General features: G+C 43.7%; 1 protein-coding gene across 3 annotated transcripts; it reads right to left on the bottom strand.

Moving 5' to 3' along the window:
• Nucleotides 1–12,241: 12,241 nt before the first annotated feature.
• MINPP1 (multiple inositol-polyphosphate phosphatase 1) lies at nucleotides 12,242–63,052 on the bottom strand. 3 transcript variants are annotated; one of them, XR_016443419.1, is made up of 6 exons: nucleotides 61,756–63,052; nucleotides 59,918–60,115; nucleotides 58,145–58,242; nucleotides 51,040–51,122; nucleotides 50,127–50,260; nucleotides 18,377–18,514 (listed from the first exon to the last, which is right to left on the bottom strand). XR_016443419.1 is itself a non-coding variant. In XM_090056530.1 (5 exons), exons 1-5 carry the CDS (start codon nucleotides 62,300–62,302, stop codon nucleotides 18,115–18,117), a joined length of 1,377 nt encoding a protein of 458 aa, XP_089912656.1. In that variant the 5' UTR covers nucleotides 62,303–62,755; the 3' UTR covers nucleotides 12,242–18,114. The 3 variants fall into 3 exon arrangements, 2 of the variants coding, with proteins under 2 accessions (XP_089912656.1, XP_089912657.1); XM_090056530.1 differs by lacking the exon at nucleotides 51,040–51,122 and having other exon boundaries at nucleotides 12,242–18,514; nucleotides 61,756–62,755; XM_090056531.1 differs by lacking the exons at nucleotides 51,040–51,122; nucleotides 59,918–60,115 and having other exon boundaries at nucleotides 12,242–18,514; nucleotides 61,756–62,760.
• Between the last annotated feature and the right edge of the window lie 1,809 nt (nucleotides 63,053–64,861).

Raw genomic sequence — 64,861 nt, 5'->3', positions numbered from 1 at the left:
TCAGTACCTCTGCCCCAAGCAGTGACAGAGGCAGGACATGGAGCTATGTAATGCTTGGTAGCTGTGGAAGGCTGGTGGCTGTTCTTACTGAAGGCAGAGAGTCCACGTGAAAGAGGTAGCTGGCTAGGGAAAGGCAGGTAGTAGTAGGGAAGTTGTTTGTGCAGGTAGCTAGGTGCCTGGGTGGAAGATAGGTCTGGAATGAATGTGGATAGTTAAAGGAAACTAGATTTCTGTGCCTATAGCTTGTAAATACAGCAGCAGCCTTAATACTCTTTTTAGTAATGTATAAATCACTATGGCATCCTGCATAGTTATATGATAAACAAGGCCTGCCGGGTGTCATATGTCATGGCTCAGCACATACACCCATACCCCATATAGAATGCCATGCTAATTTAAGGGCTGTCCAGATGTCAGGGAGGTAGGGTTGTAGAAACCAGGCGTTCCTAAGGATGTGCATAGAGGGAGACTAGGGTGTACTAGAGTTTCTACTAGGAATGGCAAGATGTCTGGGGCCAGTAGTTGTCCTACACCTCATGCTTCTGTTCCATGTCCTTGCCTCTTCCAGCTGCTTTTCCTACTCAGATCTGGACAGGGAGAGCAGTGAGAAATAGTTTGCTTTACTATTAATTCAGCATCAGCCCTAGTGGCCCTAGATAATATACCACTCCCAGTCAAATGTACGACGCTATAAGCATGTTGACTCAGCTGTCGCATAACGCGACACCTGGCAAGCTTTGTTTTACTATGTAATCATGTAAAACCATGGGTACAGTGACTTGAACATCCATGCTGCTGTGATTTGGACATTACTAACCATAGTATTAAGCCATTGTTTGATTAAGCTATAGACCAGGGGTGGGCAAAATACGGCCCACGGGCTGGATCTGGCCCACCAGGCCTTTCTATCCAGCCTGTGGGGCCCCTAAGAAATTTAGAAAATATTTATTTGCTCCTGGCTACCCATCAAAGATGACAGGAGCTGGAAGCAGTAAGATGCAGGGGAAGATGTCAGCAGGATGCAGCAGCCCAGCCCCACCCCACCCCCAGCCATTTCCCTGCCTTCCTTCCCCTGCACTGCTCCAGCACCGTGTGGCTCCCGGGTGCATCGCCAGACCATGGAAGCACAGACTCATGCTGGTACCGTGTGTGTGTGTGTGTGTGTGTGTGTGTGTGTGTGTGTGTGTGTGTGTGTGTGTGTGTGTGTGTGTGTGTGTGTGTGTGTGTGTGTGTGTGTATAGAGGGACTCTGTGTGTGTTTGTGTTCATAGGGTGAGTACCACATGCACACCCCACCATACACCTACATCTACCTCCCCCTCACATTGTCATACATACAGACCCCCAAACCCATGCCCTTCACACCCCCAGCCATCTTCCCCCCCAAAGCCCCCCATGAACCCCATACCCACCCACATATCCACACACACCCACACCTATCCACCCCCCCACACACTCCCACACCCTACCCACAATATACAAGAGTAAGACTTCTTTTTAAGCATTATATATAATTACCTATATGTACACTACACAAACACATGTACACCAGGATGAAAATATTTTTGGAAATCAAATTAATTTATGTTGTAGATGTTCACTTTTTAGAACATAATTTGGTATTTTTCTGGTTCCGAGATGGCAAAACCTTGCTGAAACAAGTACTTCCAGGGGCAAGGGGAGGGACTTCTGGTGGCAAAGGTCAGGGATTAGGGGAGCAGGACTTCCAGTCACAAGATGGTGACCAGGGGGTCAAGGGGTGGAGCTACCAATGCGGCCCTTGACAGCTTGCCAAAACTCGGTAGACAGCCCTCTGCCTGAAATAATTGCCTGCCCCTGCAATAGTTCCAATCCAGTAATCATGGGACTTCCTCTGATGCCTATGAATGCTCCACTTAAAAGATTGGGTGGTGTAAAAACTGGTGCTTATTGTATGATTTTCCATTGGTTCACATTTATATAACGTTACATTTAAACCACTAGCACAGTAACAGAGAAAAAATGGATACTATTCAACACATTTTCTATTGTTCTTTCCTCAGTTATCTGACTAAGCACATCTTTTTCAAAAAGTGTTAAGTTATCTGTTTCTCACTATATATTTTTACTCTACAGTCCATTCTTGTCTATCCCTCCTCCTGCCCCCCAACCCAAAAGCTAGAAAGAGGATTTCCTGTGAAGTCAACATTATTTGCATTCGGTGTATCACTACGCTTCTTGCTTCACCTGGGACAATTTTTCTGTAAATTATTCTTCCAATGATTTTAGGGAAGGATTTAGACTAACTACTATAGTTTGCCTAAGGGTTTGTTTTAGGACATATTATTTCACTTAAGTTAATTAAAATATCTTATTTCTTCTGTTTCCCTAAACAGTACACAAAAAATGGTGTTAAACCTATTAATAACAATTAATGAGATCTTTATTAGCATCACTATGCTATATTATTCAAATTAACACCAAATTTGATTTTACAACAAAACAAGTGCAGGCAAACATATGTATAGCTATTGCATTAAGCTTTAAATATTGATCAATTATTAACTGAATACAGTAAGAGCTGTGTTAACAGGCATTGTACTATCAGAATACTCTATTAACCAGAATTTCTGACCGGCTGGCTGGATGCAAGGTGGGAGAGGAGAAGCTCGCACACTGCCACTTCCCATCCACCCTTCTCTGATGCTGCTGCTCCACGTGTGACTGCCACCTCCCCATCACCCTCCTGCTCTCCAGGGGTTTTCAAAAAATGTTGAAAAACTCCTGCCTCAGATAACCGGAATGTTTAGAAACCTGGCACTTCCCCTCATCCCACTCACTCCTGTTAACACACCTTTTACCATACATTGGTTTTATTGTACCAAAGACCCTTCCCCTCCTTCTCTTGTCCGGAAGCACCTTTTTAGGAAATCCCCACCTCTCTTGAGAACTCACCTCCAGCGCACCCCCTTTTTTTCTCTTTTCTTTCTTCCTTCCTCCTTCCCCCCATCTCAGCTCTGTTTACCATTAAGCAAAGCAATCAAATTGTCTTTTAATAAATGTTATAAAATATGTCTTTTATATTACTATAATAGGTCTTTGGTAAGTATTTTATAAAGATAGTATTATTCCCTTTTAGATTATATTTTAAATTATATTCATATGTTGTGTTCATTTTTGTAGTCTATTTTATTATGCATTTCTGTATTTTATTGTTCATGTATTCCCTCTACACTTTTGCCACGGCATCCTGTTTCACATTTTATTTATGCTTTATATTATATTTTATACTCTCTTTAAGTTAGCTACGCCTTGTAATATTGAAGTTGTAGCTGTAAAAATTCATTGAATTGTATCACTGTTACAATGTACCAGATGGTCCCCTGAGTGAATGTGAGTATGTATGAGTCAGTAGGTAATTGAATGACAAGCAGGGGATTCAAAGCAAAAGTCTCTGGCTGTTAATTGTCAATAGTCTAGCCAGAGGAACTTATTATAAACTGCTACTCTACAAGCCATTTTAAGCTAATCAAGCTAAAGAATTGATTCCTAGAACCTGCAAGGACACAGCCATTGAGTCAATCAAGTCAAGGGTGGACTCCCGAAACTGCATCATCAGGCAGAACCCCAAGTGACTCTGACTGACAGCTGTCATGCACTACTCAAGACCCACGTGGGATAGCGAGCTTTGGACTGGGCAGCCAAGATGATGCTGGGGGATCACAGAAGTTTGCCAGAAAGGGATAAAAGGCAGTGAAGCATGACCCTCTGCAGTGCCCTCTTTCTTCAACCAGAACCTACCGACCAAAGAACAAGCCGGTGACTCCCTTGGAGAAGCTTTGACTGGTCATCGACAGCAAACCTGCAGTGCCTTGGATATACAGATATACTAACACCAGTGCTCTCACAATCACTACAGCAGCTACTATATAGGAGGGAGGGAGGGTGGGAGAGAGTGAGTAGAGGACCGATATCCCTTTTGGTTCCATGCATGGTATAATAGTTGCATACCCTCGTACAATAAACTTAACATTGGAGATCCCATGAGTTGGTCTTAAATCGCCAACATTATAAATGATGATTTAGAATAAACAATTTCTAAAAAAGAGAAAAAACTTGTTAGAAGCATTAGTAGAGACTATACTTAGCAACATTCATATATATGTATTGAAGTTTTCCTCACATAATATAACCAGGCTTGACACACTCCAAGCAGTGCAACAAGTGACAGAAGTGAGGCAATAGTGGTGCAGCATGCGTGAATCAAACATATTTACAAGGAATATTACATGAAGTAACGGAAAAAAGTTGTTTGCTGTATATGATGAGGTAATAAGCAAGGCTAACCTCACTGTTTCTTGCATCAGCAGGTGCATCACAAGCAGGTCTAGGGAAGCGATAATTTCTCTCTATGCAGCACTGGTGAGGCCACAGTTGGAGTACTGCATCTAGTTTTGGGCACTGCACTTCAAGAGGGATGTGGATAACCTTGAGAGAGTTCAGAGGAGGGTTACTTGTGTGGTTGAGGGCCTGCAGATAAGACCCTATGAAGACAGATTGAGGGATCTGAATCTCTTCAGCCTCCATAAGAGAAGGCTGAGGGGCAATCTTGTGGCTGCCTGCAAACTCATCGGCGGGGAGGAGGGAGGGTGTCAGCAGGGAATGAGAGACGCACTGTTTACCAGGACACCCTTCGGGGTTACCAGAAATAACGGCCACAAACTTAAGGGGAATAGATTTAGATTGGACATAAGGAAGAAATCCTTTATGGTAAAGGTTGCCAAAATATGGAATGGGCTTCCAAGGGAGGTGGTGCTTTCCCCTACCCTGGAGGTGTTCAAGAGGAGATCAGACAGGCATCTGTCTGGGGTTACTTAACCCCAGCACTCTTTCCTGCCTGGAGCAAGGGGTCAGACCTAGTGATCTACCAGGTCCCCTCTGACTCTACAAATCTATGAATCTATAATGCTACCATGAAGTATCTTTCATAACACCCTCATAATCCCTTTGCCCCTACCAGGAACTCTAAGGATCATCCCAGTATTTTGCTTTAACATCTGAATCTCAAAAGATCTCATTTTTCAGCTACAAATCTTCAGACAAAAAGATTTGTCTGAAAAGACAGTAAGAGACACTTGTGGTGGTAATGACACTGAGATCTTTGTTCACTGAAGTAGTCAACAGAGATCTTACAGGAGATGGATAGTATATAAAGGACAATCAGGAGGGAGCAAACTGCATGAAGCTGTTGTAAGCCATGTCATGCCAATAAGGATACAAACACTGACATAGAACTACCCCATCTTGCATTTCCTGCTTATCTACCTCACCTTTAACCAATTTTATTGTACAATGCACAGTACAAACCTGGTTGCCACAACACTATGACACTCCAATTGAAACATGAGATTTCTAGCAACACATTGTTGGTAATAATTTTAAAGTAAAATTTGTAAAGTTTGCAGAAACTTAGCTAAGGATTTGCATCTCTGGAGACTGCACGTCAAGCTTCAGACTTCAGCTTGTCTGACTTTAGTCTCTAGTATGAGAAGTATAATTACAGTTTAACGATAGCAAGCAATGTATTACTTTTCTCTCAGTAGCCCATCATTCAAAAATGCCAATATTTTCACACAAATTTAAAAAACAACCTCCCATCTGCCCCCACCACTCAAGTTATGAAGTAGAAACCAATCACAGTAACTTTAAAACCAAACTCTGAAACGTTAGTATCACATGAAAAATGTAGTAACTGAAATGATTTTGTAACTTCAGAAATATTAGTTGTTACTGACAGTTCTCATAAAAAATCCTTTAGATATTAAAATATGTTTTGCCAATATTCTACACTGGAGATTAATCAATGGACAGAGGCACAAAAATATTTAGCACTGATATAGTTTCCATCAACAGACACAGGAAACAGCAATACCAGTTCTAACGAACAGGCCAGAAAACAGGGGAGTTTGAATGGGAGTTAACCCAGTCACTTCTTTATCCTTCCTTCATTGTAAGCATGCTAAGTGGAAGCAGGAAACATAGAAAGAAAGGCTTTAGTAGGAGGTAACAGGAGAACAGGAAAAAACAGCTAGTAGAAGGGTCAACAGAATGTTCGTTCAACATCACAATGCCAAAGTCACTGCCATTTTCAGTTCTTCCTCTCCCTGTACCTGTATCTAACCTCCATGTTATGTATCCATCTTACAGTCCAGAGATGTTAACACTTGTAGAGCCATATGACCCTGCCTACCATGGGTTGCTGGACCATGCGCTGGCCCCATCCCTACACATTGCATGAGGTGCATGGGCTGGACCTACCACCATGCACACTGCATGCAGTAAGGTGCTGCATACAGCCCACGTCCCAGACCCTGCACCACATGCAGTGCCCATGCCACGGGCAGTGCATGCCTCTTGCCAGCCCTGCGTACCACATGCATAGCATAGCAAACCCCAAGGCAACAGTGTGCTGCACACAGGGCTGGACAGGCCATGCATACTGCAAACAGCACAGGGGGCTGGCACAAGGAATGTGCTGCCTGTGGCATGCAGGCTCCACCTAGTGATGGGGGTCAGTTCAGGATACTACATGCAGCCCATGTCAGACGCTCTTTGCTGCACACATTGGTTGGGTCCAGCCCCATGTACTGTGTGTACATGTACATGGCACCCCAGGCTGCCCACAGCTGTGAGGACTGGACCTAGTGCTGCATGTGCCATACATGGTTCAGGGACTTAAAAGGACCTAGCTTCCTTAAGTAATCCCTAACCTTGTTTTTCTGCTCTTCTAGTCTGTTTTTCTCCTTCCCCCTCTTTGTTGCAAACTTCACTCAACATCTAGTAGCTACCCAATTTGTGAAGATCAACACGAAAAAGACATTAAATGCTTCAATTTTTTCTGCATCATCCATAACTAGATTACCTCCTGCATTCCACATGGGACCTATGGTTTCTTTGGTCTTCTACTTCTAACACACTCGCAGAATCCCTTTTTGTCTTTTATGTCCCTTGACAGCTGTCTCAAGTGATGCCTTGGCCTTCCTAATTTTTTCCCTGCATGCCCTTGCAATACTGATACTCTTCCCTCACACTGTGACCCAGTTTTAATTTTTTTTGGATTTCTTTTTGAGTTTCAATTGTTGAAGAAATTGCTGGTGACATACTGTTACCAACAGTTCTGCAAGTTTACCTTTGTGTTCCTTCAGAGCTCTCAGGTGAATACTATCCAGTCCTGGTGCCTTACTAGTATTTAATTTATTGATCCTTTTCTAAAACTCATTTTTTCCTAAAACTTCTGTCACTTTAATGCAAAACAACTCTTCAGATCTGATCTTCTACAATGGATTGATCTGGAATAACCTTGCATCTTTTGTAGTAAAAGCCAATGCAAAGAATTGATTTAGCTTCTCTGCTTTGGCCCCATCATTTCTGATCTCAGCTTCTCTACCTTGGTTATCTAGTGCTCTCACCAATTCTTTCAGTAGCTTCCCACTTCTAATGTATTTAAAGAAGCTTTTATTATTAACTTTAGCATCTCTTGCAAGATGCTCCTCAAATTCTTTTTTGGCTTGCCTTATTTTGCTTCTACATTTGACCTGCCAGAATTTGTGCGTTTTCCTGTTTTCATTTAGGCACACCTTACATTTTTTGAAGGATGCCTTTTTATCATGGATGCCCTCCCCAACTGTGCTATTAAACCATGCACGACTTTTACTGGACAGCTTGTTATTGCTTTTGATTTGTGGTATACACATTTCTTGAGCTTTCAGTATGGTATTTTTAAACAGCTTCCAGGCTACCTGCTGTCCTTTTACATTTTGACTTCTCCTTTTAACTTCAAACTTCCTAATGTTTGTGTAATTTCTCTTCCTAAAATTGTATATTGGTGTGAAGGATTTTTTGGCTTACTTCTTCCTACTAAGGTGCTGCATTTGATTGTTATGCTCATTATTAGAGTGGATCATGTACAGATACCTCTTAAACCGGTTCTTATATGCTACTCAAGATTCAGTCTAGAACCACTTCTCCTTTTGCAGGTTGTAGGACATTATTTATTACATCCAGAAATTTTATATCTGCATCTTGCCCTGATGAGGTGTATCCCCAGACCATGTGGGGATACTTGAATTTTTCTATTATTATCGTCTGCCTCACTTTTGCAACTTCCCTAATCTGCTTTAGGAATTAGTAATCCTCTTCACCCTTCTGATCAGGTGACTGGTAGCACAACCCTGGTACTATGTTCCTTTAAGAATGGCATTTCTACCCACAGGGATTCTATAGTAGTTTTCTTTTCAGATATTTTTATGGTTTTACTGTCTATACTATCCTTAACATACAGTATTCACTCTTCCACCTCCTACTCTTTCAGTCCTACATAGTTTGCAAAGCAGTATAAGAGTAACCCACTGATTATCCTCCTTCCACCAGGTCCCTGTGATGTCTATTATATCAAAGTCACCATTTAATACCAAGAATTCCAGTTCATCCGTCTTGTTTTTAGGCTTTTGAAACTGGTGTTTGAAGCACTTAGGAATTTTGTCCTTTGGCCTGACAATCCAGACTTGTAACCAGTTTGGATCCCAGCAATACAAATGTTCCTGTATGACTATTGACTAACATCTGTGAATAAGGGTATAGCTAGTCAGCAGGGTGATAAAGGAAACAGAATCTGGTCATTTTAACAACTGTTCACAAGGCTTTTCACAGGAGACCTTAAGATATCATGCTTGCTCTGCATTTTAAAATTAGTTACTTAGGTTTGTTTAACTTTTATCCTATATACACAATAGAAGTGAATAATGACATTCAGTAATTTTAAGCTACTGTTATATAGTCTTTGCAAGGTAAGGGTTATAGCACTTTGCTTTGTTCCAGATCACAAGAAATGCAAATTTTTTATTGCACACAGTTAAAATAGAATATAAAATGGAATTATTTGCTGCAAGCAAGATAGGTAACAGTATAATTTGTGGACTAAAAGCATGAAAGAAAGAAAGAAAAACATGTCTGTGTGGAAAACATTTTTCATTGATTTTAAAAAGCATCTTGCACTGTTAAGGAAAGTGCAAGATGCTTACAGAGCCAATATTACTCAAAAGCTTTTGTACATAGAATCACAAGTGTTTTTAATTTTTGTTGGGAGTGAGGTTAAAGGCTGTAAAAGGATTTAAAGATACTATCAGGATAGGTAAGGACACAGGCTGTGCTTGATTGTGGGGTTCTCTTAGCTCTGCAAATGTGGAACCGTCTGTTGGGTGCAAAGGAAGCTCTGGTAAAGACCTGGGCATACTGTTCCATAATACTCTACACCTTAGTAGGCTACCTCAAAGGGCTGCATGATCCCATAATTCACCTTCCTATCTTTCTGCTTCTCCTGAAATATGTTGTCCTTTCAATCAAGTTCCTTTTGTGATCATTCCACCTTGGAAGCTCTCCAATCCCTGTTCTGTCAGCAGCATCTGCAGCAGTGGTCTCCAACCTTTTAAAGTAGGAAATCACCTTCGGCATTTAAAAGCAACCTAAAATATACTGTGCGCTGCCACCACCCCTTCCACCCAGCAGATAAGTCTGTGGGGAGAGATAGAGGAGGGCAGATCAAGGCATAGGGAGAAAAAATTATTTGGGAGCGCACCTCCCCAGCAGCTAAGTCCCACCTGACTGGGGGCCCACTCAACTTACCCCTGGTCCTGCCTCTGCAGCACTGTCCCTCATGACAGAGGCCTCCATATCTAGCCCTCGCCCCTTCTCTCCCCCACGGACTGACCTGCTGGGCTGGGGCACATGTGTGCATGTATGCGGGCACTCAGCTCTCTATCCCAGCCTCGGATAGACTTCAAGAGGCTCTAAGATCTACCGCAAGAGGCTCCAAGATTTACCAGTGGATTAATTAGTGACCACTGCTCCGCAGAGAGGCTCAGAGACCATGGCAGCTCTAAGGCACCTGTTTCATGTCCTGATCTGAAATCACTCTTCAAATGGCTGTGGAGTTTGCACCTCAAGCACGCTCTATCCAAAGATACCAAAAAAGAAAGATTTACAGTGGTTCATATAAAGATCTTTTGACTAACATGCATAGGATTAGACTTCTTTCTGGAGCACTTGCATTGGAGATCCAGTGTACCTGCAGATAAAGTGGGATGAATGGGTTTTCTGTTAAACATAACTAAAGGAAGGGGACCTTGGTTTTGCCCAGTATAATTTCTCATCTCTTTGGACAAAACAACATTTAGAGAACAAAAGAGGATGAAAGGACAACAGAGAATCATCTCTCTAATCTCAAGCCAAAGAAAATCAGAATCTCTAAGTCATAAATACCACCTCTTCCCCTTTCTTTCTCAAATTCCACAATCTACATACATCATGAGAAAAAGATTCATTTGGGAACGGGATGCTACCTTTAAGATGTTTACCAAGGTTTCCAGATTTCAAAAAGTTGCTCTCCTAACTATATAAGCATTCAATCGCATCAGGAATATTTAATGTTCTCTTGTTGTTGTTTACTCTGGTATGCAGGTCATGTTTTTTTGTCTCTGCATGGAAATGGCTATCTAATATAGTTATTGTTGTGTGGTAGCCAAAATTCCACCAAAAGACTTTATGTCATCCTGTCACTATTTAATGTTTGTAAAATCAAATGGCTACTGCAAAAGTCCATTCCTTTGTCCTCTGACTCCAGGAAAGGGCATGATTAAAAAAAAATTAACAGGGCATTTTGGGCATTATTGCCAAAACAGAAAAAAGCTTGCATTAAAAACAAAACATATAGTATTACATTTACCCGCACACCCTTCCCCTTCCTCACTGCTTTCACCTGGCTCTTCTGGGTCAGCCTCTGGTCCTCTTGTGTCTTAAAGTGCTCCTGGCTCTCTGCAGGGAGAAATGTCTGCATCATACTAGGTGCCTCCCTCTTCCTCCCTATTGCATTGCAAAGCCTGCTTCTCTGGTTAATATGAGCTCTCTTTCTGGTTAATATGAGCATACCACATGCCTAGGGTTTGTGGGGCTGGGGTCCATGCTGTGGGAGATGGGAAGGAGGGAAGGGGGAATCCCTCTTGAACAGCAAGCAGTGAGGGAAGCTAGGCAGACCCTGCTATGCCTGCAGTGTCCCCTGGAGCTCTGGCTAAAGAGGACAGGGGCAGGGCCAGCCTGTTTTCTGGAGCAGACAACACAACCTAGGCCAGCCCAGGATGCTGGGGGACTCTGGTTTAACTTAGATCAGGAAGGGGTCTGGGACAGTCATTGCATAAACCAGTGAATGAAATCCCTGGGGCTCACACACACAACTGGAACTGAGAGTCCCATGCCTGACAGAGCTCTTGGTGCAGGCTGCATGTGGCTCTCACAGCTGGGAGCCCCATCAAAGGGGGCTCCCAGTGATGGAAGCCTGCTTCTTGCCCAATCCTGGACTCCCCGTAGACTAGCAATACAGCAAAACTGGATCTAATATGAAATCCCACAATTGGACCTCCTGCTATACATGTGTGACATAGCAGGAGAAACAATTGTGTGGATAACACGAGTAGGGACTGGCTTAATTTGTGGTTTTGTGGAAACGGTGAAATCATACAACATTAGGACTAGAAGGGACCTCAGGAGGTCATCTAGTTCAACCCCCTGCTCAAAGCAGGACCAGCCCCAACTACATCATCCCAGCCAAGACTTTGTCTAGCTAGCTGGGTCTTAAAAAACCCCAAAGATGGAGACTCCACAACCTCTCTGGGTAACCTGTTCCAGTGCTTTACTACCCTCCTAATGAGAGTTTTTCCTAATATCTAATCTAAAACTTCCCTTGCTGCAACTTCAGACCATTGCTCCTTGTCATTTGGAGTTGTCCGCAAAATCCATGAAATCACTAAAAAGACCCAACTTAATAACAATAAAATGCTAGCTCCTCAGTGGGTGCTGGATAGTGAGACAGCACAAAGGGCAGCAGACAAGGTGGTAGCTGCCCCTTCATCCCTCCTCCCCCCACCAAGGCCTCTCTGCCAATCAGTACCAAGGGCCAGGGTCTCTCCACCAATCAGCACCGAGAGGTGCAGCTGCTGCCAGTAGTCTCTGAGTGACGTGAGAGGGACACAAGAGATGCTTTGTTTTGCTACAATTTAAGTAGGGCCTGATGCATTAGATCTAATCACATCTTTACTTGCACATGTAAAAGGGAATCCAACCTCCCCCCCTCCCAAAAAATACACACAAACAAACACACAAACAAAAAACTTATCCTAATTGTAGAAAAAGATTCAAATACAGGGAAGGCAAAGAACCATTTACCATTTATTGTCATCTGCATTTTTTGCCAGTAGTACAAGTTCAGAGCTATAGAAAGGAAAATTACAAGTACTTTGTAGAGATTCCAAATTACTTATCATAAGGCACTTTTCTTGTGGTAACTCTAGCAATATTAGTCCTTACTAAAATACGAAGTTTCATTCAGTGTTTTGTTTGCTATGATAGTATAATTTGTTAAAATAAAAGTCGAAGAGAACAATTAAATGTCCCCTAATTTCCCCTTTATGCTAAGGCAACTGTTACTGTAAATTTTAGAGTAAAACATGATTTTACTATTCGAATGTTTCTCTATGTCAAATTTACAAAGTTTATTAATAAAAGCAGAATGCACAGTATGCAAGTAGCTCACTGTTCCAAAATACTGCTCAAATAATTATACAATATACAGGAAGTGATTAAACAACATTTACAAAGGCATAACATTCACATTAAATTAGAACTCTGCAGATGGCTCAGAAAATTTGGAGGTGCATATCAGTGGCATGGCCATATGCAGACATTCAGTTTCTACTGGGAGAGTCACTGTTCTCCCACCAGAAGCCATGAATATACTGATGATCAGAATTTTTCTCTCAACACAAAAATGGCTGCTCCACCAGAAAAATTACCTGGGAATAACCAGGATTGAATCTTTACCAGTAGTTTTTTTTTTCCTGGGGGGGGCAAATGTCCATATACTTTTCCTTCTGAGAGAAGCTGCAGTATAGGTCTTCAGCATCTAGGGTGCTTTGCTCCCATGCTTCCTCCCTCATTTTTCCCCTCAAGGAGACAATGTATTGCTTGGGTACTGCTCCAGCTAAGCACAGAGCAGAACACCCACCCCTCCCTTCACAATCCCACATTATGCTGCAGAGATGCAGGTTGACCCTGAGCAGTCTGGGGCAGCCAATCAGGATTGTCCCATGCACTGCTGCTATCTGTCTTTGGGCAGACTGAGGGAGCTTACAGAGTCATTGGCTGTGCAACTTCAGCACTGAAAGCACTCTGCTCACCAGCAGCTCAGCACTTGAATGTCCAGGCATCTCCAGGTAAGTTTTTCTAGCAGGAAACAAACCTAGGAGAAAATTATCCCAGGTCACCTGAACGTGTACACAACCATTGTGACAAGAATGTTAGAGTGATTAGGGAATTCCCACAATAAATCCTGGTATTCCTTTCTTTACAAATGTACTAACTTAAATGCAAAAGATATAGCTAGCAAAAAACCCCACAAACAAGGACTATTATTAATCTTAAACCAATCACTCAAACCCACAAATAAAATAAAATATAACCCCCTCTGATCTTACGTGTAAGGAGCACTCAGCACTTGGACATTTTCTTACTATTGCACAGTTAGAAAGGTAGTATGGCCTAGAGCCCAAGGCTCACCACACAAAAATATTTCTGGCCCCATGGGCCAGATGACATGCTTTATGGGCTGGATCTTGGTCACCCCTGATTTAGATGGGACTGAGCAACAGTCTAGAAACCAGAACTCCTGAGTTTTAGTCCACTGATACCAAGGTAAAAAAAATCAAGGCCAATATAAAAGTATCACATCAGGTTTTTCTTGTATTATTATTTGTATTACCCAACGTGCCTAGGAGCTTATGCAATTTGGCTGCACTCCACTATGCCAGTCATTGAATAAACAAACCTTGAGTTATCAAATGTTTCCCTTTTTTGAATCCCTCAAAAGTGGGGAATCAATTGACATTCTTGCATTTAAAGCAAGAATCAACTGTTTCAAAACACTTGGGCCTATCATGATGGGGCCTGAAAAATTCACAGTCTGCAATAAGAGTTGCTTAGTCATCTTACTGATTCTGGCTTTGTTGACTGATTGTACTTATCCACAAAGACAGCCCTGAAAAAACTGGTTCTAGCATACACCCCTAAATGGTTGCATCTCTCCCTGCCTCCCTAACATTTAACAGTTATGTTCCAGAAGTACTGAATAAAGAATTTCTGCCTATAATTACCATGTAGACTAATAAGAAGAGCTATGCTGATAAAATACTTCATGAAACATGACCTTTCCTGAATTTAGTCTCCACAAATGAGGGCAAGCATTTATGTATTTAATATATCATAATGACTTTATCGCATAGACTTAAACTTTAGGCCAATACTTAGATGCTTTTCTCCACTGGTGCCCTCATTGCATGCTTATACCTTTTATATCAGAGTGAAGTTACATGTTACAGTTAGGCTATACTAAGGGCTTTTAAAAAGTGAAAGCCTATGCATTAAACTTCATAAACTTGTGCTAATGGCCCTATGAGCATCTCTAAGTTACACCACTTCAGGTAAGGGTTAACTCCAAGTCATGTTACCTAGCTCATGTTAGGGTAACTTTGGTTTCCTCCATGGAGGTAAAAATCAGCAATTTGCAATCCTCCAGCACCCCAGGATAAACTATTCCCAGCTGTCCCTGCCTTAAACCCAGAGCAGGGATAAAGCGCAGGTGTCTTGGCTATGCCCCTGCTTGTCAGTCTTCTAATGGCAAGACAAAAGTTGTACTAAAAAAGATTTAGATTAGGGATGTGAAAGGTCAAACGTTTAAACAATAAGTATATCTATACCAGTAATGCATTACCAGTTAACGTTTAGTCTGGGGTACTGTCTAGCAGGGAAGGGAAGTGGTGCTTTGCTTCAGGAACAGGAAGGTGCTGGGGCACGTAAGACAGAGGGAGGTAAGTGGGGAGGGAGGAACAAGAACAGGAGTGGGGGGGGGATGGGGACTAGTACCCATAGCCTATGAGGTTAAAAAGGAAAACAACAGGTGGCCTAATGACTCAATTAAGCAATTAGCTGCTCATTCACAGGGGCTGGGAAGTTGGCTAGATGTAAAGTCTTAAACCTGTCCCCAACCTGAATTGCCTACTCCCTCCCACTGTGCCAGCAGCTGCAGCAAGCTAGGAAAGCCTCTGGCTGCTGTTGGCACCTGCAACTTCACATTAGCCGTGTTGTCCGGTAGGGCTTGCTGCTCCACAATTTCAACAACTTGCAAAGTATTACAAAATTTACATTAGCAAAGAATAATAAGGTGGTAAAACAGGCCACCTCTCTCAGCACTGACCAAGTTACTTCAATAAATTACCCAACCCAAATTACAATTTCAAGAACCCATTTTATTTATGTGCATTATACTTATGCACACCTGGAACATTTTATTACTGTAGAATGAATGAACAACATTTTAATCCAGAATAAAAATTATCTGTATCAAAACAATTTATATTATTTAGGTTAGAGGATCAAATCAAGCTTCAGTTTTCCAAAAAAAACTTATATGTATTACAGCAGAAACCAAAAGAGCACATCTTTCTAATTGGTAGACCTTTTTCACCTCACAGAACATACAGTGGCCAACTCTGAAACACTACTGAGTTGTACTCATTTATACTCTCTCATTCCCAGCCAGCAACCACAAGAAAAACAAAACAAAACAAAACAAAACAAAACAAAACAAAACAAAACATCTGTTCACTAAAAAGTAAAGAGGTGCAGATTTTGCAATGGAAAAAAAATGGCTTCATGTTTCCACCTGGGGTGATGTATAAGTGAATAAGAAAACAAAGCCTCCATTACCCCAAAGAGTTGTAACCGCAGGTTTATCATACAATCTTCTTTCTGTATAGTCTTGCTTCAGCTAGTTTGTCCCTTTTAATGGATTTCCTGGGTAACATAGTGGCCCTACTGAAAAAAATCTTTCATTCTCTTCAATGGAATTGAATTCCACCTCAATTTTACCTTGTTGGTTCAAAACCAGAAAATAATCTCAGAATATATAAAGCAATTTATATCCAGAAAGAATTTTCTGCCAAGGCAGCATTATACAACTTAGTTTACTATTTACCAAAGTTACAAGGGGTAAACAAAGGTTTGCTCCTTCATAACTTATTTCCTATTTACCACAGTAAGATTGTTCATGAAAATTATGGCAAATGCATCTAATATACTATACAGCTTCCATACAGGAGCAAACAAAAAAAGCTGAGCTGAAGATGCACATAAAACAACACTATTTGCACAGTTAGAAAGGATCAAGTATATTTTATACATTATTTATTTTGCTGTATTTGCTTCAACATGGTATATTTGTTCTTACTCATTCTACCAGTTCCTTATTTACTTAAAGAGAGTCCTACAATAATTGCTTATAATACCATACCTGCTTAAAGCTAAATATTTCACCAGCAGTTTTCAGAATTTAGAAATAAACCTCACTGTTTCAACAATTCAGATCAGTGTTTGGAACCACCATCTCTCTATTAAAATTGTCTTGATAATGGTGCTCCCAGCATAAGACTAAGCCCTTAAAGGCAGACAGGGCACCATTAGAAACATTAAAATCAAATGGTTTCAAAAAAATAAAAAAAATATTCTAAATACCCGTTTAAAAGCTGTGTTGTTCAACTGTTAAAATTTATCCAAGCATTTTACAAAATCAACAGCCTATCCCACACATGAACAAAATGTTCATAAGTATGTAAGTGACATGTATGTAAGTAACATAATAACCTATACTATTAAGATACTTGAAAAATTTGCTATTGGTAACTTTGAACCTGTCCAAATTTAACTGGATTTTTATAAGATTTGAATTCTATTTCACTTTAAATTATTTGCTTGGTATTTCCTTCACTTTTTACCTGCATTTTTTATAATCACAATCACATTACAAATTTCTTTAAACTACTTTGTATTACCTAATGTAACAAGTAAACCTACTTTAAGTACAATTTCTTTAACACAATACACTAATCCAGTATGCAAGGAACAAGCAGCCTGTTCCTTTAAAACAAACAAACAATCTTGGACCAAAGTTTGGCTGGCACATGGACAAAGCAAGCCCACAGGATACTACATTTACTACTTTAGTACACGTTGGAAGTGAAAATTTACAGATCTTTGCTCGACAGTTGCTGGAATCCAAAAAAATAAATCACTACTTGCCAGAGCACAAAGATATCCAGTCTCAGCAAGGCTTAAGAGAATATCTGTATGCGCTAACCTGAACTAATAAAAAGAGAATGCAATAAAGATCAAGGGAGGCGCAACAAGAACACTTGAAAGAACATAAATACTGCATTGCCACTTGAGGGAAGTGCACAGTGCATTCTCTAAGGGACTGATGAGGTCAGTTAGATTGGTGGAATAGGGATTTAAGTTCTGAAAATTCACCTTCTTGTCCCTCTTGGGTCTGAATAAGGCCCATGGGTTCATAAGCAAGGAAACCAGCTATTCTCACAGAAGCGCAAGAATTAGAATTGTGCCTGGTTCCTACCTAGACAACAACTGGGGAGAAAGCACTTTGCACATTCTCCCTGATAAGCACTCATGGAAGGCAGCCAAAAATACTCTTGTATGCTAGAAGGGGTCATATGGGGTAGGAGAACACAAAGAAAAAACAGACTGAAAGAGAAGTGCTATCCATCACACTAACTGCAGCACTGGTAAAATAAATGGTTTTCCCAGACTCCAAGTACATCTATTGTATCCCCTGATGAGGAATGTCCGATATTTATATTTTAATACATATCATAGCAAAATAAATACACGTTACCTTGCATCTTTGTGCTTGTAACAAATGCTTTTCCAAACAACCATGCCGATTTATCTGTTTTTGTAACAGTATTGAGGTAATATATGGGCAGCATATGCTTGGCTAAGTGCTTGTATTAAGCTAACCAAATCAGAGAAATATGTATTTGTCACTGGTTTGGAAATGCAAGTTTAAAATGTCAATATATCAACACCAAGTCAAATATACACCAATCAAAAATGCTTGTTCATGACTACTGCTGGACTAAATACTCAAGTTCAGTTTCCATAATATTTGCTCTATTTAGCTTCCTCAAAGTTCATCGGTGGTATTAGCATTGGTTTTTGGTAATTTACAAACTTCATTGAAGTGGCAGTTTTGAAGGATGTCCTTATAATGGTTCTTCAGGTCTGCATAGAAAGAGACCGTTTTCCCAGAGTGAGGAAGCTGCATCAGCTTTTCATTCAACAGTATCTGCACCTGGTACTCTTCTTTTGGGGTCTTGGCTTGATCACAGTGGTAAAGTACAAACACCAAGTTTGATGCATAGGGCACAATACGACCAGTGCGAAACTTACGATTCATTTGTTTATCGAAATTGTTAGCAGTAAGGGGCTGGTCATCTTTGAAAAAACCCATGAGAGCAAGCAGTGGAAGGAGGGTCTCTGCATGTCCAAACTGTAGAATTACAGGTGAAGAAATGGGCATGGAACTAGAAAACAAGAGTGAAGAATCAGCAAGACAGTAACATGCCTCTAAAAAACAAAACAAACAAAAACCCAAACATCAGCATATTGTATAGTTGCTAAGAAAAATAGTTTAAATGAGTAAATTGTTTAAACACTGGTTTACTTGGAAGTTTTCTAAAAACCTCTTTGGAAACAGGAATGAAAAACTGAACCTTTTTAACATTTATATCTATATAAGTTTTTTGTACAAAAATAGTTTTTAATTACTGGCAGTCAAATAAAAAAATGTTATTAATATTCATTATTTTTTTAAGTAGTTACAACTTCAGTGCAAAGTTATAGAAATAGGAAGACACTATGTGAAGGGTATGGTCGAAGCAAACAGGAAAATGATTTGCCAAGGCCCAGAATACTAGAACTAGCAGGTACCTACTGAAATTAAATAGGAGACAGTTTTGAAAGCAACAAGAGAAAGTACCACTGTACTTAGCGTGTAACTTGAGAGGGGAAGAAACCAGGGTGGGAGAAATACCCCGGGAAATTTGTACATGAAGTACTCATTGCAGATGCAGAGGGAAGCCCAACCAGAGCAGTGAGCACTCTGCCACATTTCCGCAGTGCATACTCCCTGCGGATTGGCGGAGGCAGCATGAGAACAGGTATTTCTAACCCTAGAGAGGGGCTGCTGGGAGCATGAGATGCCAAAAGGTCTTGCCCACTGTCCCACAGATCACTGAAGGGGAAGCAACTGGGTCCATGGGGCAAGGTAGCTGGAGGGTCACCAAAAGAGCCTGGACACACTGCACCAGAGAATCGTTCCCAGACAGTTGGGAGGAGACAGGAATGGCAGAAGCAGAGACTGAGTCTTATAGGGGCATGACTTTTTTTTTTTTTTTTTTTAGTTTGCCTGTTCTTTTTCCTTATTTCTTTCTGTTTGTGAGATTGGGGTCCCTCACTCAAAGCACCAGGAAAGCCTGCAAGAAGGAAAGATCCTCTCCTCACAAAAGCAAGTTGATCCTGACCCTGACGAGCCAGGTCAGGGTAAAGACCCTCTGAAAAATTGATTTTGAGTTGACTGACCCCTGAACTGGGGAGGAATTGATTTTATCTGATTACCTCAGGAGTACTTGATAGACTGAGGTAATGTGACTGGCCCAGGAACTGGATGGAATTGATTTTCGTGGGGTTTTTTTCTTTTGGATTAATTAATGGACTTTGGTGTGGATGATTTAATTTGATTAGCCCAGGAATCTAGGATGATGAACTACAAGACTGTCTCATGGACCCCTAATAAACCTACTAGGATTTATTAGCCCAGGGGCCAGGCATGAATTGATGTAAGGTGGATCTTCACAGACTGAAGGATATTATTAATGGATACACCTGGGAGGCTTCAAGGAATTGGTTTAGGAATGGACTCACAAATCCTACATGAAGAGGCCTAGCTCCTAAAATTTATTTAGTGAACTAAGAGTACTGGCTAGGCGTCATCTCTAGCTGAGATGAGATCCAGGCCCTGATGTGCCATTCTGGACGTAGTTAGATTGGGGTATAAGGAGAGGAGTTGCTCCACAAAGAGAGCCCATCCAGGGGATCCAGCAGAAGTCACTGTCCAACCTCTATCCAACTCCCAAGGTTTCAAACAAAGAAACCCACACATCAAGACACGGAGGGCAAGAGAAGGATATCAGAGGTTGGAGGTGACAAGATCATCCAGTTTTTCCCCATAGCTCACTCTAGTAAAGTATCAGGTAGGTGGGGACCGCTGCCTTACAGCACCCTCCGCCAACAGAACTCATTACCACAGAAGGCTGGAGAGGCAGGTAGTATAGCCAGGTTCAACAAGAGACTAGCCAAATTCATGAAAGATAGATCTATTAATACCTTTTAAAACAGTTGGAAAAGTTTCCTCTGGCATCTCTAAACCAATGAGGGCAATGAACAGGGTACAGATCACCCCAGCTATCACCCCAGTTCAATGCCCTCCCTCTTGGAAAAAAAAAGTTACTCCTGCCACTGTTAGAGACACTGTGCTAGGACCACTGGTCTGACCTGGTTTGGCACTTCTTATGAAGAACAGCTGAACTGCATTCCCAGTAAGTTATGCGAACATTTCCCTCAGCTATTCCATACAAGTTGTTAGGGTCACAGTTAGGAAAGGTCCATTTCCCAAAAAGGACTTTACAGATTCACAGAAGTTTAGGGCTGGAAGGGACCTCATGAGATCATTGGGTCCATCCCCCCTGATCTGGGCAGGAAAGACTGCTGGGGTCAAATAACCCCAGCAAGGTGTGCGCTCAGTCTCCTTTTGAAGATATACAAGGTAGGTTGCCTGCATTAACCCCACTGGGAGTCTATTCCAGAGTCTAGTCACACAAACCATGAAGTTTTTCCTTGTATCCAGGATGAAACCTTCTAGGAGTTTATGACCGTTGCTCCTGGTTTTCCCCTGGGGAACTCTGGTGAACAGTTGTTCGCCTAGTCCCTGATATATCTATAAGCTGCCACCAAATCCCTCCAAAGTTTTCTTTTCTAGGCTGAACAGTCCCATATCTGTCAGCCTTTCCTCATATGGCTTGCTCTTCAAGCCTCTAATCATATGAGTGGCTCTTCTCTGGACTCTCTCAAGCTTCTTCACTTTAAATAAGGATTTTAACAAAATTTTGGGGCCCCCACTGTCTCCTTCCCAGCAAAAACAAATCGAGTGGGCCAGGAAAAAAGGAAACTTTTGCAAAGTAAGCTTTACAGAGATTTATGTAAGTGGAATCCTCTTAAGGAGTGACAAGACCTGGGAAACCAGAGCACAGGGTGGCGGGGGGGGGGGGGGAGCGGGGAGAAACATGACAAAGTGAAGGCACTTGACCCCAAACCTGTTATAAGAGGTTTGACAGCTTCTTCAGCATATAATGCTTGTGCTTGGAGAAATACCCTTGATTTTTACCAAATAAAACCTAATACAAAAGCTTTAACACCGTCAGTTCAAAACAGGAGTAAAATATGCAACTTTCTGTCATTCTCAGTATTGTGTTATTACTGCAATTTAAATTATGGGGACTGATAGAATGACAAAGTTTGGTTATGTAGGCACAGATGTATTAAATAGCAGAAAGACAAAGCGTAAGGTTACAGCACAACTAATTACACTGATCTAGGGCAGATCTGACTTACGTGGCCTTTACTTATATTACAAAGAACAAAGGCTGTTTGTTGTGTATTTAATATACTCTTTCTTCGCATATTCCTACTGGTACTTAAGACATTTCACCATTTTATGAGAAAGTTGTTTTAATCACCTCATGGTTAAATGAATTCAAGGCATGGAAATTATCAAATGAAATAAAGGCCACAGATTACTGCCTTCAAGTTGGCAAGTGTCAAGATTCTCAACACTAATTCTACTATAATAAAGATATTTAAAACCTATGACACACTTATGACAAGTAAGGGATAAAAAGCTAATTAGTGCTAAGATACAACTTCAGAGTTAAGCACAAACCTATTAGCACCTCAAATTAAAATATAACAAGCTATAGTAAAATCCACGTAAGCACCTTTTTAGCATAGCCATTTTTGAGTGTAAAAACTTTATACTCTTCTATGCAGGAAACATGTTACTAGTTTAAAAGGTATACTCTTCTTTGGCACAATCTGATCAGTGAAGAATTTTAAAATTATGTTTTGATCCCTACAGATATTCAAACATTAGCATGGATTTATTAAAAGATATATTGCTACCCTATTTTATCTGTACTTGCCTTCTGTAGAAAAATAAAAATTTTGACTTCAAAGGCTGGGCTGTCACTAGCCCTTCACAGGTAATTAATGTCAGTGGATCAACAAGAGGAACTCTCCCCCATCCCTTTAATACATCTCTAATGGAGCCAGGCACAATTTATTCAGAACTATACACACTTCTCATTACTAGCATACCTGGGGACACCAGCTAAACAATAGTAGGAGGATGTCCAATGAATACACATGCTAGCCAACAAAGTTAATGATTCATAATAAAAAATTAGCCTTGTAATCAAAAGAAGGCAATCTGTTAAACATTACATGTTACTTAACTAAAGGAGTAATGAACACTGGCTTCTTGCAGGTAGAAACAAACTAGAGGTAGATCAAAATTCTGCAGAAGGATTTCCTGGCAATATCTCAAACAACTCCACAGCAATAAAACTCAGATGCCCCATCTAGTAAACAGACAAATGTAAATAGAATTCTTTTGGATTCATTCAGGTGAAAAGGCGGTATTTAGCAATGGATATGAACCCTATAATGCCAACACTAAAATCCACCCATGGATAAAGTACAATTTGATTAGTTTTAAAAGAAGGAATTTCCCCAAGCATGAACTCAAAAAAATGTATGAAGCATCTAAAAAAGGTTCAGTGAAAGGACCTTATGTTATTTGATCAGGAATCCAAATTTCATATTAAAAAAAGCAATATTTTCATGCACAGCAAGATTTTGAAAGCATATTGTCGGAGGGATGTTACAGCAATTAATTACAACCCTTTTTGCAAAATTTGCTCTAATACAGACAAAGAACAACGTTCTGACTCTACACATATAACTATGATCTTACATATATAACCATGATCAAAACCTAACCTCTACCGTGGATTACAATAATCAAATAAACAAACAAACTTAGGAAAACCTGAATTCCATTTATTGCCCTTACAGATGACTACTACTACAGCCCATGAATAGATTCTCTATTGAGAGGACACATTAATTTCTTGTATTTCTGTTTTGTACTACACTAATATCTAACTTGCCAAACAATACTCTACCATGTGCAAAAGTATGTTGCCTCAAACGAAAGAAAGGGAAAACAAGAATTAACTATATAGGAAGTTACAAATACATAGATACAGATCTCTCTCTCTGTCTCTCTATAATCATCCAGCCATCATCAGCCAGAACTACATCTGACAATCTGTCACGGACTTAAACGACAGCAACAAAAGAAAGTTTCTGGAAAAAGGCTCCTATAAAGACATGAAAAATAATAAACAAACAAATCAACTGTAATTTGCAGTCAAAAAGTTAAAGGAGGTATTACTACTCTTTCTACAGGACAGATAGCCAAGCAGAAGACATTCACACTATTGTGAGTTCAAGGGCTGTCTACCATCAAGTTATGCGAGTCTTTTTGAAGAAGTGACAACAAAAATTTATAGTACCATAAGCCATTACAAATTGCTACTCCATTTCATGCTTATTTCTCCCATTAGGTCCTATCTGAAGTGAGACAGTTGTCATGGAAACAATTGTTGAAGACAGGCCTCACAGTCGAGAATGATTATCTTTCATGACTGTCTTATCGGTGTGTCCAAAGAAGCCTATCTGGGATCGAAAGACTTTACCACAGCTCAGTCATGTGTTTGTGTGGGGTGGGTGTCACTAGCTTCTTGATTTTGTCTGCAACACGCTGTTTCTACCATTCCTTCCCCCGCCCCCATCTCCTGTTGTGGTCATGATGTTTCAAAGTACTGAGATCCCTGAGCAGACTCTTCTTCCACTTGGGCAATGGTCTCCCATGTGTTGAGTTTAATGTTGCATTTTTGTAAGTTGACCTCAAGGACATCCCTTAAATGCTTTCTCTGCCCTCTTCTTGAGCATACACCTTGGCTGAGCTGGGAGAAAACTTGCTTTGGAAGTCTGGAGTCAGACATCTGGATGACATGACCAACCAACCAAAGTTGATGTCAGATGATCATTACCTCAGTACTTGTAGTGTTTGCTTGCAGGAGGACACTGGATTTGGAGGATCTTCCACAGGCAGCTTTGATGGTACTTCTCCAACGTTAGATGTCTCTTGTATGTTGTCCATGTCTCAGCTCTGTATGGCAAGGTGGGGATCATGACTGCTTGACAAACTATGAGTTTGGTTTCAGATCTGATGTCATGATCTTCAAACATTTGTTTCCTCAGGCATCCAAAGGCTGCACTTGCACATTTGAAACGATGGTGGATTTCTTTGTCATTGTCAACCTTCTGTGAGAGATGGCTTCTGAAGTAAAGGAAATACTCAGTGTTCTCCAGAGTCTCACCATGAATCTGGATTACCAGAGCTGGGAACTGTTCTTTAGGAGTTTACTGATGGAGGACTTAGTCTTCTGAATGTTAAGTGTCAGTGCCATTTTCTTGTAATTGATAAAGATGATGTCAACGATAGCCTAAAGGTCCGCTTTCGAGTAAAAACATACTACATAATCATCACCATATTGGAGCTTAATGATTGCAGTTGGGGTGGTCTTGGTTCCAGTTTAGAGTCGGCTAAGGTTAAACAGCTTACCATTCATTCAGTAGTTTAGCTCCACTCTGGCTGGAAGTCTGTTGGTAGTCCGATGCAGCACTGCGGCAAGGCATATTGAAAAGAGCATTCGAGTGATGACACAGCCTTGTTTAACTCATGTTTTAACACCAAAGGACACATCCACACATGCAAGCATGTGACCTTGCAACAGCTCAGATAGAACCGGTACAAATCTGAGCCAGGGATTTTTGCCTCAGCACATGTGCCTGGACATGCACTTTGTGGTGGAGCACATTGTGCCACTTGGGGCAAAATAACCCTGTCTGGCTGCTCCTGGATCTGCAGCCAGGGTGAGCTAGAACCTGGGGTCAGCACCTGTGCTGGCCCCAGCAGTATAAAAACCTACCTTGTGCTGAGCAGGAGGCTGGAGGCGAGTGGGGGAGTGATCAGGAGGCTTGCGATAATTCAGGGATTCCCTGGTGGACTCAAGCTCCTGATCACTCGCCCACCTGGTTCCAGCCTCCCACACTGCCTGCAGCTTAGCAGCAGCAGTGGTAGGGGCCACTTGGGGCCTCATGTCAGAGCCCCCCGTGTGGTGCCGGGCAGTGGGGGTTGGCCCTGGCTGCCTGGGGTGTGCAGCCTGGCTCAGCAGAGCACCACATGCTGTCTGGAAGCTCAGGGGTGCTGTGGACATCACCTGGGGCTCAGCGCCACTCAGCCTGAGCTCTGAGACAGCGTGCAGCATCCTGCTGAGCCAGGCTGCACTCACACAAAGCAGCAGCAGGGCTGGGGCTGCCCCTGCATAGGCAGGCTGTACCATGAAGCCACGAGCGGCCCCAACTGCTGCTGCTATGGCCAGTGAGTGTGGGGGAGCTGAGAAAGCAGGCAGGGGGAATGAACAGTGGTTGGACAGGGCCTCCCCCATGGGCCACTCCCCCCATCTCCAGTCCTTCAACCCCCTACTTACCTGGCAAGCTGGGTCCAGGTCCCTGCAGCTCACACCACTGCTTGCCCCACATGGGCAGGCAGTGTGCCTCAGCACCAGGGCAAGGCCAGCCATAGAGATGTTCTGGCTGGCTACTAGAGCATCTCTGTGGAGGACCAAGCCTCTGGTTACCTCAGGGCATTGTCTGGGACTGTGCTCTGCCCCGCTTTTTTCCCCCCAGAGTACTGTTTGACCACTGGATCTCCATGGGTCTAATTTTGCCCCTGCTCTGCAAATTTGCAACACAGGGAGCATTTTTTTGTTCCTGCACGTACCTCTTACAGCATCTCAAAGGGGTTTGAGATGCTGCAAGAGGCACGTGTGCACTTGTCTGGACATGCCCAAAGGGTTCTGTGATAGAGCCATTACTGAAAACCACTGCTTGCATACCATCATGGAGCAGGCAAAGAAGGGTGACAAATTTCAGCGGGCATCCATACTTCAGAAAGATCCTCCACAACGCTTCCAGAGTCAAAAGCTTTTGTAAAGTCAAAGAAAGGCGTGCTGAGAGGCTTTTCTCCTGCAGCTGGTGAGTCGTGAAGCTCATGTCAGTTGTGTCTTTTGATGCCCTAAACCCGCACTGAAATTTTGGGAGGAGCTCTTCAGCTAGTGGAAGGAGATGTTTGAGGAGGGCTCTCACAATGATCTTTCCTGTGGCGAACAGCAAAACAATTCTTCTGTAGTTTCCACAGATGGACTTGTCTCTTTCCTTGAAGACTGTTGCAATCATGGCATTCCTGAGGCCATCTGGGATTTCCTCATCATTCCAGACCCTTAAGTTGAGGGCATAAAGCTACCATGTGAGCTCCTCTCCCCCTCGCTCAAAGATTTCTACAGGAATTCCTTCTGCTCCAGACGCCTTGGCATTCTTCATCCACTTGATTGCTTTCCTCACCTTGTCAAGGGTTAGAGGGATTCTGAGATCATCTCTGACTGTTCTCAACTCCATCCCACAACATCCACTCTTACCAACAACAGTGTCTCAACTGATGTGGCCTTTAAAATGGTTCTTCCAATGGGCATTGATGGCTTGCCTTTTCTTGATCACATCTCCTCCATCCTTAGTTCTCAAAGGGGTTGGTTCCTGAGTGCTCAGTCCGTAAGTGGCTTTGGAGGCACTGAAGAAACCATGCATATAATGGATGTCAGCGAGATGTTGAATCTCCTTAGCCTAGTCTTCTCATCATTTGTTCTTCATATCACAGGTCCTCCTTTTGACCTCTGCCTTGGCTTGCTGGAGATTCAGTTACTTTTGTTTCGAGTTGGTATAATTTTACCAAGCACAAAAGGCCTTGTGCTTGCAACTGATTAACTCTTGGATCTCCCAGTTTTTCTCATCCAACCAGTCTTGATGTTTGCTGGGAGAGAATCCAAGCGTCTTTTCACAGGTGCTGATAATGATAGCCTCAAGGGCATGCCACATACTGCCGACATTCTCTCATTGTTGTTGATTGGAATTCAAGTTTTTTGTTGAGGCAATGGTGGAAGGTCTCACTTGCTTGGGTCCTTGAGTCCTTCAATGTTGATCTTCCATCGGCATTGCTTCTGCTATAGCCATCATTTGGGAGCTAGTTCGAGTGACATAACCAAGTGGATGAGTCGGTAATCAGTCCACCAATCATCAGCTCCTAGCATAGCACGGATGGTGTGGATATCTTTATGCTACCAGGTACAGGCAATGACATAGTCAATCAGGTGCCAACACTTAGATCATTGGTGTTGCCATGGTGTCTTGTGCCTGTTTTTCTTATAGAACAGGGTATTGGTGATGGCGAGCCCACGTTCTATGCATTTTGTCAAGACAAGGATGCCATTCAAGTTGACCTTTCCTACTCCTTCCTTGCCAATGTTTCTGTTCAAGAGGTCAGAGTCTCTTCTAACTCTGGCATTGAAATCACCAAGAAGAATAAGTCTGTCTTTCTCCAGCAAGGACTTGGTCCAGGTTGGTGTACAATTCCTCCCTTGGTTTCACTGGCGGCATCAAGAATTGGGGCATACATGCTGATGACAGTGGCATATTGGTTCCCTGCCAGTTTAATACTTAACTGAAGTGAACAAAAGGTTTTATTTGAAGTTAGGTCTTATTTGAACTAAAACAGCTAGCATGGGAACAATTATTAAAAACAGGCCTTGAGTACAATGTATAACAATTAGACACTGCTGCATACTTACACACTAGACACCTAAAGCCCATTCTGGAAAGTAAGTCATTTACAATATGCAGAGGATGCCTGTGCTCTGCCAAAGCTTTTAACATAAGGGTTATATAGCACACAGGCCTTATGTTCTCCTTATGGAGTTAAGTTTAACATTAGAAAGTTAGAAAAAGGAAAAAAAAATGTTCTCTCTCCAGCTCACTATTTTGGCCTTCACTACTGGCTGTGCTGGCATACTTAAGTACCTTGATTGTATTAGTTTCATTATTCCCTTGAGGCTCACATATGTTTCATTAACAAAATAGTAAACATAATAATAAAAATTCCATGCGTCACATTTGTTTTACTTCACTTGCAAACATGGGGAATAATATACTAAGCCCAAAAACAAAAAGGAGCAGACCTGAAGAAGAAACAAAGAAGACATTGTCATTGTCACTGTAATTTGAGGTCTGTTTTGCTATCAGATTAATTCTATTTGAGAAAGTAGAGCCAAAACTATCATACCACTTTAAATAAGGATTAGTAGGATTATTTCCTTGTACATATCTAAACTAACATTGTTCCAAACTTTCAGTTATCTACTTAACACACTTTGTGTGTGAAAACAAATATTTTCCTCACAGGCTCTACAGAAAACATATTTTTGCAGATCACAAGAATGACTTCTAGCCTCTTCACCCTTTATTATCATTTAGGCCAATGTATCGTTTAATAAGTCTATAAATTACTATCAAGGTTAAAATTGTGGCAAAGGCATTTTCAATTAGAAGGAATACAGCAAAATGCCATTCAGTAGTAAACAGTCATCAATCCCTTTGGATCACAGAGTATGTGAGAGATGTCACCAGGACCTTCAATGCATATGCCTAAGTAGAAGCATGGAGGAGTGGAAGCTGCCCAGATCTTCCATCCCCGCTTTAGACTGTCACAGGGGCACTCAGGTGCTCTGTGCCTATGAAGGAATAAGGACAGCTGCCAATCTCCAGGGCAGTTCAGGTGCCGGTTGCTGGGGCAACCGCACTGGTCAGGTGACCAGAAAGGGGCAGGGCCAGGCCTTTATAAACAGCCCAGGCTGGAGCCTAGTGGCAGTCTCCCTCTAGCAGCCTAAGGAGCAACAGCTTTGCTGCAGAGCAGAGCAGAGCAGAGCAGAGCAGAGCAGAGCAGAGCAGAGCAGAGCAGAGCAGAGCAGAGCAGCCTGACCACCCGAGCGGCTGCAGCATGGTACGGGGTGGAGACAACCCTGACAGGGAGGCTTGGAAGGTGAGCCACGGTGGCACAGCATTTATGTTCCAGCCAGGGGGTTTGTTTTGAGTGATAGCCGGTTGGCTTATGGCTTTATGTTCCCTAGTTTGGTATTGTTGCACCGGAGGATTGGGTGAGGCTGTAAGGGGTGGAAGGAGGCCTCATAGGAGCGCCCCAATGGGGTGGGGGTTCCTGGTGCCAGTGAGGGCACACTCATATGGAATAGGGGGCCAGGTAAGGCTACGGCCGCCTGAGCCCTATTGGGAGAAGCCCGAGCAGGGCATAAGACTCCAGACGGTGGGTCAGGGGGCCAGGCACGGCTACGGCCACCTGAGCCCCAACCGTGAGAAGTGCGGGTGATGAGGCCCAAGTGAGAGTGACCACAGGAAGCGCTAGGCACAGGCCCGAGTGAGGGTGACTGCGGGACAGATGGGAGGCAGGCCCCAGGAGAGGGTGCATACTGGGAGAAGCCCCAGGAGAGGGCGCACTGGCCCCAGTGGGGCACTGTCTGTGTGAGAGATGCCCCGGAGAGGGCACGTACAGAGAGACGAGGCCTGGTGTGAGAAAACATTCCGGTGGAGGCCTTTTGAGAGAGCCTCTGGGGAAAGTGTATGGGCAGGATAACGTCTGGAAGATCTGTGAGGCTTGGGGCATGCTAAAGGGGAGGTAGGAGGCAAGCATAGCCCATAAGGCTGGGGTGCACCAGGTCACTCTGTACAGAGTAGGAGCCCGGACAATCCTAGCAACGTGTCCAAGGCGACAAGAAGCAGCCTCCCTTCTAAAACTATATAACAACAAGACGTGGCAGGTGAGAAAGAGGGTGTTGGATCGTCTACTTGGCACAGTAGGGGGCGCTAGAGAGATCACGGCTGTTCCTAGACCCCACTCCATGACATAGACCACTAATCCAGAATCCAGAGGACAGACCAAGTCTGGACACTTGGTGCTTCAATGGCAGTAGTTATATTTACATCCAGGAATCAAACCCACATCTCCTGTATAGCAGACAAGGATTCTACCACTGAACCACACCAATAGATTGCCATTCAGTACAAGCACATAATACCCCTGCTTGTGAGAGACAAAGGTCGCTGCACTAAGTAGACATATATTCCTGATAAACTAAAACAGTAGCAACAAATCACAATCAATAAGATAATGGGCCTGAGATTTATAATCTCATTTGTTAAAGATTAAGCAGTATTGACTTCAATAATTATGGTAAGTTTCACAAAGGTTTTATCTTTTTAAATTGATAGTATATAGTGTGTTCATGTTTTCAGATGTGTGTGCATCACTGTGGAGACAGACAGACAGAACTGAACTTCAGTCCATACTATTTCTGCCATCCTTTTCTTGACTCTTAGTATTTAGGTTAGAAATAGTTTGAGAGAAAGCATGCCCGAATGCTACACATTCAAATCAAACCTGGATAGATACAGCTGTGCCGGGCTACACAGCTCTGGCATCAGCTCCATGCTGACGGTGACTGTGTGCGCACCTTGGAGCGGACAGTGGGGTACTGGAGCCCGCCCTGAGGTGTCCGTGCAGTCACTGCCAGCCCAGAGCTGATGCCAAAACTGGAGCCTGGCACTGCTGTTGGCAGCCTGCCCACTGTTTGCTGTAGCTGCCCAGAGCCCAAGTTGGCTACAAACGGCTGCACTGGGCTCCGGAAGCCTGCGATCACCTCTGGGCTGCAAGCGGGGCAGAGACTGGGGCTGCACTGCCCCAGACCCCTCCCGCATCACTGCTCCAAGGCACAGGTGCATGCGCTGGTACAGAGCTGATGCCAGAGCCCAGCACAGCTGTTTAGAGCCTCCTGGCTGCAGTTGGTCCCAGCTCTGGTGAGCTGCTGCCAGCCAGGAGCCTGGGCTGGGGGTCAGAGGTTTTGGGTGCAGGGCAAGGGCTTTGGATGGGGGGCAAGGGGCACAAGCAGGCCTTCCTGCCATGTACCCTTGCCCTCGTTTTGTTTTTCTGGCATGCCGGCACTCTGGCAGCTTCCAAAGTAGGCATTGTGGGCTTTTTTCAGCACTCCAGCCGAAAAACATTGCCTATCCCTGGACTATACATTTGATTAACCTTGTTTAAGCAAGTCTGACTGTGCTGCAGAACTAAAATATACCTTTGTATAACTCACTAGCAAGAATGTTTTATAAAACCCTTCACTCTTGAAATAATATAGTGGCACTCTGGTTTAGAATTCCTGCTCTAGAAATTTACTGTGTACCCCAGTAGGTGCTATGGGGAAGACCCTAAATGGCTGCCCATCTGAGAATCCATAAGATGTAGCAGGGCATGCACAGGATTGGCCAGGGGCAAGCTGCATCATGCAACGCTCTGGGGATTCTGTGCAGTGCTCCTGATTGGAGGGCAGGACAAGGGCAGACTGCTGAATTAGTCCAAGGGTCAGCATTATCATCTCTACCTTAGTGACAAGATCATACCCTGCACCTGAGTTTTGCTATACACTTAAAAATATTCCTAATCATAGTATTTTTTGATATCACAGAGATGTAAGTTTTCTAACAGTTAAGGCCCTGCTACACATTCAAATCAAACCTGGATAGAAACCAGTTATAGAGTTGTTCTCCATTTTCATGCACTGGCTTCGTAGCTAGTTGGGTCTTTTTATAGCTGGATAGTCACTTTTATCAAGTGTTGATTACTTTGCATGTGTGTTTGGTCTAAACATATTGTGTGATTAACTAGTCAATTGTGTGATGATTACTTTGCGCTTGTGGCTGGTCTCACTTTACACATGTGGCCAGTCTAAATTTGTTGCACAATTAACCAGTCTCCAATTTTGCAGAAATGCTATTTTGACCCTGCACACAAAATAGATAACCAGATTCTAGTCCCTTATACTCCTTTATAAAAAAAAAAAAAAAAAAAAAATCACTGAAAGTTGTGTGCTGTGTAGAAAAGAACAGGGAAGACGGGGGAACAAAACAGCTAAGCCTCCAGGATTAACCAATTGCCTAATATATGTAACATGTAGCAGGGGCCATGTATATTGCAATTTGTTCTTTCTAGAATATAAGTGAACACATAGGCATCAACAGAATGTGCCCATTCTGTGATGCCTATATCAGCTGGACCATGCTCATTTTTATCTGAAGTTTTCCAGGCTTCCTATGCCCATTTTTAATCACTAGCTATATTTAAAAGTATACAACCGTATAAAAACATTTTTCTTATTAGAGTCCTACTAAACATTCAGCAGCTACTATACCTATCTAATATTAGATACCTTTATAAAAAGCTTGCAAAGCATACTTGAATAATGAAAAAGTTTTAAGCAACAGGGGTATAAACAGAACTCTGTTTATGACTCTCAGCCTGATATTCAATATTTGAATCTATTATGTGTATGTGGTAGAGATAGCATATGCACACAAACTGCTGAAATAATTATGGCAGCTCTGCTTGCTGAGCTTTCTGTGGATAGGATAATCACTGAGTATCTACTGTACACCTTCATTCCATTTCTTAATTAACACCCTCTAAGTTAGCTAAAGACAACAGAATCAAAAAAGGCCAACCTATTAAAACAAGAGAGCAATATTTATGTCAAACTATTTGAAAAATTATGAGCCAAAGAGTTAAATAAATCTACTTCCACTTGTGAAAGTCTTTTCGCTGTTCAATCTTCCTCATTTCCAGAAAAAGCCTCCCCTACCATAAAGTAAGAAGGAAAGTTTCAGATGAATGAATCTCTCTACCTCACCTTTATAACTTTTTTTGAAAAGTTATAAAAAGGTGAGGAAGAGAGAGAAAAAGAAATTTTGATTTTATTCTCTTCAACTGGAATGAGCACTTCCTCTATATTTGCACATGAAAACTTTAATAAGTTATTTTTATATAAGATAGGAAAAGTCAGTGTTTAATTTGTAAAGAACCTTAAAGGCTTACAGTATCAGCCAGAGAACATCAGTCCTTAAATTTCTCATTGTGGAATATTTAAATCGTTCTTAAAATTCTAAATTACTTTCCCTCCGTCCCTAAAGTTGTTCTCTAACTAGACCAGATATTATATTGAGGGGGTCTTCAAAGGCTTCCCAGTAATGATAAACTGATTTTGATGATTTCATGTTAAAATGCAAATCTGTGCAATCAGAACGAGCTGTTCAGAATAGAACTACCCAAACAGTTGCTCATTATCTTCTTGTACTAATATTTTATGCTTCTATGAGTGTTTAAAATCTTAATAAACTGATCAATTTACTTCTCCAACACCTGTGGCTGTTCTCTTCACTGAAACAACTGGTGGCTAACCAAAACTCCAGGGAGGAGGGTTTCCCCTTCATAACCTTTTTAAAAAATGGCAAACTCCTGTATAGGAAGCATCATATAGTTATTTTTCTAAATAAAGTTCTTAGTTGCATAACAAACAGCTCTATTCCACATCAAAAGGTGTTTGTGCCAGAAACTCTTAAATGATTTATCCCTTCAATACCCATGAAAACAGGTAAAAAATGGGACATGAAACCAGATTTACTGAACTGAAAAATACCTATATATATAAAGCAATTTTGACTTTGTTCACAAAATAGATAACCAGACTCTAGTCCCTTATACTTATTTATAAAAAAATCACTAGAAGTTCTGTGCTGTATAGAAAGGAACAGGGAAGAGGAGGGGAACAAAACAGCTAAGCCTCAGGACCATGCCTCTGCAAAGCACAGAAGTACTTACATGCTTCAGTGAATCAGCAGTTAAACTTAGAGATGGAAAGTAATTAAAGAAAAGGACTCAGAACTAGATTCCCTTCCAAAACACACTAAAGGTTTCCTGTAATACTTTGGGTTACAGGCATTTGGGGCACCTGCAGAAGTTATAAAGGCCATCTTGATCACACTGTAACCTTCTGCACTTTACACAAAGTGCTTAAAGTTACAGTGTCATCAAAACCTAACACACCTGTTGCTCCTGTGCATGCAGGCTCAGTGCCTCCATTTACTGACAAGAGGCCAGGTGGCAGGGAGACTGTTGTCAGCTTCTGCACCCCCAGAGCCAGTGCCAGCAGACGCTGGGGATCCTCTCCCTAGATGGGGTGACCTAGCCGGGCTTCCCTGACCCTGAAACAGGGTATGCATTTGATTTTGGCCCTTATTCTTTCTACAAGTAATGCAAATACACCTATGGAGTATAGGACAGGCTGTAAGTTATTAGATAGCAGCCAAATAGTTTTTACTCTGTTAGCCCAGGTACACTTCCCTCGTATTTCTTCAAAAAATGTGCGAGACCAGAAATAGAGAAAATGCTATAGGGTGATTCCTCTGGACCCTACTGGTAGATAATCCAACAGTCTACTTATATTTCCTACAAAAGAGCTAAACAAACTCAAGGACTCATTTGACCCCAGTACTCGTTCCTGCCATGGCAGGGGGTCAGACTCAATGATCTGCTCAGGTCCCTTCCAACCCTAGAAACTATGACTCAGACAGCGAACTTGCTGAGTCACGCGATATAACGGGGAACTTTCAATGAAGAAATTATGGAGCCCATTATTTACTAAGATGTTTTGATAAATTTTATGATTAAATAAATTTTGAACTGAGCAAAGGTTTTTGGGGGTTTTTTTATGAACATAATTTGATCCTTTGCTCCTGTTCTTTGTACTCATTCTAACAGGATAGTTGAAGTTTCATTAGCATTAATTGTTTTACATTGTATTGACTTTTTTTAATGCTGAATTGAAGATTTTAAAAAATGATTAGTGGGCATTACTGCTACTAGATGATTGCATAAATCTTATCATCTTATCTTCTTTTGCTAAGCTACTGGCTAATAATTATTAAATGTACATGCTAATACGTTTTCCTTTTAAAAAGTGCAGTATGCATTGCAGAAGATGTTTAGCTGTTTATGGCTCTGCTTCAATAACTAGAAAGATTGCATTATCTTGCTGTGGAATAACCTCGAGCAAGCTATATTAAAACTTAGGCAAATAGAACAAGAAGATATGAGAGAGAACTACTATGATCCAATTAAGTTCCTCATAGATATTACACATATCTATTTAACTACTACTTTTTCCAATACATTAGTAATTGGTAACTGACTTAACTGAACTCCCTGTTTAATGAGTAAGGTCTTACTGTTTTGAAGAGCCAGTCATTTTATAATGTACTTTAATGACAGGGTAAGAGTCAAAATATACTTCAGTATTTTTTCTGAAAAAACTAAGCAAGAATTAAGTTCAGATAATTTAGGCCATCTTCCAGTCCTCACTTCAAATACCAAAAAGACTGCCATGCCCTACGTATCTAGAAAAAAGATCAATATTTTTGGAGAGGTGTTTTTTTTTTTTTTTTAAACACATATTTTAAAAACTATACAAAATTATTTCAGTTTGTATTTTTCAGGACTTTTTGAAATTCTAAATTAAAAAGGAAAAGTGCCCATAAAGAAACTTATTCAGAACTAAATAATCTCCCTGATCCTACCATGATCATATTGCAAGTGTATGTAAATCGTGATAGATTTTCATCCCTCTTTAAATACTGCTCAGGAATTACACACCAGAGATAAGGTGAAGGAAAATAACAAAAATATTTTCTTCCTAGCACCACATTATGATATAAATGCATTCAACTAAAATGCATTAAAAGATTATTAGAAGTCAACAGTAACCCTGGATGTTGAGCAAGGAAAACTTCCAGCTGGTGTATGCATCCAGTTATTAATTGTATGGCTGTCACAAAACTTAAATGCAGGAGGCCTAGTAAAACACCCCACCTTTTCTTAACATTGAAATGTATTTTACCAAACTAAATGGTTGGTAAAACAATGCAAAAACACAAAGTCACACATCATTTTCTGTCTAATAGTTATTAGATAATGAAGAGAGGTGGCTCCAGAGTGTCTGATAATAAAGCTATTTAAATGTGCATTTTTGTAGAGCAAGACCTGATCCAGAAGTCCAAATAAGACTCCTTCCTATTAGTTTTGACAAGGTGTGCATCATGCTATAAGTAGCTAAATCTAAATAGGACATACTATCAAAAACATTTCACATTTCATAAATATCAATGGATGTGCACATGCATTAAGGAGCAGATCATGAAAATGAATGCTGGTCACGTGCCACCAACCCTAAAAATACTGTTACCAAAACAGTATCCCTTGCTCTGGATCTTTTTGAATGCATGGAATAAAGTTTTTGGTAGCTTTTGGAACAGGAAGGTATGATGCCATTTTCATCTTGGACAGGCTTTTTATGGGCAGTAGATTTAAATCAGTACGTCCAAAGATTAACTACATTAACTGATCTTCCAACTGAACTACAAAAGTTAAACCTGAAGTCTGACCACCAAAACAACACAGAACTCAGCACACCCTATTTAAAACCAGTACATGCATACTGACTTAACACAAGAGCTGTCAAAGAATTCATTTTCTTTTTTAAAAAGCCAAGAGATAGCTTGCCTTTTAAATGGAGATGGAATTGAAGAAAGGAACCGTTAACACCACAGCTGGGTATTAATATTATCTTGAAAAAGAAGCCAACAGAAAGTAGAGCAGGGTGGCATCTTCAAAACTAACTGGTTCAGACAGGCATCATGAGCCTTCCTAGGCAACAACCTATTTCATCAGATGCTAGTTACTCTCTACAGTGCCACCCTGCCCTACCTTCTGCCTGGCTTCATATTAACACACCTGAACAACCTCTGTGCTTATAAAAAAAGGAAGCAGAGACAAAAGTAAGTTAAGTCACTTTTCTTGTAATCTTTTACTTAACAGCACTCAAGTCAAAACAGTAGAGAACAGAGCTCAAACTTAATAGATATCCTTATGAAAATGCTTCAGTGTTTTCATGAGAACAGGTTTTACCTTGGCAAATTAGGAGTAAACTTACCCAAATCATGGCAGAAGTGAGATGTGCAGCAGCTCCTTTAATCTTGCTCTTTTTGCTGCACCTCCCCCTCTTCTTCCCCCACCCCGACTACTTGCTGATCAGCTGGAAGGCAAAAACCACAGCATATTAAAAACCGCAGTTTTTTGCCTCTTGGCTGACCAATAGCAAGCAGCAAGGCTGCCAGGGCCCACTGGCTAATCAGTCACAGGGGGGCACATGGCAAGAAGAGCAGGATTACAACAATTAATCAAGTCTGCTGGAGCTTGGTAATTACCATGCTACAGCCAGCCACTGTGTCTTATGTATCAGCATCCCCACACTTCAAAATGGCAGCAGGGACACTTTAAAGCTTGTTCAACAAGCTTTAGATAAAGCAACTCCACTGCCATTTTGAAGCGCAGGGACACTAATACACAAGACACTGTGGTCACTTTAATTAATTGGAGAAGCTCAGAGAACTACTCAAAAGCACTCCTGCTCAGTGCAAAGAAATACGATGTCATTGGGATAATGGAGACGTGGTGGGACTCCACCCATGACTGGACCACGGGGATAGAGGGCTATACCCTGTACAGGAGGGATCGTGTTGACAAAAGGGGCGGGGGTGTAGCTCTCTATGTGAAGGAAAGCTACATGTCCCTGCAAGCTGATGTTGGCGACCGGCATGGACAGCTAGAGACCCTCTGTGTAAAAATTCATGGGGAATTCGGCACAGGGGACACAACGGTGGGAGTCTACTACAGACCTCCCACTCAAAGTCCCGAGCTTGACCAGGAGTTCGCCCGGGAACTGACTGAGGCCGCTTGCTCCAGGACCTTGGTTGTCATGGGTGACTTCAATTACCCGGACATCTCGTGGGAAGATCACTCAGCTAAATCTGAGCAGGTGCAAAGCTTTCTCTCGTACGTGGATGACCTCTACCTGACTCAAGAAGTCTATGGGCCAACGAGAGGCAAAGCGCTGCTCGACCTGGTACTGGCTACGGGGGACGACCTAATCGGCGACCTAGTGATTGATGGGAAGTTGGGTGACAGCGACCACGAGCTGATCACCTTCACCATCCGCCGTAAAGCTGGCAAGTCAGTCAGCAACACAGAAGTCCTTGACTTCAGAAAAGCCGACTTTGACAAGCTCAAGAGGCTTGTCGGTCAGGCCCTCAGGGACCATGACCACAGGGAGTTGGGAGTTCAAGAAGAGTGGTTGCTTCTCAAGGAAGCAATCCTCAGTGCACAAGCTAAATCTATTCCAACACGGAGGAAAGGCAGCAAGAAGGCACAGCAGCCCCCCTGGCTCTCCAGAGACCTAGCGGACCTACTGTGGCTAAAAAGGAAAGCCTACAAAGGATGGAGGATGGGATTCACCTCCAAGGAGGATTACTCCACGTTGGTCTGGTCCTGCAGCGACCAAACCAGGAAAGCCAAGGCTGCAACTGAACTCCAACTAGCTTCAGGCATCAAGGACAACAAAAAGTCCTTTTTCAGATACGTGGGGAGCCGGAGGAAAAGCAAGGGCAATGTTGGACCCCTGCTAAACCAGATGGGGCAACTGACAACTGACGCCCAGGAAAAAGCCAACCTATTAAATAGGTACTTTGCGTCAGTCTTTCATCAGTCACACGGGATGCCCATGCCTGCTATGGGACAGGGAAATCTGGGTGAGGGGGATCCCCTGCCCTCCATCAATGCTGACCTCGTGAAGGAACACCTTGAGAAGCTGGATACCTTCAAGTCAGCTGGCCCTGACAACCTGCACCCCAGGGTACTCAAGGAGCTGGCGAGCGTCATAGCCCAGCCCCTGGCACGGATCTTTGAAAACTCCTGGCGCTCTGGTGTAGTGCCCGAAGACTGGAAGAAGGCCAATGTGGTGCCGATCTTCAAGAAAGGGAGGAGAGTGGATCCGGCTAACTACAGGCCCATTAGCCTGACTTCTATCCTGGGGAAGATCTTAGAAAAGTTTATTAAGGAGGCCATCCTTGAGGGACTGGCCCAGGCTAACATTCTAAGGGACAGCCAGCATGGGTTTGTTGCGGGTAGGTCTTGTTTGACCAATCTCATTTCCTTCTATGACCAGGTGACCTATCACCTGGACAAGGGAGAAGAGATTGATGTCATATATCTTGACTTCAAAAAAGCTTTTGATCTGGTATCCCATGATCACCTCTTGGCCAAACTGCCCAGTTGTGGTCTTGGCTCCACCACGATCCGCTGGCTGGGAAATTGGCTTCGTGGTCGGACCCAGAGGGTTGTGATTGATGGCAGTCACTCATCGTGGTGCCCTGTGACCAGTGGGGTCCCTCAAGGCTCTGTCCTGGGACCCATACTGTTCAACATCTTCATTAACGATGTGGACATTGGAGTGAGGAGTGGGCTGGCCAAGTTTGCCGATGACACCAAACTTTGGAGCAAAGCATCCACGCCAGAAGATAGGCGGGTGATCCAGGCTGACCTGGACAAGCTCAGCAAATGGGCAGACGAGAACCTGATGGTGTTTAACACCGAAAAATGCAAGGTTCTCCACCTTGGGAGGAAAAACCTGCAGCACCCTTATAGGCTCGGCAGTGCTACGTTGGTTAGCACTACAGAAGAAAGACCTGGGGGTCATCATTGATCACAAGATGAACATGAGCCTCCAATGCGATGCTGCGGCTAGTAAAGCGACCAAAATGCTGGCGTGCATCCATAGATGCTTCTCGAGCAAATCCCGGGACGTCATTCTCCCCTTGTACTCGGCCTTGGTGAGGCCGCAGCTGGAGTACTGCATCCAGTTTTGGGCTCCACAATTCAAAAAGGATGTGGAGAAGCTTGAGAGAGTCCAGAGGAGAGCCACGCGCATGATCAGAGGTCAGGAAAACAGATCTTACGATGACAGGCTGAGAGCCATGGGACTCTTTAGCCTGGAAAAGCGCAGGCTCAGGGGGGATCTGATGGCCACCTACAAGTTTATCAGGGGTGACCACCAGGATCTGGGGGAACATCTGTTCACCAGAGCGCCCCATGGGATGACGAGGTCGAACGGTCACAAACTCCTGCAAGACCGTTTCAGGCTGGACATAAGGAAGAATTTCTTTACTGTCCGAGCCCCCAAGGTCTCGAACAGTCTGCCAGCGGAGGTGGTTCAAGCGCCTACATTGAACACCTTCAAGAGCAAATTGGATGCTTATCTTGCTGGGATCCTATGACCCCAGCTGACTTCCTGCCCTTTGGGCAGGGGGCTGGACTCGATGATCTCCCGAGGTGCCTTCCAGCCCTAATGTCTATGAAATCTATGAAATCTCCCACCCCAAGCCCCAGAGCACTCGTAAAAGCACCTTTAATTATCTACAGCCTTCTCTGGTTGTGTGCCTTAACTCATAATGCAGGAATCACTGTGTTTTCATATTACTCTTTTTTTTTTTTTTGTTTTGTTTTCAGAGAGGTTTTTATCCTTATACAAGAGGGTAAAATTGTGCTACCAGTTTTAAGTACCTTTTCACACAGCCTGAAAGTAAAATACTACTGAACTGATTATAGTTTTCTGCAAGAAAACTATTACAACTGAGGATTCCCTTAAATTACTGAGCTCTAATACATTTTGATCAAAGGGTAATGCAATCAAATTTGGGCAACCTGGAATTCTGCAATAAAAAAATTTAAATTCTTGTTTGCAGTTTTTCAGGGTAGAAAAGGGCATTGCTCATTCTCTGCCACTGCAACAGCAGAGAAGCAAGTAGAATTCCTGTGCCCAATCCTTTACAGTTTACTTTGGCTAAGCTATTATGTTTTTCTTGGAATGAATAAAACTCGCGTGATAGCATGGCGTAGGGAAAAAAAACAAACACTTTTTACGGATCCTTGTAAGAGGCATTCCGAATATTGGATAAACTCAAGTTTGCCTATGCAGGCTTCTAAAAATCCTCCTTCCTCTTTTGCGTGGCCTGTAATGCTCTAGTAAATTTTTATGCAGTCTTGAGAGTAGAATAAATATCACTGCTAAATTTAAGTTCATTCTTCTGTTACTGCATATCACTAAATGTACAAAAATCTGGATAAGATGTTGAATTCAGCAAATAAAATTTCCCCCCATTACACATAGGGATTTTTTTATTATTTATTTTACTGTAGAACAAAGTAGATTTAAAAGACACGTAGTGAATTTAAGACAGAGATGGTATTAGGACTTGCATGTTAACAGAGCTAAACAAAGTTAAAAACTTTCACTACATGATAAATAAGAAATGGAAATCTCAGCTCTTTCAACGGTATTTCAGTTGGCATCATGAGGATAGTCAAGGTATTTTGGTAAAGTTTCTTGGAGACGCATCATTATATGCGAGATATTTCCACAGGTCAGGAAAGTTATCCAAAAAAAGATAGCCTTGATGAAGCAACTACAAATGTCTGAAAGTTAAACAAGGTTTGCAAGGTCAACAAAAATGTATTACTTGCACAAGCAACCCATAGGGTTTTACAGAAAACGTAAAAGTTCTTCCCACAAATTCAGCTTCAATTGCTCCAGAGAGAATAGCACAACTATAGCATTTAAATGTAGTCTAAGATGACACAGATAAATGACACAGTATCTCAAGCAATAAAGCATTTCAAACAGATTTAAGAGAACTCAGGCTTAGGCTTCATTGCCAGATGAAGTGGATCAGCTCTTCCGGGATGCATCTCAGGAGACCCGATACATTTCACTGAGCAAAACACACAGCACCCATTGTCCTGCCTATTGATCCTGCAGGATGAATGACACGTTCCCAGATTAGAGACTCACCCCTGGGGTGTGTCTGAAGGCAGAGAAAGCCTGCTTTGGTGCAGCCCTGGGGCTGGGACTGCACCAGAGCATCGAACTGGCTCAGGTGGAGTATGAGGGCTGGGACTAGCCCTAAGAGCCATGCTAATTAAAAGTGCCTGAAACTTTACATGTATCAATGTCCCTGAGCTGAAAAATTGCAGTGGGGTGCTTTGTACTAAGGCTCTTTGGACAAGCTTTTAATTTAAAGTGCCCTGCCAGCATTTTTCTGCATAAGGACACTCATAGGTGACTGGTGCCCCCCCTGCAACCAGTCTCACTGAGGGGTGTGTGGGGGGGGCCCCTGTGGCAGATCTCACAGCCCTGAAGGATTTCCTATAGCTCATTGCTGTGGCCGCTTCTGGGAGCGGCTGCAGCGATTGGCTGGTGCTTGCAGGGGGGACACCAGTGCTCCTGCCTGCCCCCCCGCCACAACCCATCGCCTAAACGATGTGAACCCCCGTGCACCCTCTACGTGTCACCACTGAAGACACTGATACATATGATGCTGGAGTCTGCTGGAGTGCAGTAATTACCATGCTCCACCAGACTCAATCAGTCTGCTCTGATGTGCTGGAATTACAGTCTGCTGGAGCAGCCTCCCTGCACGTGTCTAGGGGCCTGTGATTTCTTTTCTCAGCTCCACAGCAAACCTCCCAGGAAACTTTGGGCCAGTCACTGTCAGCACTTCAAATTTTTACAGTTCACAAGGATCTGGGCAATACAAATTTATTAGCTAATCTGATGTCATGTTAGGGTTAGGTTCACTAATTCACAAGTACTATATTTAAGTCTTCATTGGTTGAATACTGCCATCTTATGTTGCATGCCCATACTACACACTATTCACAACTTAATATCCAATTTGTGCCCCTGCTATGTAAGTAGACAGTTTGTATTATGCTGTAATTTAAACATATCCATTCTCAATCTCTTTATTGTGCAGAAATACTGTTAATCTAGTTTTACATTATTCAGAGGTGAAGTACAGATTACACACAATAAGCATTTCATAAAAATCCTATTAGTGAATATTTAGATTCCCTGCCAAGTTTAAAAATGTAACTATTTTTGCCTAAGAACTGAAAAGCTAAAGCAGTAGTTCTATTTTTACTGTTCAAAAAGGGTAAAGTACAGAAAAATATATAAAAGAGTAACAAAATATATAAAAGAGTAAAAAAAAAAAAAGTTACCAAGGTTTTAAAAAAATAACTAATTAAAGCTACATTTCACAATGACTTCTAGTCATTGTAGAAGATACTGAAAAGCACAAACCCAGGGACAAGCCCACTGAAAAACTGCACTTGATACCTCCTCCAAACTTAACACTGAGATCCTGTTGATTCCTCTTTAAGCGTCATTATGCAATCCGTTCACCTTATAGCCACAAAATTATTAGAAACCTCAAAACTCAGAGGAGGAGTTAGGTGGGACAATGGGTGATGTGTGTTTTGCTCAGTGAAATGAATCGGGTCTGCTGGGACACATCCGGGAACAGCTGATCCACTTCTATTTTGGGGCTGCTATGCAACTGTATGGCAGCAAGAAGCCCACACAGGCACTGAGAATGCCAGAGACAACCCCTGGAGTTTCTAAAGGGGAAAAGAGAGCCCCCCCCCCGCATCCCAGGAAACTTACCATCCACACGGGCAGGGGTAGAGCAGGAGCCATGCAAGCTGGCATTCCGTCAGCTCTTCAAGTGGCTGCTTCCTGGCGGCGTAGTGGCCAGCTGATTGCAGCAGCTGACGCTGCCACCACGGGAAGCTTAAAAACCCTGCTGGAAGCTGGCATGGGGGAGAGAAGCCGGCCAGGAGAGTGTTGGTTGGAGGGGGCTCTGGGCTCCAGAAGCAGAGACTCCATGGTATTTGAGTGAGAGCAGTGGCTGGCAGCAAGCTGGGGATGGATTGTTCCCAGCCTCTTCTCATTAAAGAAAACCAGGCAGGCACTCCTTTCTGAGAGGACACCTGTCATCCAAGGCTCAGACCCTGAGGATAGGGGGTCAGGGCTTCATCCGGACAACGAGCCAGAGCAGTGCCACCTATGCTGGACCCCATGGCCAAGGGGTAGACATCACATTAGGATGCAGACCTGCATACCCGAACGGCTGGCGTGTGGACAGTGTAGGGAAGGCGGAGCCCCGAGAAACACCACCGTGCACCCATGAATACCCTGCCCCAGGACAAAAGGGGAAAAGAAGACACCATTGAACCCCCTCCTTCTTATATGCACCATCAAGACATGGGAGGAGAGTTGGAGGAGCCCCAACCTTGGGGGCGGAGCCATACCCATAGTGCCGGCTCATGGCATGACAACCTGATAAGGCTCTGTACTCACAACTAGCTTCCTTACAGCAGACCTGACACTGCCTAGTTTCATTTTTCAAGGGTAACAGCTATTGCTGAAACGACTATTACAGGGGTGGGCAAAATATGGCTTGTGGGCTGGAACTGGCCCACAGCGGGTCTTTGTCCAACCCATGGTAGGTCCTACCTGGCCCAGGCACCACCTGTCTGTGGTGTGTCCTACTGCCCCTGGGCACACAACAGGGCTGGGGCAGCTCCACAACTGGAGTGCCTTTGTAGGCAGCCCAGGTGCCGGTGACTTGTTCCAGCCCTGCAGTACTGGTGGGGATCCGTGTGCACAGCCCTGACCTTGTACACCTTGTGTCTGCTTCGGGCTTGCTTGCCCAGGCTCAGCAGCAGCAGCAGCAGCAGCAGTGCAGGACAGAAGCTGATGCTCAGTGTGGGGGGAAGTGGCCCCTCCCCCTTGCCACTGCTGGCACTTCCTGGTGTAGCCTCCCAGACCCTGCACTGTGGTGGGCTGCCCTGCATCTGCCACCACTGCCTCACTGGGCAACCCAGAGGTAGTGGTGACATGGCGAAGACATAGGGCAGCCCAGTGCAGCCTCAAGGAGGCTACGCTAGGATATGCTAGCAGTGGGAAAGTGAGGGGCCAGTTTTATCCCGCGCTGAGCAGCAGATTCTGTCCCATGCAGAGATGTGGGTTTTCCGGAAAATTTTCCAATGCCCAAAATAGAGCATAATCTGATTTAGCAGGTTTATTTTACTTATATTTAGTTAAAAAAACAAACAAACAAACAAACAAAAAAACCAAAAACCTAAAGAAGTACCTCCATATTAATTTTATGTCCCGATAGCCAGAAGTATTTGAACTGAAATATTTGATTAGGAAAAAATTAAATACAGCACACTTAATGTAGTTTTAAAGCTATATTCAAACAAATTCAAAGCTTTATGTGGAAAGAAATTATTTTTATTGGAATACTTGTAAAAATGTAAAGACAATACACAATAGCACATACTTTCCTTACACTGTTTGTTTAAATTTAAGAAAAAAAAAAATGAAGGTACTGAAAACTGTTGACACACTAATTTTAGCACACCTAAAGAATTGCGCATAATATGCTGTGATTGTCCACTCATCTACTTCAGAGTTTAACTCTCTTCCACTAATGTCACTGCAGCACCTCTGGTTTCACTGTCACTATCTGTAGAATCACTTCCACTACTTATTAGTTCTATTTCAGAATCAGATTGAGGCCAACCTGATTCAGAACCAGAAATGCAGGACAGAAAGTTTTCCGTGGAAAAGTAAAGCATTCCACCCCACAGCTCTCGTCCCATGCTGTTGCTGCTGAGCCTGGGTGGGAGAGCCCAAAGCAGGTGTGGGGCACGTAGGGTCAGGGCTGTATGTGTAGGTCCCTGCCAGTACTGCAGGGCTGGGGCTGGTGACAGCCAGAAGAAACCACTGCCACCTGGGCTGCCTAGAAAGGCAGCCCTGCTGCAGAGCCACTCGAGTCCTGTTGCATGCCCAGGGGGTAGCAGGATGTGCCATGGGCAAGGGATTTAGAGCGGGCAGGGTCCACACTATGCCTGGGTTCCAGCTGATCTGCTCCAGCAGGGGTGAGCCCAGAACAGGCGTGAAGTGTGCTGGGGCTGCATGCTGTTGGAGTGGTGGGTGGGCGCTGCAGGGTGCCTCAGCTCTGGGCTGTTGCAGGGCAGGGGTGGGGCCTGAACAGTTTAGGGACCGTGTGTGTGTGGGGGGGGGGGGGAAAGTCTCCCATGCACCTTCCACCATACCCACAAACCCCACAACCACACCGCCCCCCCCCAATCAATCAGACATTTCACAAACACTGCACCCACCCACACCCCTGCGTGCCTCTGGGGGGGGGCCCTATACACTGTTACGATTACACATCGCACCACACATGCATGCATCCACATCCCCCCACACACACCCCCACCCTCCCCTCCCCACAGCCCCCCATAAACCCCATACCCACCAACCCAAACATCCCCACAAGGATCCCCCCACAAACACCAATACCCACTCACACGCCCCCCCACATATAACATACAAGAGTAAGACTTCATTTTGAACTATTATGCAATCACCTCTATATATACACAATAAAACACAAAATTGGGACAAAAATATTTTTAAAAAATTAAAATATGCTACTGTCAATGTTTGATTTTTAGTACATAATTTTTTTTTCCGGTTCCAAGATGGCAAAAGGAATGAGCTAAAGGAGTACTTCTAGGGGCCAAGTCAGGGGTTGGGGGCAGGACTTCCAGTCCCTAGATAGCAACTAGGAGGCAGGGCACCTGTCAAGGGGTGGGGCAATGCTCGTGTCCCAACAGCTCACCAAAACTTGTTAGGCGGCCCTCCATGTGAAATAACTGCCCGCCCCCATGTATTAGAAGCCCTGAAAGCAAGGAGAGCTAGTTACTGTCACTGTCTGCTTGTACTTAATTATCACTGTTTACATTACAGAATTACGACATGAGAACCAAAATATTAAGAAGCCTTCTAATATTTTTGCTAGGGTGAACAGTTAAACACAGACTAACAGATGCTACTCTTGTTCTGAAACAAAAATGACAGCTGATAAATCAAGATTAACATAGGCAAAGGCAAAAGAATTTATTTTCATGAACTCAGGCTCACAAAAACTTATGCATCCCTGGTTTAATCTAAGGTGCAACTTCATGTTGCCTTCTGGGGGACGTACAAATACTGCTCTACTGAATTGGCTGCTCCCTTACAAATTTTGCATAGCAAGTGGTAATCTTTCCATCCATGCTCACAGGTGAAGAATGAAAAATTCTCCTCAACTTTATTCATAACCAATTCTGAACCTTCACCACTCTCACAAAAGCTCCCTTTTCATGTAGGCAGGCATCTATTACATCTGCTAATCTAAAGGAACCAAGGGCACCTCTGTGCAATTTTGGGGGAGGGATTAGCAACCTCCTCAAGAACGTGCTGGTGTCACCAGAAATGTCTAATTCTTTGCTACCAGTTTTGCATGGATTACAGGTTTTGAAGAGACACAATATAGAAGCATATGCATAAAACTAATCTTCAGGTTTTCACCTACAAGCTAGGATGGATGCCAGGATCTGCAGAAAATGCCACAATTCCACATAGTAGAACTCCCTCTGCATTTTATACCAAATATGCCTGCAGGTAAAACGAGCTTTTGACTGCAGCGAGATTGCTTTTTCACTCATGTTACTTCAGATGATAGCAAACTCATAATAATACATAACTACCCAATCATGAGAGGGTTCATAAGGAAGACAATTGCATCAAACTTGGTGTACTGCACACTTGATAAAGGGTTTTGGATTTGTAGGTTAGTTTTAACAATATTAAGTCTTTCTGGTGAAGTGATAGAAATAACTAGTGTGAAAATGAAGATGTGAACATGTGCATCTTGAAGGTCTACAAGACATTCTCTTGCACTGACCACCTGATTTACTGAGTGATTCATGCAGAGGTTTCCACTAACTCTTGGATGAAAGTCTGCCTGTAAATGGTATGTCATCACTATGCCTCCTGTCAGAATTTTTTGGTTTGCAAATGACACTTCAAAGCATTGGCTCTGTTAACTGCTGTTATAAACAGATTACATGGGTTCTGTTCTAACTAAGAGACAAATATTTGGGACAGTGATAATGGAAAGTCCTTAAGATGCAGGGAGATCCCACTTCAAAAAGCTCAAATGGCCTGATTTCACATATAGATAAACATCCATGTACTCAAGTACCTGGATTGCTCTAGATCAGGGATGGGCAATTATTTTGGGCAGAGGGGCAATTACCCAGTTTCAGCAGGCTGTTGAGGGTTGCATGGGCAGCCCCGCCCCTTGACAGTGACATGGGGGCAGGGCACCTATCTTGGGACCAATGTCCCAGTATCTTGGGACCAATGTCCCAGGGCCAGCACCGGTGGGGCCCAAAGCAGAGCACAGGCTGGCAGGGGTCTGTGGAGCTGGGCTGGGCTGCACCAGCAGGAAGAGGGGGGAGCTGGCCTAGCTCCATAGAGCCCCTGCCAACTGGGTCCCCGCACTCCTGCCACATTGCTCTGGGCCCTGTTGGTACTTGCCCTGGGACATCAGTGCAGGCCCCATGCTTCTTCTGGCTCCCGTACCTGCTCACTCCCAGTGCCCCACACCCCCACAGTACAAGTGGGGGGCAGTGCACAGCCCCAACTCCCTGCTCCCCGGCAGGGAAGGTGCTGATAGAGCACGGGGGAAAGTGGCCCTTCACCCACACCATGGCCAGCACTCCCTGCTACAGGCGCTTGCAGCCAACGCGGGGCTGTGTGGAGCAGGCATAGGCAGCCCCACACAGGCTGCAAGCAGCTGCAATGCAAGATGCCAGCCACAGGGTGGGTGAGAGGCCACTTTTCTCCACACCAGGAAGGAGCCTGGGGAAAAGCTGAGCGCGGGGGAGGAGTGGGAAGTGGCCCCTCACCTGCCCCATGGCCAACGCTCCCTGCTGCAGCTGCTTGCAGCCTGCGTGGGGCTGTCCAGAGCAGGCATAGGCAGCCCCAGGCTGGCTGCAAGTGGCTGCAGTGCGGGGCACCGGGCACAGGCTGGGCTAGGGGCCACTCCCCCCCCACTTGCTCAGCTTTTCCCTGGGCCACTTTTCCCTGGGCTCCTTCCATGCCCAGGGGCCTCCCCTGTCTTCCCCACCTTCCCCATGGTTCCAGTGTGGGGCTGCCATGTCATTTCAGACCAGAAGCCACGTTTGGGGCTTCTGGCTTGGGGAGGACAGGCAGGCCCTGCTGTTGTGGGAGCCCGCCGGGCTTCCCTGAGTCCTACTGCCCTTGGTTCCTGTCATTTTTGACAGGATCCAAGGGCAGATATATATTAATTTTTGTAAATTTTTTAGAGGACCCGCAGGCTGGACAGAATGGCCTCGTGGGCCGGATCTAGTCTGTGGGCTGTATTTTGCCCACCCCTGCTCTAGATATACTAAAATCTACTACACCTCTCCCTGTAGCATTTGTAACCCAAACAGTGAATCATAAGCCATCACATACAAATCTACTTTACCATCCTATCACATTGGAAAATAAACAACTTACTAGAAGCAAGTCAAATGGGTTGAAAACAAGCTATACAACATAAAATTAAAGGAGTTCAAACAGTTGAGTATACCAAAAAGTTCAGAAGCAACTTGGTCACCAAGCATATAGCATTTACACAGAAAAGAGTACTAGGAATGGAGGATTTTCTAATTCATAAAGGTGTGACAGAAAGCAATGACTGGAAGCCAAAGTTCAAGACATTCAACCTTAGAAGAAGATAAAAAAAAATCCTTGATGTGTAATGAAAACACTGGAATAGTTTGGGGAGACTGTGAATTCACCATTACTTGGAGTTGTTAAGATGAGATCAGATGCCTTTATAGATAAAACGCTTTAACCCGGGTACTGGAGAAAAATAATTATGACCCATGTATATAGGACACCAGACTAGATAATTGCACAATTCTTTCTGGCCTCAGAATCCATGCTTTAATGAGTTTTAAAAATATTGTTTTGAATATAAAAGGTTTTCCAAATAAGTTAAAATAAATTAACATACCAAATGCTTTAATAAATGTTGGGTGTAATCTCTTAAAATTTTAACTGTGGTATATAGACTATGACTTGCTTTTCCCTGAGCCAAGAAAGTAAACAATTTAAACCATTTGAAATATGGTCATTACACTATTTCTGGAAAGGAAAGAGTAAGGTAGTTACAAAGGAAAAAAGAGTCTGTCTCCACAACACAAAAATATTTGGATAAATTTCTGTTCACAGGTATTTCCAACAAAACAAAATGTACTTTGAAGTATTAAGATGAGCATAATGTAGGGAAGAAACAGTCCTTTGAGTATCGTAACTGAGCTCAAACTAACTTTAGGGCTCACTTATTTCCAACACAAGTAAAAAGCATAATTTTCCTTGTTATCCAAAACTTTGATTGTTCCTTGCACTAACCTTAAGAACAGAAAATCTGCAACTAAAGCTCATTCTGTTAATTTACCTTTTACTCTCTGACACTGCTTTGTCCAATTTTTGGAAGATGTCTTGAAATAAAATGCAGCTAGAACGGCTGTTGATATCGTAGCCATATCCTCTTTTCCAATACTGCTTTAGATCATTCAGATATTCCAGTACCTAAAAATCATACATATTATTAAAGTTGTATTATTTCACAAAAATATATCACATGTATTTTTAAGGCTATAAACAGCTGTTGCACGTCTCCTTTTCTGCCCAGATCCTACACATTCACACTCGTCATCCCACTTCAAGTATCTGTGAAGTAGGTCATATAAAACATGTTAACACTTTCCCCAAGACATCACTGGTGTGCGTTTAAGTAAGAGATGTCAAACTCATTTGTCCCCACAGGCTGGATGAGTGACATAGGGCAGGTGCATCGGCTGGATAAAACCAACAGGTCCACTGACCCCACCCTCCCTAACCCAAGCCAGATCCAGCATCCATACTGTAATCCGCATGGCACACAATGGCTCCTAGAGCAGCCAAGCTGGGACTTGTACAACACACGGTGCCTGCTCCAACCAGTTCAGGACCTGTGCCAGAAACTATACCTGTGGGACTTATATGCAGTGCTGGTCCTAAACTGGCCAGAGCAGGTGCCATGTATGGTGCACACCCTGGGGCACCAGGGACAGGTGCTGCATGTGATACAGTTCTTGGAATGGCCAGAATGGGCGCCAGGTGATACACATCCCAGGCCATGCCTGCACAGCCAGTCCAGATCAATTTGACTCAAGGCCACTACCAAGGATTGGATTACGGGAGCCAGAGCTGGATATGGCTTGCAGGCTGTATTTTTGACACCCTTTGTCTAAACTAATTCTAGCTAATTTAACTCACTTGTGGCTCATTCCAGGGACAAGTCTGTCAGGCCATATGCTCTCCCTTACCATTTACTTGTAGTAGAGAAGCACATCAGCTTGAAAGGGCATGTAAAGGGCTGCACCCCTCCCATTTTGATCCACATCAACACCTGGGACAAATCAAGACCACCTCAAATGAGACATCTGTTTACAGACTAAATAAGAACACAAATGCACTTGTGTGTCACTAATAGTTTTCTTGGGCAAAAACAGGCAAGTTTGGATGGTTTGCTAAAGAAATGTACACCTCTTCTATGCATCTTGAGCTAAAAGAACACAGACAAAAATAGCCCCTTGATTTATAAAATATTTGTGTTTGCTTGCACAAGCTGACAACTCTGCCTGATACCCAGTGTGTGAATTCAGGTTTTAAGATGTTGACAGATGAAGTGTTTTTCATACGCTTGGTTCAAGTCCCAAATACTTGACCTATGCTAAAATAGTGTTTATTATATTGCAGTGCTCTAAAGATGCAGGTAATTTATGCTTAGTAATGAGACAACAAGGTCACAAGATGGCTGTATTTGTAAAGTCATTACGAGATAAATAAGGGTATAAACTGTGTAGCTGCATAACTGGAATAAACTTGCAGAAGATCTAGGAAGGGCTTTGTCCAAAGTGGTAACAAGATTCTCGACCCATCACTTTTCCATTGACTAAAGCCAATTAAATGAAATCACAAATGAGAAGCCCTTTGCGTATCAACCACTTCTACTTAAACAGCACGATGTCCAGTTTCACAGGAATGAAAACAAATCATTCAAACAACTGTCAGCAATATTATTGGACTATTCCTCCAACCAGATTAACTCATAAGACCGACAGGAAAAAAAGCAAGAGATGCATAGGTGTTTATCAATGTAATGACAATCCTGTGCGTGACCAGAGTTTCAATTCTGTAATCACAAAGCCTATTTAAGTTGGTCAAATCAGAGCAGCTTTTTGAAGGAAGGTGCACAGTAGAAGCCTCAGTAATGCATGGCTTTTTAAAACAGTTTTAATCTCTTCAAAAGACAAACAGCAAACAAAAAGGATTATTCTTTCTCCAAATTGATCAGACATCAAAAGCAGTTACGAACTAGCATTATCTAGAGACACCTGACACTACCAGCTCCCAAGTCCAGGCAGAATCAGATTACTGGCAAAACTACAAAAAAAAACACACAACTATGGTGTGTGCCACTGTCATCTATAAAGCCTCCAACCCCCTCTGTGTCTAAAGATATGTCAAGCTTTAATGATCATTGCTGGAAGGAGGAAAGAAAATTATCAGCAAGATCCAGAAAGGGTATGTTACTTTTGTCAAATATGCCGAAAGCCCCTGTCCTTTTGACTACTGTCAGACAGCTCAGACCATCACATAATTCTCAACAAATACATCTGAGGCCAACTTTAATGCTAGAACATTTAATCACCAACATCACAAGGGATTCTTCCCACTCCAATGTAATGTTTTTTGAAGCAATGAGTATATTTTAGCACCTTCCATCCAAAGATCTCAACATAACTTATGCAGGATTTGTAATACAGCTCTTATGATTTAGGCCACACCTATCCAACTTTAGTGCAGTGCATGGTCCCCCTACTACATGGGCTACACCATGCAGCACACCTCTCCCCACCCCCTCCTGTACCCTCTCCCCCACCTGTCCCATTGCTCATCGACCAGATGAAGCATGCTGGCCCCTCACAGGCTGCCAGTTGAACAGCCCTGATTTAAATATGAAAAATAAAGTGAAAAAAAAACAAGCTCAAGGCCACAAAAAGGTCTGGGCCCGGAGTGAAACCTTTCCTTAAAGGGCTGTCCCTTGATCACATGCTCACACGTATTAGTTTACTTTTTATTTCCTTTCCTCTTGCAAGACTTGCAGACCTAGAAAAGTAAATCCATCATGATGTCAAAAAAAGGATAATGTCCCAAATAAGAAAAATCTACAGCCTCAGAGGAACAGCAGGAAAAGGATAATGCATTAGACATACATTCAGCTCTTTAAAAGTAAAGAAACCCCTTGGACTCACTCAGCATAAACAATTCTACAAGACCCATAGAAAGTTATGAAGGTAAAACTAGGAAACAGTAAGTCTCAAAGTAGGCCATCGCCATCAGTTAACTCGAGCAGGTAGGCTTGTCAAGTAAGTTTATGCTTCTGCAAGACTATTTTAAAACCTTTTATATACATTTCACTGAAACCCTTGAAACAAGCTTTGTGTTTACTTAATGAGGAGCTTCCCTCATGATTATTCTCCTTTAATTTTAACTATTGATTCTCAACCAAGGTGCCCCGGGGTGCTGCCAGGTTCTGACACACAACATAAGATATGGAGATAAACAAGTAAGTGTAGGTTCAGGCTCAGTCCCTGTCTGGCCAAAACTCCACCCCTACTGTCACACCCCTATAAAATAGAAATTCATTTTTTAAAATTGGGTGCCACTCAATTCACAAGAGTTATGGAGGGGTGCAAAGTCCAAGAAAGTTGAGAACAACCACTGTAGATGAAGCAGCATGGGTGACACTGGTTCTGTATCAGGATCTGCACTGTTGAAAATCTGAATATTAGTTTTAGATTTCAAGAGGTGCTTATGCTGAAGCAACTGACAGGAAACAAGTCTAGCATGAAACAAAATTCATACATTTCTCTAAAAACTTTCCTTAAAAATGCTGGGACATTTATGTGCTGCCGAAAGAAACAGCAAAGTGCAAATTTATGGTTAGAGACAGCGGATGTTGGAAAGTTGACATCTAATGGGGACTTCCTGAGCAGTCCAAGGTTACTGCTGATTCAAGGGCCTCTTTTATTGAGGGACAAGAAGAGGGAGTGGAAGGTAGGCTTGTTGAAAGCTTCTGGGGAAAAGGCCATAGGATAGAGCAGCAGGCTGGATATCATAGTGGGCATCTGCTATGGGCCACCACACCAGGAAGAAGAGGTGAACAAGGTTCTCTTAAGAACCGACAGAAGCTTCCAAGTCACAGCACCTGGTTCTCATGGGGGACTAATTACCACAATACCTGCTGGGAGGGAAACAGCATTTGCTCAACTGCCTGTGCACTGCTCAGAGTATATCTGGGATAATTTTTTGATACAGGTAGTACAGACCAACATGGGGAGAGAGGAAAAGAAAGTGAAGGGGAGTTCTTTGCAGTTTGCTGCTCACAAACAGGGAAGAATTAGTTGAGAATATGAAGGTAACCTAGGTAATAGCAATCATGAAATGACAGTTTGAGATCCTAAGGGGAGAAAGGAAAGAGAGCAGCAGAATAAGAAACAGTGGACTTCAAAAAAAGCAGACATTAAACTCAGGGAACTGGTGGGCAGGATCCCTTGGGAGGCAAGTCTGAAGGGGAAAAAAAGGAGTAGAGGCCCTTTTAAGGGTGTAGAAGCAAGATATTCCAATGCATCAAAAGAATGGTAAGTGCAACAGGAGTCCAGTCTGGCTAGACAACAATCTTTTCAGGGAGTTAAAACTCAAAAAAGAAATCCTATTAAAAAGTGAAAATTTGGTCTCAGTAATAGGGAAGAGTATTGCACAGGAATGCAGGGAAAAAATAGGAAGGCAAAGACACAGTTTGAGATGCAATTGGCAAGGAACATAAAAAGGCAATAAAAAGGGATTCTACAGGCATGTCTGAAGTAAGAAAATGACCAGAGAAACCGCAAGGCCTGTATGGAATTGCAGAAGGTGATCTAGTTATGTAAGATTTAGAGAAAGCTAAAGTATTTAATGCCTTTTTTAAACATCGGTCTTCACACACGTGCACCAGATGACAAGCACAACTGGCAGCAAAGACCAGGAAGGAGTCAAACCAACCTACTGTAGTGGCAGAATAGGTTTAGGGATTACTATGAAAGCATCTAGATTCTCTGATTAGCAGGGCCAGATGGGAAGCACCCTGGGGTATTGAAGGAATTCACTGAGGTAAATTCAGAGCCACATCAGCTATCCTCCTTGAGACCTTATACAAGTCAGATGAAGTCCTACATAATTAGAAAATGGCAAACACAAACATAGTGCCCACCTTTAAGAAAGTAAAGGACCATGATCTGTGGCATTACAGACCAGTCAGCCTGACCTTGACACTAGGAAAGATCATGGAGCAGATCCTCAAGGAATCTATTGTGAAGCACTTAGAGGAGAATAGTTGATCAGGAAAAGCAGCATGGATTTACCAAAAGCAAGTTATGCCCGACCAACCTGATTTACTTCTATGAAACAATGATGTACTCTGCAGAAGCACAGAGCAGTGGATGTGATAGAGTTGACTTCAGCAACGCCTTTAACACCATCTCCCATAGCATTCTCAGTAACAATCTCTAGAAATACAGACTAGGTGAAAGTACTGTAACTTGGATACGTAACTGGTTGGATCACTGTGACCAATGAGTAGTCATCAATGGCTTAATGTCTAGTTGGGAGGAGGTATCAAGTTGGGTTTGCCAGGGATACGTTCTGGGTCTGGTATCATTTAATATCTTCTGTGGTGAGCCAGTAGGGGGTGCTTCTGCATTGAGTCACACACCTCACTGCACCCAACTACCTTCCAGGCTCTGAGTGCCTCCCTGAGGGTGCCTCATGTCTGGCTGGCCTTTCCTGGAGCACACCTGCTAGCCTGGGGTAAAAACTGCCACCACCCAGGACTGGGCTTGATTCTGGTTCTGTGTCTCCTGGATAACACAGGCCTAGTAGCCCTCAAGGGTACTTGATTCACTTCAAGCACTTGGGGGTGCTTCCCTCAGTCGGAAGCACAAGCAGTGGTCTCCCTTGGTTGGCCAAACCAAGGGGACCCCAAGGCATAATCTAGACCCACACCCAATAAATCTCCTATGCTAGGTACAAAAGAGAACTTTATTGGTTACAAGGGGCAGGGTTGGACTAGGGTACAGGGTAGAGCAATATCAGACAAATCTCACAGAGCAAACTGGCATGGCTGGGTAGCCTCTGATCATGCATCTGAGATACTGAAAGCTACATATTTAGTTAGATCTCAGGTAGTTTACTCACAAGTATCATCCAGAGGCAGGTGGAGATTCTCTCTGGAGGCAGGCAGTTCCTTGATCATGAGTTTTGAGACAGAGCAAGTTTCAGATGGTCCAACTCTTCTCTCTCTGAGTCTTCCTCATGGCTGCTGCCCCCACTTCCTGGGTAGCCCTTATGACCTCATTTACCTGGTCCAATTGAGGTCAGCCAACAAATTTGAAATGTATCACTGGTTGCTGGGTAGACTGGCAGTTCCTAGCTCTCCAGGGAGCCCAAGCCCCTCACCCAAGTATGTGATGCCAGTTACATAGGCAGCAGGAGCAGGTTTCCCCACCTCCCTCAGGAATGTATCCAGCTCAGGTTACCTAAAGAGATAGGGTAAGGTGCATATCCTCTGCTGGACCCATCCTAACCAAATTGTCACAGAGTTTTTGGGGAGAAACAGGAGGTGGCCTTCTGCCACATCTTTATTAATGATTTGGACAACAGGACTGAGTTCATGCTTAGCAAATTTGCAGATCCTAGCCAGGGCTAGGATCCAGAATGACCTGGAGAGACTGGAAAAATGGTCTGCAACCAACCAGATGAGATTCAACAAGGACAAATGCAAAATTCTGCACTTGGGATGGAATAATTGCATTAAAAATATAGACTGGGAAATAACTGGCTAAGCTGTAGTACTGCAGAGAAGGACCTGTGGGTTACAGTAGATCATAAGGTAGCAATGTGATCTTGTTGCAAGAAAGACAAGAAATATACTGGGCTGTATTAACAGGAGTTGCTTGCAAATCAAGGGTAGTGATTCTTCTGCTCTACTCGGCACTGGTAAAAATCTCACCTGGAGTACTGTCTACTTTTGGGCCTCGCACTTCAAGAGGAATGTGGACAGATTGAGAGAATCCAGCAGAGAGCAACAAAAATAATTAGAGGCCTGGAAAGCAAGAATAATGAGAAAAGGCTGAAAGAACCAGGGTTATTTAGCCTGGAGAAGAGGAGACTGAAGTGGAATTTGATAACAGTTTTCAAATACCTGAAGGGCAATTATAAAGAGGATGGAGATGGTCCTCTCTCTCTCTGTGGCCATAGGGGATAGGGCTAGGACCAATGACCACAAAATGCAGCAGAGGAAATTTGGGTTAGAGATTAGGAAGAAATGTCTGGCTATGAGGGTAGTCAAGTATTGTTACAGGCTTCCTAGAGAGGTTGTGGAATCTTCATCCCTTAAAATGTTCAAGAGCAGGTTGGACAGACACATGGTTAGTCAAGGGTGACCCTGCCTTGAGCAATGGGCTGGACTAGATGACCTTTTGAAGTCCATTCCAGCTCTACTTTTCTATGATACTATAATCCTAAATTGTAAGTATTGGCTAATAGGTTACAGCATGAGATACTCCATGGTGAAGTGCTTGAACTGTTTCACACTAAGGCTTCATCTTTTCTCCAAAGAACATATGGTTATTCACTTGGTATCCATTACAGTATACAAAGAAACATTTTACCAGCTAAGTAAAATAAAATCATTAAATAGCTTTCTGAGATTTGTAAGGAGCTGTATCAAAATATTAGTCATCTTTTAAAACCATTAAAACTTCCATCTATCTTTAATTCTCCCATTTTCTTAAAATTTCCCTTTTAACTTTCCTTTTTGAGAGTAACTTGGTCATTTATCTTTGGGAGAAGTTAAGTGAAAAACTACATTTTTAGCTATTTAGACACATCCATCTGTTACCAATTATATTTTTCATAGATTAAAAGTGTTGAGTTCTAAATTGTTACATGCCTTTATCAACTGATTATAAGCAATAGTACTGAAACATACATCTAAGGATCAGAGGTCAACTTCACTAAATAATAAAGTGGAACACAGTCAAACAGCAGTTTTCACCTTTTCATTGTTTCAGCATTAGACAAACTTTACAGTGCCCTGAGTCCATTCATAGTCAAGCCTCATTAGTCACAGGGAAGAAAAACACTTTCTTTTGGAAGTGTGAATGATCTATTACCTACCAAAAGCAAGAGAGAAAAATATATCTGTTCCAAATGATTCTTAGATTTGTTTTTTTTTCAGAAATGCAGTAAGTGATAAACTCTTTACATTAATACTCAAAAGCAAATAGAAATATTCAAAGTTAACACGGCTATATATTCTACACCTACTTTAGCATCTTCTTCATCAAAGATTGAACACCAAGGAGAGGTCACATTCTTAAGAGCCAACTCAAATGAACAGGTGAAAAAAGCCACTTGAATCAGATCTGAAATAAATCCGGAAAAATAAGTGTCAGAAAAATGGTAACTAGTTATACTTGCTCTCTACTAGCCCCTCACCATCACTCTTCTGCCATGAGAAGGAATTGTGACAGGAGCAGAAATGATACCCAACAGACAACAACCAGTCCAAGTGCATACTAAAATACCATCTTTGCACAATGGGACAATTCATGTTCCATTATGAAAATGATACTTATTTGCACATCTATAGAAACTGGGTCCTGGATTGCAAACATTTCACATGATAGAGCCATATGTGCCAAACAGTCATGTGTTCAACAGTTTGCAACTGCTGATGTAAGCATTATTCTTATTATGCAACAGGCTAGATCACAAAATAGGCAGGTTTATATTGGCACAATCCTAGTCAAGCCCCTCCCTCTGTTTACACTCATTTAAGAATCCAAATGGCAGCAATGGTGTCACTCCCTAGCCTCTTTAAATCAGCTTCCTTCAGCACAGAAACTGTAGGACCTACTCAGGGTACTAAAGAACTCTGTTCCTATCTTGTTAAATAGCAGCACTAATGACTTGTTCCACTGTTCCTTTCTGTTCAAATGTTCCCTCCCGATGCAGCGTACCTGGAATTTTTATCCAATTACTGTATATTTCAGTTCAGGAAATCTTTACACACTCATGCTCTTACTACACTATAGTAATTAAAATGTTGGGGTTTTTTGTTTGTTTTATGGATTTTCCCCAGCTGGCTATGTAATACATAGCAGGATCCTTGAAAGTTTCAGGTAGAACAAAAAACTGCAATTTAACAAAATGTTGCTAATTTAGCTCATAAAATCATTTACACACACACACACACTCTTAAATAAAATTTTCCAATGGAAAAAAAAGACTGCAAGGAGAAATACCCTAGCGGTCCTTAGCTTAACAATTCAGTTAAACTGAATATTCTCAGGATGAGCAATAGGAAGACATATCCAAGGGCTTGTGATTTCTATGGCTTCAACAGTAACCCAAGAATTTTACTACAGCATACTGAAATACAAGATTTTATAAAAGTTTATGTAATACAGAAGATGGTAAACAATACCTTATCACATTTCACCAATTATTTTAGACTGTGTGCTATGCCTTTTTTCCCATAAAGAATAAATTTCTGTATTTTTCAAAATGATCTGTACCAAGTTCATGTAATCTAACTGGGAAAGATTTTTCTACAGATTTCTTATACGTTAAATTTTCTTCTGAAAATTCACCACTTAATATTCATTGTTAAAACATGCATGTAATTTAACAGCTTACTTAGTATAAAGCTACACAATTTTATCATAACTGTTTCTGTAAATTAAGCTGATAACCCACAGGTTTATTTATTACACTGAACATCTCTTAAAATCAACCCAGAATTCAGGGTTCCTTTGCATCTTCAGTCAAGAATGTTTTTCTGGAATAAAGACCAAACTATTAAACCTGATATTCTATCATTTTTTAGAATATTTAAGTTAGTGTACACTGCCCAGTTGCAGAAAACAAACACATTTTAACAACTGTTTTTACTCAATTGGTGATGTCATATACTCTCTTCATTAATCTTCCCAAAAACCTCAAAAGAGAATTAAACACATCTGCTCTTCCAAATTGATGTACCTAGAAAAAGATTTATGTAAATAAAAAACAACAGCCACAGGACATGTACTCTACCTGCATTCAACTCATTCACTGGTAGACATAAGGTATTAGCAATTTTTTCCAAAACGTTTTGCATCTTGGAACCATTTTTGAAGGCATCCACTTGATGCAAAGCTGTTCTGTTCTCTTCTATACAGGTTTTGAACTTCTCACAGTGATCAAAGAACCTCATTAATTTATCATTAATTTCAAGCACTTCGTTCTCCATATCTAAAGGGAAAAAGAAAATGAGCAACTATATAGTAGCTATTAAAAATGTAGCAATTTACAGAATTTAATTCCAAGCCTTAGCCAAGCAATTTCAGAAGGAAACAAACTGTTAAACCAGGGGTAGGCAAAATACAGCCTGCAAGTCAAATCTAGCCTGCCAAGAGATTTTATCCAGCCTGAAGCAGGTCCCTCAGTCCCACCAGGCCCAGACACAGGTGACAGTCTGGGCCATGGCATGTACACCCACTGCCTGAGCCCCACTGCGGGGCTCAGGTAGCACAGCAACTGGACTTACTTCCTAGACACTGCAGCAACTGCTCTACTGGACCCAGCTCCTGCTGCCTGAGCACCCAGCCTGTCCGCCCCTTGCACCCACCACCAGGGGCACTACCCACATAGGCAGGGCCTATGGCTGGGCAGATACGATGGGGCTGGAATCTCAGGGCAGGACCTCAGGGAGGTGGCAATAGCGCGGGGTTGGGGCCTGGGGCAGAGCCACGGTCTGCTGCCTGCGCACCCCTGCAATAAGCACTGGTTCTGCTGGCAGGGGTATGCGGGGAGCAGATGGTGGCTCTGCCCTAGGCCCCAGTCCCACTGTTATTGCCCCAAAATCCCAGCCCCAACTCCATCTGCCAGCCCTGCTTCCTGCCTGCCCATAGCCCCATCCATCTGGCTGCACGCCCCAACCGTGTGAATCCTAGCCAGTCTCCTTGGAGACCTTGGGAATTGCTGGGTGATGACAATACAGAACAAGGGCCCGGGGCAGAGCTGAGATCCGCTCCCTGCATGCCCCTGCCCGAGGAAACAGTGCCTGTGGAGTGGATGGTGGCCCTAGCCTGTGCCCCAGCCCTGCACCATCACAGCCCCACCCAGTGCCCACTCCCACATGCCGCTCCTCATCCGCCCGGCCCAGCGCTGAGCAGAGCCACTTAGGGAGTTCTGGTGAGCTGGTGGGGAGAGCAGGCGCTGACCGTGTAACCATGGGGTTGCTGATCCCACATGCAACCATTCACCAAAACTCCCTAAATGGCCCTCCAGCCCAAATAACTGCCCTCTGCCCCACCCCCATAGCACAGCAACAAGGAGACAGGTGACCTATCTGAATTTGCCTCCAATTTCCTATGTGATTTTTTTCATTTCAACCCTATTCCCAAAGAATGAAAAGAACCGATGCTCCACCTATGCCCCAGTGAGATGCAGTTGAACCAAACTCAGTTCTGGCTTGAGTTCAATTACTGAGACTCAAGGAAGGGTCTCTCACATTGGATCAACTATCCCAATGATGCAGACAGTGGGATAAGACTTCCCTAGGAAATCCTTGCCCCTCGCATCATTTCTGGCCCCAGCCCGGCTACTGAATAGCCTACTCCTAGGCTACTGAGAGACTGCAGCTGACGCACAAGGCCTTGCCTCTGCTTGTGCATTTTATTGCTCACCTGCCCTAGGACCAAGTTCTGACCAATGCCCCAAGACCTGGGTCCCAACAGCCAGACAAGGCCAGAGGGGGAGACATCACCTCCAGCACCGCCCTTCTGTCCCAGCGCCACAGCAGGGTGAAGGGGCTGTGGGAAGGGTACAGCTGGGTGCCCCGGGGAAGGTGGGTGCGAGAAGGGGGCCCCACCACGGCAGGGCGCCCTCACCTGGGGCAGGGGGCAGCCCCTGGCGGAAGGCGGCGCTGCTCTCCACGCAGCGGTGCTTGGAGCTGCTGAGGAAGGCGGCGCGGCGTCGCGGCGAGCTGAGGGCGGGGAAGCGGGCGGCCAGGCGCCGGGCCAGGTGCTCCATATCGCGGCGGCCCTGCGCGGCCAGGCGCCCGTCCATGTCGGGCCGGTACCACAGGTCCCAGGCGGCGAGGCGCTGCGCGGCGGGGCAGGGCGCGGGAGCGGCGCGCAGGCGGCGGTGCAGCTGGCCCAGCCGCAGGATCTGCTTGCGCGTGGGGAAGCGCGTGCCGTGCCGCGCCAGGGCGCGCAGCTGCAGCGGGGCGCAGGCGGCGGCGGGCAGCAGCTGCCCCGAGGCGGCCGGCGCTAGCGCCAGCGGGTCCCGCAGCAGGTGCGGGTTCACCTCCGCGTAGCGTGACTTGGTGCCGAAGAAGGCGCTCAGGGACCCGCTCGCCGCCGCCTCCTGCCCCCGCGCCAGGGTCGCCAGGAGCAGCGGGAGTAGGAGCACCGCGGGCGAGCAGCAGAGCGGCATGGCGCGGCGGCTGCAGCAGGGACCTGGCGCGCAGGAAGGGGCGGGCGCTGCGCCGGGCGCGGGGCGGGGCTGGCGGCCGTTCTGCGAGTGCCGCCTTCGCGCCCGGCCCTTTGCAGGGACGGGGGTCGCCCGACCTGGCCTCGGCTTCTCCAGGGAGGCCGAGTCCTGCGCGTCCCGCCGCCTCCTGGCAGCCCGCGCTCGGCCCCGTCGCACCCCAGACCCTCCTGCCCGCCTAAGGCCGCCTCCCCCCGGCCGGGGCCTAGGGCAGAGGGCCAGACTGCAGACAGCAGAGGGCTGCCTCAGAGCAGGAGGTGAGGGAGAGGTGTCGGCGGCAGGCGACTGCTCTCAGGTGTGGCAGAGACGGGGACCCCCCGGGCAGCTGGCGAGGAAGATGTTGCAGGGAGAGGAGCGGGCTCCCCGCGCGGGGCGGGGCGGGGCCTGCGGGGGCTGTTCCAGAACTGCCCGGGGTTTTGGAGCCGGGAACACGCTGGAACGTCCCTTGGTTTTGGCCTGCGCGGCTTTCACTCTCGTTTTGTAAAGAGGAGCGGAGATGTGTTTGTCACTCCGCCTTCTCTGTCACAAATCAAACCCGCCCTGCAGCACCAGACCTGGAACCTGAACTTCCTGTTAGGGCTTCTTGGCTTTCTCTGCAAAAACAGTGCCGTTCCCAAGCAATATAATGCTGCCCAATGCACAAAACCAAATTACTTCTTAGTACCTATGCTCTACTTGTTTTACTGACTGCTCAACAGCCTGAGTGAGGGAAGAGGAGGAGTGGAAGCAGAAGTGGATGGGAGCACAAAAAGCAGCAAGGATCAGCGGGTGGAAACAGATGCCGTCTGATTTCTCATTTGTGTCACAGCTGAAGCTCTCTGTTGGGCAATGTCTTTCTAGTCAGAGATAACAACAGGCAGAACACAAGGAGTTAATACTGTGGGGCAAAAAAAGTGCAGGGGGAAAAAAGAGAGTAAGTGATGGTGAACAGAATTAGTTTGCAAGGTGGGATGATGGCAGATTTCTTTGTCCAGAGCATGAGGCTCTGGTTTGAAGGAACACTTGTACAGGATACAGGTCCTCCATTGAGACAGGTAAATTAATATGGCACAACAAGTCATACCACAAGTCTCTGAGCTGTAGGGAGGCAGCTGCAGGGTTAACAAAAGGAAGAACAAAAGAAGATTGCCTCTGGCAGGCACTGTTCACACAACTAATACTCTATATTGATTACAAAGCAGAACTAAAGCAAACTGCTGAGTTGGACAAAACTAAAATTACAAATAGAAAAGATCCATTCAGATAGAAAAGATCAGGTTCACCAATGAAAATGTTCTTAGCTGATATTAATAGCCAATGATTAACCAGCCATATCAGCTGATGCTGATCTGATAACTAATATTTAGTAACAGTGCAAAGCATTTTAAACCACTGACATGAGCAAAGATTTGTTTTGTTTTGCATTTAAGGCACACACACACACCTCCTGCCTGCTCCAGCCCTCAATGAGGAATGCGGAGACCACCTAATACCCATGCACATCACCCCCTCACCCATGGCTCCTACCCTCAGCCCTGCTTCCTGCACAGCCTGTGCTGCTGTCCTGGGTGGGTGAGGTAAACCCTTGTGTGGACAGCAGCACTGGGTGCATTTGGAGCCCTAGAGCACACTGCTGCCTCAGCACTAGCGGGTCCTGCACAGTCAACCTCCCATGGCTGCCTGGGAGAAGCCAGTTTTGCAAAGGCACTTGGTGCCTGGCAGAGCAGAATTTTCCTTGTGCAGCTTCTTAGCCCACCCCTGTGCAGCTCAACATCTTCATGGCAGCCACAGTGCTCACCCCTGCTGCGAGTGCAGCATTGCCATGGCAGCAGCAGGAGCTGGTAACAGTCCCTTTGCTGCCGAGTGCGGCGGCCTGTAACTGCTCCCTGGTGCCCCCTCCCCCTCCCTCTGTTTGCCAAGACCTGTAGTCTGCTGTGGGCTTGGGTCTGCAGCAGGGCATGGAGACCAGACTATGCCTACCAGGGTGCCCCTGGACCATAATTATTGGTTACAACAACCAAAAAAAGCCAGTAGTTGATAACATAATTTCTCCTTTTATTAGTGCCAATCCTATAACCAACCAATATTCATAGATTGTGGAGTCGGAAGGGACCCCGAAGGATCATTGTGTCCGATCTCCTGCCCCAGGCAGGAAAGAGGACCAAGGTCAGATGACCCCAGCCAGATGCCTATCTAGTCTCCTTTTGAAGACCTCCAAGTTAAGTGATAGTACCACCTCTCTTGGCAGCCCATACAAGATTCTGGCCACCCTTACTGTAAAACATTTCTACCCAATGTTTAACTATTCTACCCAATGTTTAATGTTGAATCTACCCTCCACTAGTTTGTACTCATTATTTGTAGTTACTCCTGGGGTGCCCTGGTAAATAGCGCATCTCGAATTCTCTGTTCTCCCTTGATAAACTTATAGGCTATTACAAGGTCTCCCCTCAGACATCTCTTGTGAAGGCTGAAGAGATCCAGATCCCTCAACCTCCCCTTCTAGGGTCTTGCACAGAGGCCACT

Source organism: Crocodylus siamensis, chromosome 7 (assembly GCF_052110815.1).
Source record: "Crocodylus siamensis isolate JL-2025a chromosome 7, ASM5211081v1, whole genome shotgun sequence".
NCBI classification, from domain to species: Eukaryota; Metazoa; Chordata; order Crocodylia; family Crocodylidae; genus Crocodylus; species Crocodylus siamensis.
This window is presented reverse-complemented; position numbering and strand designations above follow the sequence as displayed.

Bases quoted from the DNA above. Each gene is read 5' to 3' on its own strand.
- MINPP1 (XM_090056530.1), bottom strand. From the start codon at position 62,302: ATGCCGCTCTGCTGCTCGCCCGCGGTGCTCCTACTCCCGCTGCTCCTG. The intron at 50,261-58,144 runs GTAGGTGTAGAA...TATGATTTTTAG, and splicing joins TTGATGAAGAAGATGCTAAA to GTACTGGAATATCTGAATGA. The intron at 18,515-50,126 runs GTAAATTAACAG...CTTGTTTTCTAG, and splicing joins GCAGTGTCAGAGAGTAAAAG to TTCCATGCCCATTTCTTCAC.